Source organism: Ailuropoda melanoleuca, chromosome 10, assembly GCF_002007445.2.
Source record: "Ailuropoda melanoleuca isolate Jingjing chromosome 10, ASM200744v2, whole genome shotgun sequence".
Taxonomy (NCBI): domain Eukaryota; kingdom Metazoa; phylum Chordata; class Mammalia; order Carnivora; family Ursidae; genus Ailuropoda; species Ailuropoda melanoleuca.
Genome location: NC_048227.1, coordinates 105,961,238 through 106,033,326, shown reverse-complemented (window position 1 = coordinate 106,033,326; position 72,089 = coordinate 105,961,238). Strand labels below are relative to the sequence as shown.

The 72,089-nt window shown below is 40.2% G+C and overlaps 1 pseudogene; it reads left to right on the top strand.

The window, feature by feature from the left end:
• Positions 1-37,167: 37,167 nt before the first annotated feature.
• LOC100476599 lies at positions 37,168-39,505 on the top strand (annotated as a pseudogene).
• The last annotated feature ends 32,584 nt before the right edge of the window (positions 39,506-72,089 follow it).

Sequence of the window (72,089 nt, the reverse complement as noted above, 5' to 3'; positions counted from 1 at the left end):
AAATAATGATGGTGATCCTTACTAATAGGGCCTGCTCAGTGGACGGAAACTATGCTAAGAGAGTTGTGACGTCTTCTTATTTGATCTCCAACCACGTTCTGATTCTTCAATCCTATGAGTTTAGTATTTATGCTCGCATTTTAGAAATGTCTCATGTTACTTAGTGTCAAGGTTAGGATTTGAATCTAGGTTGAATGATCCTGAAATATCTGTTCTTAAGCATTTGTAAACTTTGCACATCCGAACAAAGGGAACCAGGGCGAACAAGAATAGGCAAGAACTGTTTAAATTCAATAATGATTCTCGGCATAGACTCATCGTGATCTTTCTCCAGTTGCAGTAAATCAGAACATGCAGTTCCTGAAAATGGGTCTTCATTTAATGATCAAACATTTGCATGCCCACAGTTTAATTTAGTTAAGCAAACCTGTCTTGGGCACCTGCTGTGTTCAGGGCAGGCAGCTAAAGATTCAAATACAAAGTCGATAAGACTGTTTCCACCCTGGGGAAAATACGGTTCTGTTCTCTAGCTATATAATCTGACAGAATGGTCTGAAAGAGACACAAATAAAACACTGTGTGAGCAAAAAAAGAAGTGCTATATTATGACTAAGGAGAAGGGAAGTTTCATAAAGGGGGGTAACATGTGAGCTGAGCTTTAAAGGTTATATTCAAAGATTTTTATCTTGGTTAATTTAATGTTTTGGTTAATTTTCAATGTGATCTTTTCAAGCCTAAAGAGATAGTAAAATATAGAAAAGACGCTATGTTTTAGTGGTTACCTGGATCCACATCCCTCCTTAATTTTTACTCGTTGTGCAGAGTTTGACCAGTTATACAAGCTTTCTGGATCTTGTCTGTCTGCTCTACAAACAGGGAATAATAAATCTGTCCATCCCACGGTGTAGTACTACGCGAGGGTTCCATAAATGCTCACCTCTCAGAGTGTTCGTAAAACAGCCGTTGTGCAGGTTGGATTAGACCCATCATTCAGTTCTTAATCTAAAAATAGAAATTAGGCTCAATGATTTCAAAATATTGAGTTCTAAGCCCTGACACCATAATAAAAAATGCGGAATATACTGATCCATGGGTTTACCTTCTTCCAGCAAATTTTATCAGGTGAGTATTTGAAGACACAGATGTGACTAGAAACCTGATTGTGCAGGGCCATAGAGTTTCATGATTCATACAAACGACTGGGCTATGCAGAGTCTGGATGGACTCATTTATTTATTTATTAAGGATAATAATTACTAAATTCTGACAAAAATCTTGCAGCATACAGGATCACAAGCAATGGAATTAGTAGAAATTGTAGACAGCTCAATTTAAGAGAGACTTGAAGTTGAGATCACACATATTAATAAAGAAAACACCTTAATCTCAGGAATATGGAGAGTGATATTTTAGGAGGAAACAACTAATGATATTGTGTGTTAACTGGAATGACAGATTTATAAAAGAAATTTTTTAAAAAGCTAAATTACAAAGCTAGTTGATTAAAAGAATGCCACAAAGATAGACAAATAGGCAATAAGCACATGAAAAGATGCTCAACACCACTGGTTCTTAAGAAAGTGTAAATCTGAACCCCATGAGATGTCACTTCACACCCAGGAGGCTAACTATAATCAAAAAGACATTTAATAAGAAGTATTGGCAAATATTTGGAAAAATTGGAGCACTTATCCATTTGGGGGTTGGCAATGCAGAATGGTGCAGCTTATCTGGAAAATAGTTTTAGCAGTTCCTCAAAAAGTGAAACAGAGTTACCACATGACTTAGCAATTGACCCCTACGTGTATAACCGAGAGGGACAAAACACATACCCATACAAGAACTTGCGCATGAAAGTACACCGGGAAGCGGAAACCACCCAAACAGGTCTTTGTCCCAGCTGATGTCCATCAACTGATAAATGGATAAATAAAATGTGGTTTGTTCGAAAAAGGCAATGTTACTGTGCCCCAGGAAGGCATGAATGACTGGTTCATGCTGTAGCATGAATGAACCTCGAAGACGTGGTGGGATAAACCAGTCATAAAATACCATATATGGTATGATTCCATTTATCTGAAATGTCCAGAGTAAGCATAACTATATAGAAAATAGATTTGTGGTTGCCCAGGGCCAGGGAGGGTAGAGGGAAATGTGTGACTGCTAGTAGGCATGGGTTTTACTGGGGACGGGTGGGGGGGGTGTATCATGAACATATTCTAAGATTTGTAGGGATCATGGTTGCACAAATCTGTGAATGTACTAAAAAGAACATTAAACTGCATCATGTGATGTATGAATTAAATTGTAATAAAACTTAGTAAAAAGAATGCTACAGGTGTTATAAATTTAGATTTTAACAAGAGTGTTTGATGGCATTGTGATAATTTTTTTCAAATAATCTCAACAGGCACCTATAGCACAAATAAAATTATCTGCATTAAAAAAAAAATTGCTGATAGGGACGCCTGGGTGGCTCAGTCAGTTAAGCATCTGCCTTTGAGTCAGGTCATGATCCCAAGGTCGTGGGATCCAGCCCTGGTTCAGGCTCCCTGCTCAGCGGGGAGTCTGCTTCTCCCTCTGCCCCTCCCCCTGCTCATGCTCTCGCTCTCTCCCTCTCTCTCAAATAAATAATAAAATCTTTTTAAAAATTGCTGATAGATCATAATCCTCATGTTATGATAAATATCAACAGTATATAGTTCAAGGCTAAAGGGCTACAGAGTGTTTCTGGACTGGTTGTTCAAGTTTTACTTCCATTTAGTACTATTTTCTGAAAGAACTTGAGATGGCTCTAAATTAGGAGATTAAGATTAGCAAAGTGACATATATCAAGAATTATATGCGTACATGTAAAATAGAAGAATGAATGAGGTGTGGAAACTAAAACTGCTTAATCTTAATAAATATGGTATTTAGTAAGTAGTCAAAACCCAGAAAATTTTAGAGTAAATACACTTTCCTATGCCCATTAAGTTAGAGTTTTGTTTATCCTTCCAAGCAGCAACACTGATGTTTTCATTTAACAATTAGCAGATAATGACATACGCACTCTTAAGGTCCCCTTTAAACGAGGCTGGGAGTGATGATCTGAAATACTAGCTGTAGCAACCAGAGAGAACAAAAAGTATTAAGAAACAACAATGGATCAGAAAACAGATTGAGGTGCTGAATATTAACATCTTAGCTAAGTGATGATTTAGAAATGTTATGATGGTTTATGAGTAAGTGAAAATATACATGCAACTGAAGAGAGTCGTGTACAAGACTATTGGAAGGGCGTGGGGGAGGCTCAGTCCATTAAGCATCTGACTCTTGGTTTCCGCTCAGGTCATGAACTCGAGGTTGTGAAATTGAGCCCCGCGTTGGGCTCAGAGTTGCGGGGATTCTTTCTTTCTCCCTCTGCCCCTCCCCCACTTGCATACATGTGCCCCCCCCAAATAAATCTTAAAAAAAAAAAAGACAATTGGATGGAAGGCATTGGGGGCAAAAAAGAGAAGAAAAGAAAATGTCAGTGGAAACAAGGAAAAACATAGGAAAAAAGCTTGCCGGAAAGTCTTGCATAGGGTTTTATCCCAACGTTCAACAGAAGAGGGCCACCATGTTGTCACATTTTCCTGAAGAGTTTTCCCATTTGTTTTCATTAAAAATCTTCAAGGATAGTGAAGAAACTTTCATAGCTATGCCTTTAAGGTGATATTTTGGTCTAAGAAAGAAGCAGACACAGGTCAAAGATAAATGTCCTGAAATTACTTGCAAATAGCACAGTGGAAATCATGCTCCCAGCTCCCTTTCTGTTGCTTCGAGGACCACGGTGACTCAGTCAGGGCTGGGTTACAACTGTCAAGCAAGAACCCTATCATTGCCCTTTTCCAAACCTAATTGTTCCCTCTCTAAATCCAAGAGAGACAGTCAGAAGCACAGGAGCAAATGAGGAAGCCAAAATAGCTTGTAATTGCTGCTCCGGCACAATGCGCTCTCTCAAAGAAAAATCCCAGGAGTTAATTAAAAGCTGTGGAAATGTCTTTATGTTGCTGATGCTTCTGTGCCTCGGTGCTGATGACTGCATTTCCAAGAGGGCTCAGGCGTAAGGAGATGATTGCTGGGTAGGTGGTAGGCTTTCCTTAAAAAAAAAAAAAAAAAAAAAAAACCTATATATTTATATATAGAAGTAAAGCCCACAAGTTGCATGTAGTCACCATCATACCTGAAGAGATTTTGATCAGTTGTGCTGGTGCTTCCCCCCCATTTGCTATCATTTTGTCTTGATACTTAAAACCTTGTAAAATAATATAAAGTTATAAATAGATTTGCCAAGTACGTAGTGGAAAGACACTTTGGTAGAGTTTGAATACATTGAAATGTGTTTTATGAAACTACCTTGAACTCAGATAAATTTGGAGAAATTCAATGCATGGTGTATTGCACACTGGTTGCTTACCCTAACTTCGCTAATACTCGACAACAGAGTCAGAACTCATATTTAAAATTGGGTCCATGGTCTTCTTCTCTGGGCTGCACATGGCTTGGTGTAGTTTGGTGAAAGGACTCTAAGTAAATAAAGCTCAGATCTGCTTCTGTGGCCCCAAGGAAGGACCTAGACCCTCAGGGCTCAACTTTCTTCTTTGTAAAATGAAGCCTTTGGGCTTGATATCTTCCCAGCTGCCTTAGTTCTTCAGAAGCGTCTGATTACAGATCAGTATAATGAAACCAGTCAGAGGGGATAAGTGGCTTTCTCTCATTTGGGAAATAATGAAGATTTATTCATATTTAGAAGCAAAGATACCAGTTGGCAAAAGACCATTTGTGGTTTTTTAAAGCTCTATTTCAGTATTTCGTTTCTGGTATTTAGTCCGTGTAGACGTTTGAGTTCTGTCACCTTATCATCAGCAGATCCCTGTATGGTGCCTGCAGTGTATGGGTCCATGGGATGAAGGGGAGAAATCCCAGGCCCAGAATGCAGGACATAAATGTCCCTATTTGTTTTCATTTCTGAGATGTATCCTGCATTTTCATCTTTTACTCACTTTTAAATGAACTGTCTAATAAGCACTGAATATATGATATTTCTGGAAGATCCAAAGATGAACAGGTCGTATTTGCAGATCTCAGGGTTCAGATTGTACTTTGGTGGACAGACTAACAGACCACTAATTACCTTTATCACTAAGGCTGCCATAGAAAAATTGCATGGATAGAATTAAACACACAAGGAAGACTTAATCAATAGCAATACAAGACAGAGTTGAACCCCACTCTACTGAAACAAAGGCAGGAAGATTTTTAAGCTGGGTCGGGCCAGTGGAAAAGTTCCGGAGGACATGATGGGGAGGCTGGTCCATGAGATGAGGCCATCTGTGTCTGAGGATCGGCTCTGACGGAAGAGGTTCCTTCTCTTCCCCAGAGACTGGGCTATCCAGGCTCTATCTTTCTAAGATGATTTTTCAAAGGGGTAAATCCCAGGTCTTTGAAAAAGACAATGCTGGGCTATAAAACCATCAAGAAGCTGGGAGAAGTTTTCTATCACAAAAGGGCAGAGGAAGGATTTACAACTGCAGGTTTTCTCAAGTAAATACTTTGGAAAAGGGAGGGGAAGGGCCTATAATCAGGAAGAGACTGTCTAAAGCTTAGCAAAGCTGAGGGTAACACTGAGGCATCCTGGCCAAGATAAAAGGAGAGGAACTAGTTCATGACTCAGACGAAAATCAGCTCCCTCGAGAAAGATCCAGTTAAGGAACTCTCTGTCCCCACAGTTACCTCTGTTCCATCACTGTGTCACAATCCAAGTTTTAATGAGCAGTTTCTTAAGGACAAGAGGAAAAGCAATTTTTGTGACTTAGGAAGTCCTGTTGTGTGAGGCGGTGGCCTGATTAAAATGAAATGTGTCCCTTCTGTTCTCTGTCTGCACAGGCTCACTCACGGAGCTGCTGACTGTGGTCTCAGCATCAGTGACGTGTCCGCACGCGGTGGGGTTGAGCACGCGGGAAGGAGGCGCCGGATGGCAAGAGCAGAAGAGCGGGAACTCAGGCTCGTGCTGCTTGAAGAATGGCTCACCGTGCCGTCACGCCGAACCCCTGTGCGCCCTGTGTGTTGACACGGCCCTTCCAGGAGCTTCTATTGGTAAGGACTCTGCAACACTGATCCACCAGAGCAGAGGGGCACCCGGCCCGGGCCAGGGGGACGAACTCTGCCACCCAGAGGGGTCCTGTTGAAGCCAAGGGCGGGCGGATGGGCTGTAAGGGGAGCGGGACACGATGCACTGTTTCTTTTGTGGCTGTTTTTATTTTTATTTATTTATTTTTTTGATAGCCTGAGTGAGGGATCAATACATGAAGTATTAGTAAAGCTTGGCTGGAAGCGCCACTTTACCCTTAATTTCTAAATGGCAGTTACCATGAAAAGGATATCACACATGTATGCACATTTATACACAGCTGTCCGAGACTAGCACTGAAACAAAATGATGCTTGCCTTTCCTGTCCCTTTCTTTTCTGTAAGCACCAAATCCAGAACTCTAACTCAGCAGCAATATTTTCAGTCCTATTCACTCCACAGTGTTATTCAAAAGTTATAGTCAAGTCTGCCAGGAAGATTGTGTCACGACACTCAACAAGTCAAGTTCACTTCCCCTCCAAAAATAGTAATTTTTGTCTCACTCCTCAGGTGGCTAACAGCCAAGCTTTAATTTAAGGTTCAAAGGCAAGTTCCAGAAAGGCCTCCTCATAAATTTAAATCTTTCTGTGGACTTTTAAAATGAAATTCTCTGTACTTCTGAGCACTTTTTTTTTTTATGGCTTAAGATGGGTACAAAGATTACGTACTAGTTAATGAATTTAATGCCTATCGGTAAGAGAAAATTAAAGTGATATAAAAGGAGGAGATAAAAAAAATGCTGTGCAAATGGGCAGAAAGGAGAAATGGAGAGAGAGAGAGAGAGAGAGAGATGGAGAGGGGATTAGGAAGAATTAGGGAAGGGGGATAAAGATAGGGAAAGGAATATGGGATGGCCCGGCCTTGCTGTGTACCAGCCCCAACAAGCCTTCATGATATTCATGGGGCCGTGCCTCAGGACAGTGGGATATGTTCTCCTGCCCTTCCAGGCACCTGAACACATGACCACCCATGTACACCCGTTATGGTATCTCATGCAGAGGTAAGGGAATAGAACAGTAAGACCAGGACAAGAATTAATCGAAGTGGCTATATTGAAGGAAACAGATCTGAATTAGTGGCAATTAGGTTAAGGAATTGGATAAACCAGTGAATTGAGGAGTTTTTACATACGTAGAATTTAGAGATTGGAATTGGCCATGAAGAATGTCAAAGTTGCCCAAAGAAACAAGTGACATTGTTTGAGATCGTAGAGGCAGCTGATTTGATTTCTATCTGAATATCAAATCAGCATTCAGATGAAAGTTCTCTTATCATTGTGCCGCTACAGTTAAAAAAATTCGCCAAATACTTTGGAAATGGTCAATTTGCCAGGTATTTGATACAAATTTTTGAATATTCCAGAATAATAAAGCAATGTCAGATTCCATCAAATATTAGCTTCCCTTAGCAAGACTTCCTCAGTTCAGAGACCCCTCAATAAAGTGAGGTAGATAGACGTAGAGTAATCGATTTATTAATGTATGTATTGAAATAATGCTCGTTGAGAAAATGTAAGGACATTGGATTTGTTGACCGTGGACAAACAACAATGGGAGGGACTCTTCATCGTCATGTTCTTGTCAACAAGAGGGCAGGATTAGGGCCACTTTCTGATGCAAGTGACGGGATTCTAAGAAGTAAGTCATCTGAAAGTTGACTTACTCCAATGGACATTCAGCTATTCTGACTGCCTAATGCGTGACATCTGCTGGGCCAAGACTTCACAGGTATTTATTTTAATATTCACAAGAGACCCGTGGGTCAGGTACTCCTGTTGCACTTCTATATCCAGCTGTGCCTCACGTGTGTTCGAAGGCCCACTCACGCTCACCCCAGCCAGAGAAAAAAGTAAAATTTAAACCCAAGTAGGCAGATGTCAGTTTTTGCATCATACCACTGTTTTCTTACAATTCCAGTAAAATAACTCCGTGCAGAAGAAACACAACCAGTAATTCCTAGATGCCTCTAATCTCACGGCCACAACTGGCCTACTTTGATTTTAGTATTTATTTGAAGTCTTGTCTTTCCACCAAACAACTTTTAGAATGTGCATTTTACCACATTATAGAGTTGTTTTGATTTTTAATATACAAAGATATTGAGGACATTCCAACTTTGGAGGTAAAATGGATAATGCAAGAAGATACACAGCACATACCCTGTGCTCAAAGACTACCTTCATCTACTCCCATGTGTTAGAGGATGGGGAGGGACACGTACCCCTCTTGAGACATTATGCTTGGTAATAATATAGCTTTGGTTTTATATTTAAGAAAAGGAGTTTTAGGGGCACTTGGGTGGCTCAGTTGGTCAAGCATCTGCCTTCAGCTCAGGTCATGATCCTGGGGTCCTGGGATTGAGCTCCACTTGGGGCTCTCTGCTTGGCAGGGAGTCTGCCTCTCCCTCTCCCTCTGCCATCTGTCTCTCCCCCACTCTCACTCTCTCTCTCCCTCTCAAAAAAATTAATAAAATCTCTAAAAAAAAAAAAAAAGAAGAAGAAGGGGAGTTTTGTTGACAAGGATCTTATCTAATATTACATATGTTTTAATATGTACTTTTTCCACGAATTGAAGTACTATTTGTCAAGTAAATAAAAATCTTTAAGGTGTACTTTCAAGCCCATTCATGAGAAGAAGATAATAAAACCTGTTTTTATCAAGTATATGTCCCTTCCAGATCAGTAAAGAAAACTTCACATTCAGACCTCACAGGGCCCTCATGAACTCAAATTAAAGGTTCTTGCCTCAACCATCCATCAGTTCATTTACTTTGTAAACATTTTTTGAACACTAATTACGTTCTAGTTATAATGCTAAGCACTTAAAATACACAGATAAATAAGTCCCCAACTTTCAAGACGCTTACAAAATAGTTAAATTTGTTTAATTTCCTAATTGGCAGATTGAACTATGTTCACTATAATGATAGTCACATAACGAACCATGTGTCAGCAAATCCGATATGCCAACTATTACCTATTTCTTTTTGTTTAAAGATTTTATTTATTTATTTATTTACTTACTTACTTGTAGAGTGTGAGCAAGGGGAGGGGCAGTGGGAGAGAGAGGGAGAAAATCTCAAACAGACTCCGCCCTGAGCAGGGAGCCCAAGGTGGGGCTAGATCTCACCACACTGAGATCATGACCTGAGCCTAAATCAAGAGTCCAACGTTTAACCAGCTGAGCCACCCAGGTGCCCCATTACCTGCGTATTTCTTGAATTTATAGTTTGTTTTCTTTAGCATATCTAAGGCCCAGCATTGCCGAGATGGTAATATAAAATAGCACAGCAACATTATATAATAATTACAGCTTAATGAACAACACTAAAAATACAGACCATCTACTCTAACAAAGAACTAAAAATTCATCTCTAACACAGTTCTCCAAAATCTTCACCTAGAATCTTCTGTTCTCTAGTGAATCTATTTATTTGAATATACTTTTTAAAAGGCCACATATATTCCAAGATTAGAGGAAAATTGTAAGAAAACCTCCTACTTTGCTCAATTTCTCTATTATGATGTACTTAACATAAGCAGCTCAGGGAGGAAAGGGAATCCGTTGATATAAATACTAAGTGTAATGCTGTGTCTCCTTGGGCCAACTGGCCCTCCGCTGATCAGTAAACCAAGACCCTGAACAACTCTAGCGAATTCAACTGATGCAGGATTTCAATTGCCATGGGATATTAGTTCCTCTTTTTAGGAATGTGTCATTCAAGTAAATATACCCCAAAATGGCCCCTCGTTACTACTGTGTTCGGTTGAACAAAGGAATTATCAAAATGTAGATTCTATATTCCATTTCACATTATGTAAATCCTGGAGTATGTCAGGATGAAAGTTCTCTGGGTGCATTTCGTACTTAATGGGAGCTGTGCTGTTCTCCAGTGAATTGACCCCGCAGTGCATCTATGGAACAAAATTTACCTGGTATCTAGAACTCTGGGAAAGATAAGTATGTGCTATCTTCCAAGTTGTGGCTTCAAGAAAATCCTATTATCTGATGATGCAACTAAGCAAAGCTAAGCTACAAGATAAACATCATATCAAAGATGAAACGAAATTGCACCAGAGCTTAGCAATGAAAAATACAAGCAAGAAAAACCCGGCATTTTTTTTTTTCAAGAATACAAATTTTATCACGGAATGTCCTATATTTCTCTAATCTGAAGAGAGAGATTGTGTTATTTATATCATTTTGACAAACCACTAAAATAGCCTTTGAAAATGGGATGGAATGTGCCTTTAAAAGCCGACTGAGACAGTCCCTAAAAATAGTTTACCAAGCAACAGAGTCAAATGTTGGGGAATTGTTCTTTAATGCATTAGAGAGTCTATTCCTATGGCACTTAAACTAGCCAAAGTAATAAATATAAAATGGTAATTTTTCTCCATGAGCTGTTCTTGCTGCTCCCACATGATTTCATTCCCACCCAGGAGTAATATAACACTGGCTGCTAGCAGGCTCCGGAGTTCAGGGAAGAATGCAATGTGCTTCTGCTATTTGGTTAAATGTACTCCAAAGAAGTTAGCAATTACAATTAATCCTTCTGCTGCCTGGGCACTGCCGGTCTCTCTTTCCAGAGCGTGAGTATCAATGGGGTGTTTCAAGTGCAAGGAAATTTTAGACTCCAACAATAGAGTGGTTGAATACCCTTTTATAACCGCCCCATCCTCCCTTTCCTTCCCCCACCTCTCCATCACAGCAGGGAAAACGCTGACCCGGGAAGAATTTCTGTGTCAGTCCTGCGAATTTAAATAACAACAAGATCACTGTTCAAGAGAAACACGCATTTCCAAAACTGAGTCATACGGGGCAAAGAGCTTATCTGAAATGAGGGATGTATTTCAGGGAAGGAAACTATTAACACAGGAGGGATAAAAAATTAAGAAACGTGGGGCATCATAAAACTGCTTTCCTGATGGTCCATTTCCGAGATGCTCTCTAGAGCTGGGAGTTAATGCAGGCAAGTGCCACGGACTGCTTTGTTTTCACGGCACTGAAGAAAGCATGGACTTTAATTTTGTATTAGTGAAATTATAGCACACCCGTAGCTTGGAGATCAGAGTCTTGCTGCCACCATTTTTTTTTTTTTTTTTTTTTTTTTTTTTTTTTTTTTTTTGTCTAGCTTTCTTAGTTTGTCCCTCATTAATCCTCTGTGGATCCTGCTTGGTGAGGCAGAGAACAAATCTCATCAGACGCTGATGTTGTATTTAAGGTGAGAAGATTATCCAACTCTCTATTAACTTAGATATAATTCATATGTAAATAAACATATGTCTCTTTTTTGCTCCCCAATTTTTTTTTTTTTTAAAGATTTTATTTATGTATTCGACAGAGAGAGAGACAGCAGCGAGAGAGGGAACACAAGCAGGGGGAGTGGGAGAGGAAGAAGCAGGCTCATAGCAGAGGACTGATGTGGGGCTCGATCCCGTAACACCGGGATCACGCCCTGAGCCGAAGGCAGATGCTTAACCGCTGTGCCACCCAGGCGCCCCTTGCTCCCCAATTTTTGACCTGAGTTGTCTCAAAAACAAAAAACGGATTCTGCTTCTGGATAGGATTAATACACCAGGAAGGAATGTTTGCCCAACAAGAAAAAAATTCAGAAAAACTACAAAATTATAACGTTCCCTGAATCCAAAAGATAGCTATGGTGGCAGAGCTTCCAGGGAAATCCAAGGAGAGACTGGCCCTCAAAGGAGATGGGATGGGAACCTTTAGTTATTAGTGGCAGAACACGGGGGGCATTGACACCTTGTGTCCTGGTGGGGACCAAGGATTCAGATAAAATCTTTAAAGAGTTGCCAAATGCCAAGAATGGGTGTCTCAGTTTGGGCTGCCATGACAAGTACCATAGAACGGCTTATAAGCACCGAAATTGATTTCTCACAGTTCTGGAAGCTTGAAGTCTGAGATTAGGGCGCCGGCACAGTCAGGTTCTGATGGAGGCCGGATTCCAGGTTGCGGATTGCCATATTCTTGTTGTATCCCTGCGCGGTGGAAGGGCAGAGGGTGCTATCCAAGGTCTCTTTAATAAAGGGCACTAATTTCATTCACTGGGGCTTCACCCTCTTAACCTGATTACCTCCCAAATGCTTGACCTCCTAATACCATCACTTTGGGGATTAGGAATTCAACACATAAATTTTGGGTGGCCACAAATGTTCAGTTCATTGGGGTGAGGTAGTGGGAAACGTGGAGACCCTGGGATCTTCAGACACAGGTGGATGCACTCTCAGGATCCTCCTCAGGGATCTGTGCCAGGTGCTCATTAGAAAGCCCGGGGGCTTGGTGTGAGCCTGGACAGCTCGCGCAGATCTGGAAGACAGGAGTGGCTGTGCTATGGGAAAAGTACAAGTCTGGGTCCTTCTGTCCTGAGGAGTAAAACATCAAACTGCTGAGGGAGGTTAGGCGATCCAGTCACCTTCACTGATGCCCCCCAACCCAGCATAAAGTTTGGCTTCCTTGAGAAGGAGAAGTAAATCCCTGGGATGGCCTTCCTCCACCCCAGAGCCTGGCACAGTGAACCCACCTGGGACTGAGTTGGGACCAGGACGGCAGAGACTCCCCTTGCTTTCACTCCTAGTAACATACAGTGACAAGCGAAAGTGGTTATGCTGGGGAAGAGGCAGGATAACATCTCTGGGCAGCATAACATCATTGTGAAACACAAAGCAGAGGGAACAACAGGAACGTGAACTTACCAGTCAAATGACTTCACTACTTAATTCTGCCTAATATTTAATGAAAAAAATAGTATCAATGATACAAAAACTCTTCCAAAATATAGAAGAGGAATAAACATTTCCCAGTATATTTTATGAGACCAACATTACCCTGATACCAAATGCAAACAAAGAGATCACAAAAAGCTATACACCAGTACCTTTCATAATTATAGACACAGAAAACTTCCACAAAATAGTAGCAGCTAAAGTCCAGCAATTTCTTGGAAAGATTATATTTCATGATTAAGTGGGTTTGTCCTGGAAATGCAAGTTTTGTTTCACATTTGCCAAACATTCAATGTATTTTGTCATATTAACAGCGAGAAAAAAGCAAAAAAACATAAAACCATCTCAATAGTTGCAGAGAAAGCATTTGACGAAGTTCAACATCCATGGGGCCTCATAGCAACAACTATAAGCAAACTGGAAACTAAAGGATCTCAATAAGATAAAGGGAATGCATCGGTGAAAAAGTATAGTCAATATCATACCTTTAATGGTAATATACTGAATTTTTTCCCTTATGGTCAAGAATAAGGCAAGATTTCTCTTCTCACCCTTCCTGTTAACATTGTACTGGAGGTCCTATCTAAAGCAATAAAGTAAGGTAAAGAAAAAAAAAATAGAGTAGAGATACATAACAAGACATAAAATTGTCCTTATTTTCAGAGCGTCTACGCAAAAAAAATCACAAAGAGTCATTGAGAAAAGCTACTAGAATACATAATTTAGTTTAGCAAAGTCATGGGATATGAGATCAATGTACAAATCAATTGCCTTTCTATATATTGGCAATGAACAATTGAAAACTAAAATTTAAGTCATCATTTATAATAGCACCAAACATTATGAAGTACTTAGGCAAAAGTCTAATAAAATATGTGTGAAGTCTGTATGTTAAGAACATTGCAAAAATTATTGAGATAATTCAAAGACTTAAATAAATGAGATATGCAGTATTTATGGATTAAAAGACAGTATTGTTAAGATTCATCCCAAGTTGACCTATAGAATTCAAATTAAAATGATAAGCAATTTTGTATAAGTCAACAAAGTACTTTTAAACATATATAAAAACAGAAAAGAACTAAAATAACAAAATAATTTTGAATAAGAACAAGTTTGGCAAAATCACACTTCCTCATTTCAAGGTGAATTATAAAGCTACAATAATAAAGACTGATATTGGAGAAAGGATGGACATATATATCAATGAAATATATTAGAAAATCCAGATATAGACTTATATATGGTTAATAAATTTTAGCAGAAGTATAAAAGAAGGGTTGCCTTGGTGGCTCAGCTGGTTAAGTGGCTGCCTTCAGCTCAGGTCATAATCTCAGGGTCCTGGGATTGAGCTCCACTTCGGGCTCCCTGCTCAGTGGAGGTCTGCTTCTCTCTCTCTCTCTCTCTTTCAAATAAATAAATAAAATCTTAAAAAAAGAAATTCAAAGGAAACCCAGTGGAGAAATTCTAGTCTTTACACAGATGCTGATGGGACAATTTGACATCCATATGCAAAAACGTCCTCCACTCACCTCTTGTACCACATATAATGATTGAATTAAAAAGAATCTTATGCAGAAAAAGCATTTGACAAAATTCAACATCCATTTATGATAAATGCTCTTAACAAATTGGATATACAGGGCACATACCTCAACATAATAAAGACCATATATGACAAGCCTATAGCTCACATCATACTCAATGGTGGAAAGCTGAAAGCTTTTCTTCTAAGATCAGGAACAAGACAAGGCTGTCCATTCTCACCACTTTCATTCAACAAAATATTGGAAGTTATAGCCAGACCAATTTGGCAAGAAAAAGAAATAAAAAGAATCCAAACTGCCCCTATTTAGAGATAACATCATATTATATATAGAAAAGCCTAAAGACTCTAGCAAAAAACTGATAGAATTAATAAATGAATTCAGTAAAGTTGCAGGATACAAAAATCAATATACAGAAATCTATTGCATTTTTATACACTACTAAGAAGGTATAAGAAAAAAATGTAGAAAATAATTCCACTTGTAATTGCATCGGAAAGAACAAACACCTAGGAATAAATTAAAGCAAGGAGGTAAAGGATCTGTATGCTAAAAACTTTGAGACATTGGTGAAAGAAAAGACACAAATAAATGAAAGATATTCTATGATTGTGAATTGGAAGAATTAATATTATTAAAATGTTCACATTATCCAAAGCAATCTATAGACTCAGTGCAATCCCTATCAAAATATAATGGTGTTTTTCACAGAAATAGAAAAAAGAATTCTAAAATTTGTATGGAACCACAAAAGGTCATGAACAGTCAAAAGGCATTCTTGAAAAGGAAGGATAAAGTTGGAGGCATCACATTCTCTGATTTCAAACTCCATTACAAAACCATACAAGCCAAAACAGTATGGTATTAGAATAAGAACTGACCCGTAGATCAATGAAATAGAACTGAGAGCTCAGAAATTAAGCCATGCATATATGATCAATTAATTTATGATGAAGGAGCCAAGAATATACAATGGGGAAAAGATAGTCTCTTCAATAAATGGTGCTGGGAAAACTGGACAACTGCATGCAAAAGAATGAAACTGGACCACTCCGTTATGCTATAAATAAAAATTAACTCAAAGTGGGTTAAATACTTGAATGTAAGACCTGAAACTATAAAAATCATAGAAGAAAACATAGGCAGTAAGCTCCTTGACATCGATCTTGGTGATGATTATTTGGATTTGACAGCAAAAGCAAATGCAGCAAGAGCAAAAATCAACAAATGGAACCACATCAAACTCTAAACCTCTGCACACGAAAGAAAATTACCGAGAAAATGAAAAGGCAACCTATTGAATGGTAGGAAATACTTGCAAATCATATATCTGATAAAGGGGCTAATTTCCAAAATATATTTAAAAATCTCATACAGCAGAACAGCAAAAAACACAAAACAAACAACCCTCTCCCCCAAATCAATAATCCAATTTTAAAAATGGGTAGAGAATCTGAATGGACATTTTTCCAAAGAAGACATACAGATGGCCATCAGGTACATGAAAAGAGTCTCCACATCACTAATCTTCAGGGGAATGCAAATCAAAACCACAATGAGCTATCACTGCACACCTGCTAGAATGACGATTAGTGAAATGACAAGAGATAACAAGTGTTGGTGAGGATAGGGAACCCCTGTACTATGCTGGTGGGAAGGTAAAGTGGTACAGCCACTATAGAAAACAGAATAGAGCTTCCTCAAAAAATTAAAAAATAGAATGACCATATGATCCAGCAATTTCACTTCTGAATATTGAACCAAAGAAAATGAAAATGCTAACTTGAAAAGATATGTGTGTTGCTTGTTCATTGAGCATCATTTGTAACAGCTTAGGACAAAACCTAAGTGCATATTGACAGATGAATGGATAAAAAAATTTTCTCACACACACACACACTAGACTATTATTCATTTGTAAATCTTGTCATTTGTGGCAACATGGAAACATGGATAGGTCTTGAGGGCATTATGCTAAGTGAAATAAGTCAGACAAAGAGACAAACACTGCATAATATCTCTTACATGCGACCTCTAAAAACGCAAAACAAAGCACAACAAAAGAAGCTCATAGACACAGAGAACAGGTTGGTGGTTGCCAGAAACAGGGGTGGGTTAGTTGTGGGTAGGGGAAATGAGTGAAAGGAGTCAAAAGATACAAACTTCCAGTTCTATAATAAATGAACTGTGTGGATGTAATGTACAGAATGCCAAGTATAGATGATGCTGAACTGCATATTTGTAAGTTGCTAAGAGAGTAAATCTTAAAAGTCATCATCGTAAGGAAAAGAATCCTGTAACTATGCGTGGTAATGGATATTAACTAGAGTTATTGTGGTGATCAATTCACAATATATACAAATATCGAATCATTATGTTGTAACCTGAAGTTAATATAATGTTTTATATCAATTATACCTCAAAAAAAGAAAAAAAAAGAGGTCATAGATATAAAGGTAAAAATCTAAAACTATAAAACTTCTAGAAGAAAAAATGCAAGAAATATTTATGAATTTGGCTTGAAAAGAGTTTCTTAAATATAAAACAGCAAGTACAAATCATAGCTCAGTAGAGAAAAGTAAATACAAATCTCAGTGAGTCCCCATGATAGGTATTTTTTTTTTTTTTAAAGATTTTATTTATTTATTTGACAGAGACAACCAGCGAGAGAGGGAACACAAGTAGGGGGAGTGGGAGAGGAAGAAGCAGGCTCATAGCGGAGGAGCCTGATGTGGGGCTCGATCCCATAACGCCGGGATCACGCCCTGAGTCAAAGGCAGACGCTTAACTGCTGTGCCACCCAGGCGCCCCCCATGATAGGTATTAAACGACAACAAAAGATAGTGACCAAGGTCTGCGTCTTTGGTAGTGCTGAGACCATGAACCATATGGTATGATGCAATGCGAAACAAATTTTGTTCTGTGTATTCTTAACAAAAATAGGTAATCTCGGTCTGATCACTAGGAAAAAATCAGGCAGATTCTAGTTGAGGGTCATTATGCAAAATAACTGATGGATGATCTCCAAAAGTGTCTGTCATGAAAGACAAAGAAAGATTGAGGAACTATCACCAAGTGCTAAAAATTAAGGAGAAACACCAAGGAAACAGAAAAAGAATGTCAGTGGAAAAACTGATGAAATTCAAATAAGGTCTTTAGCATAGTAAATAGTATTATACCAATGTTAATTTTCTGTTTTTGATAATTGTACTCAGCTTAGATATGATATTAACTTTAAAGGAAGCTGTCTGAGGGATATATTATTTTTGCAAAGAATGCATTTTGCAAATAAAATACATTATTTTTTGCAAATATTCTGTAAGTTAAATGTTCAAAATAAAAAGTTTAAAAATTGACAATAAGAATACATTAAATATTAGGTGTACTAGAAATTGACTAATATTGACATGCATAGGAAGTGAAATTAAAAAGCTGTACTTTATTTAAAAAACATGAGATATTTAATGAGATGCTATTACACTACACATGTATCAGAATTGAGACCACAAACAATGGTAATACTGAGTGTTGGCAATAATGTGGAACAATTCTCATATATTGCCTGTGGAAATGCAAAATTTTACAGCCATTGTGGAAAGGAGTTTTGTAGGACACTGGTGGTGCAGTCGTTTAAGCCTCCAACTCTTGATTTCAGCTCAGGTTGTGATCTCAGGGTCGTGAGATCAAGCCCTGTGTCGGCTCCACACTCAGGGAAGAATCTGCTTGAGATTCTCTCTCCCTCTCCCTCTGCTCCTCCTCTCCCCCCCCCCAAATAAATAAATAAATCTTAAAAAAAAACCAAATGGGGTTTGGTAATTTCTTATGAAGATAAATAGAGATTTTCCATACCATCGTCAAATCCTCTAAAGAGAAATGAGAAGATGTATTCATACAGAAATCTGTATATGAGTGTTAATACTGGCACTATTCATAGTCACCAAAAATTGGAAACAACACCAATGTCCTTTTCTTGATAAATGGACAACCACTCAGATCATGGGGTAGCCCTCAACAACAAATAGGAGCAAACGGCTAACACACTCAACACAGCTGGATAGCAAGTGTGTTATGCTCTGAGGAACCAGGCCCGAGCATTTCATACTATATGAGCCTATTTATAGAACCATCTGAAAAAGGCAAAACTATAGAGACAGGTATGTCGGAAAATAAATTAGTGGTGACTTGGGAGTTGAGGTGGTAGGTGTTGCCTCCAGAGGGACGCAAGGGAACTTGGAGGGTGGAGAATTTCGCCATGTTGATTGTGGTGGTGGTTACATGGCTACATATGTTTTTCAAAACCCATTGAACTATACACTTTGAAAGGATACATTTTACTGTATGCAAAGTTGACCTCAATCAATCTGACTTTAAGAAAGAGGAGGTTCCTGTGTTTTCTTTGAGGGAATGAAAGATAAGCAAAGAGTTTAGAGAATAGACATAGTGTTTCAGGCCTGAGGGGAAGGTCAAGTTTTCCTGTGGCCCTACAGTGGCCCATGCAGAGTATGTAGGGTTCAGACAGTTGGCAGTGAAAGAGGGGTGTTGCGCCACTAGGCCAAGAGATCAGCTTAATCAAAGACACTTCATCAAGAAATTGCACCTAGGCTTATAGAATAATTAATATTTGAAATTTATGGCATATTAAGTGAGATCAGGAAGACCGGGCTCTCCATAGAACTTAACTTGTATAACCTTCAGAAACTCAAATTTTCTCATATAAAATCACTACATTACTAGTATCTGTTATGAACTGAACTGCACCTCCCTGAAATTTGTCATTGACTCCCTGACCCCCCACTGTGACTGTATTCAGGGACAGGGCCTTTCAAGAGAACTAAGGTTAAAATGAGGTCATAAGGGTGGGCCTTGGTCCAGTAGGATTGGTGTCCTTAGAGGAGAAAGAGACACCAGTGATACACTCAGAAAAAGAAGCCCAGGAGCACAGAGCAGAGCGGGAAGGCCATCATCTGCAAGCCAAAGACGGAGGCCTCAGGAGAAACCCACGCTGCCAACATCTCGATCTGACACTTCCAGCCTCCAGATTTCTGTTGTTAAGCCACTATTCTGTGGATATTTTATCATGACAACTCTAGCTGACGTAAACATTATCTTCGCGATGTTATTCTGAGTATTCTTTTTTTTTTTTTTAAGATTTTATTTATTTATCTGAGAGAGACAGAGAGTGAGAGAGAGAAGGAGAGCAGGAGCAGGGGAGGCGGCAGATGGAGAAGCAGGTTCTCTGCTGAGCACGGAGCTCGATGAGGGTCTCGATTCCAGGACCCTGGGATCACGATCTGGGCCGAAGGCAGACACTTAACCAACTGAGCCATCCAGGTGCCCCTATTCTGAGTATTCTTGAGATATCTCTAAGGTCTGGGACCCAGTACCTGCTATAATATACGACCTAATATTAGTAGTAGAGTCAGTATCCGTGGATGAGTTATTGGTACCAAAGGTTAGGAATATAGGTTTGGTCAGATGGTAGTAAACCTTGAATTTCACAGTAGCATTTATATTATATTCAGGGGCAAGTGGAGAATCACTGAAGACCCAAGGACTAGAAAAGCAACATAGTTGCGGTTGTATTTCCGAGAAATTCGTCACAGCTAGGAGTCACAGTGTGGAAATGTGGCACGTTGGCAACCAGTTCCAGGGCGTCAGTGAGAAATGGCAGGGAAATAGACTTGGCGTAAGGAAAAAGGCCACGGTTCAGTGGGTGACAACCCACCTGGGGTCTGGACATGGATCATGAAGGAAACCAAGAAGTTTTGACCCATGTTGGGTTTTCAAGACCGGTTGATGGGCAGTGGAATGAGAAGGACGAGTCATTTGAGGGGGAGTAAGTGAGGGGGATGGAGAAGAGGATGCTGTCAACTGTAGATGAAGTGAACTACAGCTTTTTGCTGGTATTGAGTAATCGATCGATTGATTAGTGAAATGGAAATTATAATATTTTGCCTTCGTATGCCCAAGAGTTATTTTGAGAATCAAATGGGATTATCTGAAAACTTTTTTGAGGGGATAAAGAATTCTACAAACATCATTCAGATTTCAAAGATTGAAATTGCTTAAAGCAGGATCCTTATTGTTTTGAAATGTACAGCAATCCCACAGGGAGGAGACTTTTCCTAAGGCTTTGCACCACCTCTTACTGTAGTAACGAGACAAGCAGGACAAGTATGATCAATTCTGTGTGCGGGATGCCAGAATGGAAAGGAAACCTCAGGCTTCCTGACTGGACAGCATCCCCAGCTTTGAGGAGGAGCAATCTGCCTGCGACAGGTGGAGTCGTGTAGGGCTGGTGGGAAGAACCAAGAGAAGAGAGATGCTGGAGCCAACAGCCACTCTGGGAGGATGGAGACCACGCGGGAAGCAAAGAAGCCAGCCTCTGGGCTGTCCTGCGCCACCAACCAACCACTGTCCCATAGGATGCTGACCGCTGCTCCAGGCAGGGAGGGGAGGACGGTGGTTACCTGGGCCTGGGCACCGGGAGTGCTGATTGCTGAGTCCTCCCTGCTGGCCCTGCCATGCAGCAGCAGCTCCCTGCCTCTTCTTCACAGAACGAATGTGGGAGAAGCTCGCCTTGAAAAGGGCACATTGCATCGCCATTCTGGTGGAAGAGATGGTGTAAAGTGCCCTGGCGTCCAGCGGTCTCTGTCGTGTCCTCATGGCAGGGCTGTGATGCCATGTCTGTGTCTGCAGTCTTTGTCAGGGCATCTTCCCCGTGAGGCTGGAACAGCTGCTGCAACCCGTCGGGGCATGCAGGTGGAGCAGCCAGCAGGGCATGCGGAGGACCACCTGCTTCCTTCCCTCCTTTCTTCTTCCTCCTCTGGCCGGGAGCCCAGCACCACCAGGGTCCACTGTCGGGGACCGGGGCTTCCATCCCTGTGGGTCTCGAAGGGCTGTTTTAACCTAAAACATCATTTCCACCACCAGATTACTTCTAGGGACTTTTCACCAAATGCAAAACACGCTAATTGCTCTCTCTCTCTCTCTCTCTCTCTCTCTGTGGGTGATGCTATCAGAGTCCCAGAAGAAAATCAAGGAACCTCAATTGCTTACAGATAGATAATTAATTAGACCCTTAATAATAGACAGTTAACTGCTCTTTGCTATATAACCTGGGGCATCTGAATTGGAGTGCACCTATTATCTCAAACATTCTGTTTTCCAGATTGGTTTGGAAGGAATTCAGCCTGTGCTGGCGTGTTGTTAGCTCTTCCTTGCCTTGGCACAGAAGAAAGGGCAAAGTGGCAGAACTGCTTCCTAATTACTCAGCCGTATCACCCTGCGCTATTAAATTCTCTGGTCCTGTGGCATTGATTTAACTCACCCGTCTTGCCATTCTTTGCATAAGAAAAGGTAGGAGAGAGCACTGGATTTAATAATACAGTATTTTTAAAATACCGTTATGCAAATAAATGTCAATAAAATAAAATCTGGTGATTGTGAATAAACTTACTGATCTCTGCTTCTTTTTGCACTCTCCACTCTCTTGACCTCCCTCAATTTCACGTGACAAGGACAGATCAGCGTGCTTTCTACGGAGCACAGCCACATTAGGGTTTATGTCATACCCACCACTCAGTGGACCCCTTTCTGTTTCAGTCACCAGACTCCCACCGAATGCACATCCCTGCTCATCCACACTGTGTCTGTCTGTCCACGCCACACCCTCTCTCATACTTAACGTTATTGGGAGTCGCAGCCCTTGCTTGGGACTGTACGTGTTTGACAAGCTGTTTACATGCTGGAGTCTCATTTTATCCATCCCTAAAATGGGAACGGAGTATTGTACTTCTTACCGCAATGTCTGATGTCACGGTGCCATAGTGAACGCCATCACCACCATAGTGATTATTACCATATCCAGCCTCACAATCACCGTCATCTGTTCATCACTGGCCGAGTTACGTTTGTAATTCTAATCCTTCAGTTATGATTTAAAGTTATTGTTATTTACTTAAAGTCTTAAACTTTCTCTCTCTCTTCACTTCAATAACAAATCTGCTTCAGCTAATCATTTTAAAATGGGGATAATGTCTGCTTTGTGTATCCTATGATATTGTTTGGAAACCGAGGAGAGAGAAATTACTTAAATTTGCCTGCTATATTCTTAGATATTAAATATTACCCCATTCTAATTATTGTAACAAAATATGAACAACTCTGCTTCCCCAGGCCCCTGCGTTCTGAATAGAAACCATTACAATTTTATATTCCTAAACCCTCACTATATGTAATTCCAAGCATTCTTACTGGCATGTGTTATCATAAAAGAGAAAAAAAATGGTTTTATGGACAACTAGCAGTCTCTGCCTCGTCACAAGTCCAGGATGCACGGAACAGCACAGGTCCTCAGGCCACGTTCTCTGTACGTGAGCACAATCCAGGTAAAGAGACAGGAGCATACACCTCCCCTCCGCACACGGGGCTGTAACCTGTGTCCCTCAAGGTGCAGCGTGTTCGCTTGTCTTTCTCCAGTATGCCAGATGAGAGATTAAAATACATGAAGTAATTTAGAGAGGCAGATGTGGGTAATATTTTTGGATAAGATCATCTCACATTTTTTTGAAAAAAAAATGTTTCTTAATTTTTAACTGAAAATATTGATATAACAAAAACATTTAAAATAACAGATTTGTGGAAGAAAATATGTGCAGCCTAACAATATAAATAAATGCAACTTATGAATAATTAAAATGTGATTTTCTTTCTTGATTTTCAGAAATGTGATTTCTCTAAAATAGTCATGCCATTACCATCAACATTCAAACGATTATAAAAAGGTGTCTTGGATTTCATTTACAATTCAAGTAATTTTCTATCTTCACTGTTTAGGAAGGAGATGCTATCAGGAATTACCCAACATTCCCAAATGGGGCTGCTTTTTATATTTTCACCTGTTGGAGTGAATTGCCCTCTTTTAGGGGGTTAAGAGCCGCCTGTGTGTTACACACTCACATTGTTCCCAGTGGGAAACCGTGTGTGGACATTACTTAAGCTGCATAATTAAGATGTAATGAGTTTTGTATTTTCATAAAGTCAAAGGGAAAAGAATGGTCTGTATCTCCTCTTTCATCCTTTATGTAATTAAATTCTGTCTACTTTGTCTGTTTATACACTGTCATCTAAATGTCAACTCTGCCCCTGAAGGTAAAGACGAAGTTCATCTACTCCCTATTCTCCCTCGATAACAAAGCAATGCTATCCCTGTAGTTTATGTGCATTTGCAGGGGCTTGACCTCTCCTGGTCACCTCTGGCTCCAAGCTCTAGTTTCCAGAATGCAGTCTGCGGGTTTCCTCCCGTGCTCTGGGCATTGGCCCCGTTCTCACGTTAAAACAGCTTGAAATCACCACTTGCCTTCTCTCTCTGATAAACAAACACAAGCAAACAAAAGCTCCTGTGTATGTGAGAATAGCAGGTGTATCTGAATAGTGGCAGGGGAGAGGGGTCAAGGGTCTTGCATCACAGCCATGCCAACTTAAAATCACATGTAAAACTTCTTTCACTCGATGAAGATGACGATGATGACGATTTGCCTGTTTTGTGCTAATGCCTGAGTGCTCCTTTGCCAGACAACTGGACAGAGGAGGAAAGAGCTGGAAAGCCTTGATAGAAGGCAGCAGCCTCTCTCCCCCCTGGTTGGAGAGGGGATGTGAAGACAGTGAGAAGCAGCCTCACAGCTCCAAAGCACCGGGATGACGGTGGAACAAAGAGCTCCTTACGCTCATTCCTTTGTGTCAGAACCGGGTAAAAACAAAACAAAAACAAAAAAAACAATGATGTGGAAAGTTAATTCCCTTAAAAAAAATATATTGGTGGATCACAGATGATTTGCCAAGAACTCTTTCAGGGCATGGAGATATGTGGAAGGAAAGCTTTCAGAACAAGGGAGCAGCAGGAGGTCAGGAGGCAGTGCTGGGCGGGTTGAGGCTCCCATATGTGCAGATGGAGGTGAGCGGAGACAGGAGAATGGGGACCAACCAGGGCAGGGAACTAGTAATCTTAGGCTGATCACAGAACACCATAGACTATGGGCTGCAACAACAAAAAATTCATTTCTCACAGTTCAGGCGGCTGGAAGACAAACAGCAAGATGTCTTCATGCTGGTTTCTGGTGAGAGCTCTTGTTTGCATATGGCTGTCTTCCTCCCATGTCAGCAGAGAAACAGAGAGCAACCTTTGGTCTCTCTTGTCTCTTCCTCTTCTTATAAGGAAACCAGTCATATTGATTAAGACCCTACACTCAAGGCCTCACTTAACCTTCCTTAGCTCTTACAGGCCCTATCTCCAAATACAGTCATGCTGGGGGTATGACTTGGGGGGTGGGGCTCAATCCAGTCCATGTCAGTCAGACATATAATGGGGTCAGATCATGTAGGGCCCTGCAAACCATTACAGAATCGCTGACTTTAATCCAAGGGACACAGGGTGGCACTGTGGGGTTGGGAGCAGAAGGGAAATAGCTGAGACTTACCCCTGCGGGACACTCTGGTCTTGCCATGTGAAAAATAAACTATCTGACATGCAAAAAACTGAGGTGCCATGCGAGGCTATCGTAACAGCTCAGGGAAAGACGGGAGTAGGTTGTCCGGGCGGTAAACATAATGTCAATGTAAAACTGAGATTTTAGGGTTGTGCATGAGATGCGAAGAAAAAGAGGAGTCAAGGAAGGCTCCAAGTTGGGGGCTCGGGTACTCCAAAGAAGGGATTTCCACACATTGATATGGGAAGTCCTTCAGGGGGCACAGGTTTGCAGGGGAAAGAAATTCTGGAGCTCGACTTTGGGCATGCAAACTGAGTGTTGTCTGCTCTACGTCTAAGTGGAAATGGTGGCTCAGTGTAATGTCTCTCGATAATATTTGTAAGCTGTCTCCTGCCTTTTTATGAGTTTGTGCTGGCAGAGGTTGGGGGTGGGACATTAGCTAGTATTAGCTTAAGTTCACCATGTTGCTGGAACTCTCAATATGTTGCTTAATAACCTGGAGAGAGGAGCATATTTCCAAAACTTAATAAAGGATACTTATCTGAAATCAACAGCCCTCATCGTATAGACTAGTGGCTTTACTATTGAAATAAGAAACAAGATACATTTGGTTCTCACCACGATTATTACTTGTTTTGCTGCATTTCTTTAACTCTTCAAAGGCAATTATAATGCACTTGGTATGTTTTAAAGGAGTCCGCATGCTTGAAGGACAGAGATTCCGGGTTGCTAGGTGCTCTCCGATTTGTTCTGCAATTTCGCAAACTCCTAGCGGTAAGTACTTTGTGCCACTTTTTGAGGAATTTACGAATTTAAGTATTTACAGTGAAAAAAAAATGCGTGGAGTCAGGAGAAAGCATCAGCTCTGCTCTTATCTTGAAAGAATAGATAGTGACTTAAATGTTCAAAAATGGAAACCGGATTTGAGACCCCAAAGTCTCGGAGCTGGCAGCCTGTGGAGGCACGTAGTTCTCTCCTGAGTTCTGGGCCTATAAGTGGAAAGCGGAAAGAAATTCTCGGGGCCAGTCGCTTAGGGCATGCAGACCCCCCAGGGAGCCTCCCCATCACACGCCCCACATGCACTGGGAGCCCTGGGCTTCGTTTCCGCCTCTGCCCTTCCTGAGCGATGGGTGCCTAGGACAAGTCATCCAGCAATTCCAGAGGCTGCTCGCCCTTCCCTCACAGACCCAATTTTCCAGCTGGTATCGTTTTTCTTCAGCCGGAAGGACAGTCTCGAGCACTTCTTGTAGTGAACATCTGCTAGCAGAGAAACTCTCAGCTTTCATTTATCTGAGAATGTTTATCACGCTCATTTTGAAGGATATTTTGACTGAACGTAGAATTCTAGGGCAGTGATTTTTGTTGCTGTTGGGACTGTTCTTCCTGCCACGTTCAAGTTGCCACGGATGTGACCGTTTCCCTACACCCAGAGCCTCTTCCTCACCCTCCTTGGTTTCCGATTTTGTTCTTTGTTTGGTTTTCGGCAGTTTGGGTAGGAAGTACCCAGGTGGTTTTCTTTGTCTCTATCCTTCCTAGCTTGGAACTCTGGGTAGAGGTCTTTCATCAAGTTCTGGAAGCATTCCTTCACTAGATCTCCCAATGCTTTTCCTGCCCCATCCCCACCATCCTCTTCCGGACCTTGAATGGCAGGTACTCTAGCATGCTTCATGTTGCCGCACACTTCCCTGAGGCTCTGTTCATTTTCCCTCCATCCTTTTTCTCTTGCTTCTTTAGTTTTCGAAATTTCTACAGAAATTGTAGAAGTTACATGACTCTTTCTTCAGCCCTTTCCAGCCTGGTATTAAGCCCACTCAGAGATTTTTCATTGTAGTTATGGAACTTGCAAGTTTTAGAGTTAGCAATTGATTCTTTCTAAAATTTTCATTTCTCTGATGAAATTCCCCATTTACTCCTTAAGACTATCTTTCCTTTGTTCTCTGATATATTTGTAATAGTTGTTTCATCATGTTTGCCTAATAAAACAGCATCTGGGTCATCTCATGGCTGCTTTTTATTTTATTCTTCACTTTTATTCTTTGCCTGGAAGATAGATGTATTATAAACTCACACATACACGGGTGATGTCTAATATTACTCTGCTGTTTGCTGGGCATTGTGGGGACATTGCAGGGACCTTGGAGTTTGTTATCTCCCCCTCTCCCCCTGCAGAGTGTTGTGTCTTTGGTACAGTAGGCAGTTCAGTTACTGACTGCTCACCTTGAACTTGTGTGGGCTTCCCTGCATCCTATGTTAGGGAGGGTCTATGGAAGATCCAACGTATCCCCAAGCGGCTTGAACTGAGCAAGATTCCACCTCCTACTTCTCTCTTCCCTCTGGATCTTTACCTTTGTGAAGGTGGGTCCCGAATAGGTCTCACTCTAGGGTGATGTCCTTGCTTCCAAGATGGAGCTGGACACCCTGGTATTAATAAGGGTCAGTGACACGGGTCTACTCCGATAAGGCCAGAGGCATTCCTCAGCACAGTTTGAAAGCAGTATTTCTGTTTGTTCTCAGCTTGCAGGAACCATGCTTCTGTTCACCCTGCACATATGCAACCCAAACCTCCAGCAAGAATTTGGGGAGGACTCACATAAGGTAAGAATTTGTGGGTCTCCAAATTATGCAGACCATGGTTTGCTCAGACCATGGTTTGCCTCCTCATCCCTCCGGAGTGCTGGGCTTTACCTGGACTCCAGCTCATTGCATTAGGTTTGGGAAAGCGCCCTGAGGCAGAGAGCTGGATAATTGTGAGACTGGCCATGAGAGTTTCCTTTTTGTCCAGGGATTTTTCTCTTGTTCAGCCCTTGCCGGTGATGGAAACAGCTGTTTCATGTATTTTCCATAGTTACTATCTAATTTTTGGTGGGAAGGCTAGTTCAGTACCAGTCTCTGCCCCATCCTCACTATTATTTATCACATTCCATAAACCCAGACTATTTCAATAAGATGGCAAGTAAAAGTAAAAGGAATGACTATTAAGATGGAGTTAATACAATCATTGTTAAATATGAGTAGTAAGATTATTATGTCCATAAACCCCAAAAGAGTCCATGAAAGTAGTAATAGAATATTTTAATTGACTGATGACAGAATAAAAAATCAATAGGCTACAAAGTAATAGGATACTAATCAAGTACTGTTTACAAAATACAAAATCAAATAGCTTTCCACATTCAAGAAAAGAGCATCTGGAAATACAGTGCCTTTAGGAAGTGCCATTCACAACAACAGTGGGAAGTTCAAGCCTATACGGAATATTAGTTTACAAGTATAATTTTTAAATTGTATTTGTTTACAAAATAATGTATACATTTTTAGAGAAGATAGAAAAATAGTCGAGAAAATCTGAATAGAGAAACCAATGTTCTGTCCATTTACACCCTCCTGGATAGCAACCACCGTATCTCAGCTTCTTTCTAAGATTATTTTCATGCCTTTCTGTATTTCTACGTATATATTTAATTAAATGAGGCCAAATATCATATACAAACTAATAATATTGCATCCCCCAACAGTATTTACTGAAATCTTTTAGGTGGGTAAGTTTTGACTTAAATTACCTAAAATCATGATATAGGATTCCAATGCAAGGGTATACAATGACTTATTTAATCAACTCCCATTGATAATTGTTTTGATAGTTGTCAATTTTTAACATAACAAGAAACTCAGGTGTGCAACAGTGGTAGTCTGCAGTAATTCTGTTCACCAACTTTTTTCTGACTCCCTTCATTCTAAGCATAGGGCTAAATGTTCCTGCCTGACCCCACTGGTAAGGTGGATGGGAAGAATTGTTCGTGGAAATGTCATCTGTCACTTGTAGGCTCCAACACGTACTTGCCACGTACATTCCTCAAGAGGTAACTTCCCTGTGCCACAGAGACAACATTTGAGATTAGGGGCTTGAAGTGAGGATGTATGAAGCAAAGTCCCCATCTCCTGGCAATGTTCATACAGTCTGAGGAAAGCTTAAACTGTCATTTTTAAGATAACAAGATGTTTGCTGTTACTGCGAAGATTATTCAAGCAATCTATTCCAACTGATACAAACATCAACCTACATATTTTTCACTAGACCAAATATCCCTTTAGAATAAATACTTGGAAATGAACCCTGGATCAGAAGATATATTCATTTTATATTCTGATTCACATTATCAAATTATCTATTTAAAAGTATCCATGATAGAAGTTTATTTGTGTTTAGATCAATATTAGAAACCCCCCCAAAAAGGTATTTTAAAAAATGCATGATTCTTTTAAAGTACTATTTTAAAGATGAAGGAAATTTTTATTTAGCCATTGATGTGTGGAGATAATTGGTAATTTCATGGAACAGGTAGAGGGCCCTTGGTCCTAATGGATGGTAGAAAATGGCTCAGTCAAGAGTTATTTCGTGTTGGGAAAATCTCCCAAATTGCACTGAATGAAGATCATTTACTATCGATGGGGACATACTCCAGTGGCATTGGCTGGAAATGTGAACAAATGACATCTCAGCACCAAACAGATGACACAGAGATCCTGTCAAGAGTCCTATCATATCCTCACTTTCTTCTTTGTCTGCAGATGCTATAAAAAGAAATCTTGCTGGGAAATGATTTTTGCAACACTGTTACCTGAAGATTATTGAAGATTTTCTTGTAAATCAGAAATGTCTGTATTTATTATTATGATATCTTACTTTTATACGAATTTTAAGTAAATGCATAAATTATATGTTCTGTGATTGGGAAGAAGAATACGAAGGAAATGTAAGCATCTTATTTATATCATTGAATATGTAATATTTACTAGTTTTCTCATTGATAGGTATATATATATACATACATATATATATATATGCATATATATATATTTTACTGTTGCCAAAGTTAACCCATTCTTGAAACAATCTATAACAGGAAAATGTTTTCTTGAACAAATGCTTATACATTTCTTTATTCCTTCCCATACCTAAAGTTTCATATTATTTAGTATACCATAGGTGCTAAGATGTTGTTGTGCATCATTTTTTTCGGTTTGGTTATCTAAATTCCAGAAACATCTCCTGATTAACAGATTGTGCCTAGACATTGAAGGCTCCTAATCCATGATGCCCACATGTTCCATGTCAACCTATGGAGGATTCTCAGGACACTTTCCCTCCTTGGAAGGCCTTGACTCCCACTATGGAGGCTGAATAGGCTGTGAACTAGCCTTCTGGACTTTCTAGAAGCCAAGACATCTGCAGGTGACTTAATTCTGACCATTCAGACTTTTAGGAGAATATTCTGGGAGCCCCTATGGAAGGTATTCCCCAGTAAAAATATTATGTGGCTGGTGTTTTGTTCACAGTGATGTCTGGAGCTCAAAGAACAAGCACAAGCATGAATCTATTAAGTTAAAGGTGACATTGCAGAAATATGTAAAGAGCCTGAGTCCTTGAAATCATAATGGAGCCTTTGTAACAACTCTGAAGTTACTGATCTCAGGACTTCATTTGGTTTGAAACGATAAATGTTTTTATCGTTTAAGTCACTCTTGGGTAACTCTCATCTGCTACTTGGGGTATCTGAATTGAGAAAGTCATCAGTCCCTGTAGTGTCTGTGTGTTTCATCTCGGGCAATCTGAAAATCGAACACATTTACTTTTTTGTTGTTGCTTTCATTTGTAATTATTGAATTGCCAGTGGAGTACAGTTGACCCTTGAACGATGAGCAGGTTAGGGGCACCAACCCCTGCACAGTTGAAAATCTGTCTATAACTTTTGACTCCCCCCAAACTTAATTACTACCAATAGTCTACTGTTGACCAGAAGTCTTACCAATAGCACAAATAGTTGATTAACACATGTTTTGTATGTTACATGTATAATGTACTATATTCTTGCCATAAAGTATGCTAGAGAAAAGAAAATGCTATTAATAAGATCATAAAGGAGGAAAATACATTTACAGAACTGTACTATATTTATTGAAAAAAATCCACATATAATTGGACCCACATAGTTCAAATCTATGTTGTTCAAGGGTCAACTGTATAAATGAATATATAACCAAATGTATTGAAATATATTTAATCATGCTATTACTTCAATATATACCCCCATTACTTTCTTTCTTCATTCTGGCTTGTTCCTTTCTTCGTGGTTTTCCATTTTTACATTTAACTCTTTAACCTAGCAGGAATTACATTTGGTAAAAATAAGCAAATGAATAAGATCTAGGTCTTGGGGGGCCTGGGTGGCTCAATCGATTGAGTATCCAACTCTCGACTTAGGCTCAACTCATGATCCCGGGGTGGTGAGATTGAGACTTGCATCAGGCTCTGCGATAGAAACTGCTTAAGATCTTCTCTCTCTCCCTCTCCGTCTGCCCCTCCCCTTCTCACTGTCTCTAAAAAAATGGGCGTGGGGCACCTTGGTGGTTCAGTCATTTAAGCGTCTGACTTCTGCTCAGGTCACGATCTCAGGGTCCTGAAATAGAGCCCTGCCTCAGGTTCCACACTCGTCCGGGAGTCTGCTTGTCCCTCTGCCCCTCCCGCTGTTCGTGCTCTCTGTCTCTCATATAAATAAAATCTTAAAAAAAAAAGATCTAGTTGCAGCTCTATGTTGTCTCCAAATAGCTTGCCAATTGTCACATCACTTATCAAATATCATTATTTCCATGCTTATTTGGAATTTCTTTCTTACCATGTTACAAAATTTCTATATGTACTTGAGGATTTCCTGATTTTCTACTCTGAATTGTAAATCTATCTTTCCATTCAAGAACCTGTAGTATATGGTTATAAGTATTATATTTTATATTATAAGATTTGATAAGCTGGCAGACAGAAATTATGTGAAGGAATTATATATATGATTTTATAATTATTTTAAATCAAATATACATTTAATATATACTAATATAGTTATATAATATATGATATAACATATATAATACAAATACATATTTAACATATTAAATGCATATAAAATTATTTTATTAATCCTTATGAATAATCTAAACAGCATGGGGTCAGGGTGAAAAAAATACATTCATAAGAAAGTTGAAAAAAACAAAAAAGAGGATAATGAGTTGTAGTGGACAGCAGGTGCCTCCGAAAGATATCAGGTCTATTTCCTGCAACCTGTGACTATTACCTTATATGGTAAAAATTTTCCAAATGTGATTAAATTAAGAATTTCGTGACGAGATTATTTTAGATTATCGGAGTGAGGGTGCTAAATGCAATCATAAGCATCTTTTCTTCCCAGCTTTACTGAAGTATGATTAACAAATAAAACTTGTCTATATTTAGATTGTATAATGCAATGTGTGTTTTTTAAGGCATACAATGTGATGATTTAATATGTGCACATTGTGAAATGATTATCAAAACCCAGTTACAATCCAGTTCATCAACACATTCATCATGCCACATAGTTCCCTTTTGTGAAGTGTGGTGAGAACATTAATATCTACTCCCTTTGCAATTTTCAAATACACAAGGCAGTATTATTAACTGTAGTCACTATAGTGTACATCAGATCCCCAGAACTTATAACTAAATGCTTTGGCCAACATCTCCCCCATTTCCCTCACCCTACAGCCCCTGGAAGGCACCATTTTAGTCTCTGGTTCTGTGTTCTTTCTTTCTTTCTTTCTTTCTTTCTTTCTTTCTTTCTTTCTTTCTTTCTTTCTTCTTTCTTTCTTTCTTTCTTTCTTCTTTCTTTCTTTCTTTCTTTTTTCTTTCTTTCTTTCTTTATTTTTTTTTTAGATTCCACATATAGGTGCGGTCATGCAAGATTTGTCATTCTAAATCTGGCTTATTTCACTCAGCATAATGTCCTCTAGGTTCAGTCATGTGGTCACAAATGGCAGGATTTCCTTTTTTTTAATGGATGGATAATATTCTAGCGTCTCATAAGTGTCAGGTGGAGGTAGAGGAGACAGACACTTGAAAGAGGTGAAGAACATTATGGAGATGGAGGTCGAGATGAGAGGAATGTGACCACAAGTCAAGCGGTACCTAAGCCACCAGAATCTGAAGGACGTGAGGAAGGATTCTCCACCTACAGCTTCTGGAGGGAGGGAGCCCCACCTTGTGGCACCTCAGTTTTCACTCAGCGAAGGTGATTTCAGAAGCTGGTCTCTGGAACTCTGGGAAAATAAATGTCTGTTGTTTCAAGCTACTAGGTTCACAATAAACATCTCCACTGAATTTTCATCATCTGTTGTTATGTCTCTTTTATTTCTTAAAATACATTCAGGTTGAAAGAAGAGGGTCAACATGACAAAACAGGTGTGTCTACTGCAATCTATATATGATTTTCGTGCCTGCCAATATTACTTTGTTTGCTCTAATATTATTTGATTCTTTCCTGTTCTTTCCCCCAACATGTCCCAAAAGGGAATATATTCTTTTATAGTGGAGCCACTCAAATATTTATGGTAACACTCAGGTACCTTGTTAGAGAAACAAGTGACCAAAACTGCAGAAACTTACTACCAGTCATGTAACATGATTACCCTGAAAGCATGTATAACTAATAGGCTGATAGGAACATCATCCACATTTGATAATGTATTGTATTCATGATACAAAAAGAAAGTGTATCTGGATTAATTACATAATACATTGATTTACATTAATTCAACATTGAATCTAAGAAGATATACTTTAAAGTTCAAACATATTTCATCTTAAAATAAAACAGTCTTTTGAATTATAACTTGTTATTAACAATATTTATGCACGTATGGTGAGAAATATAAAAATATGGAACTCTAGATATTTTTACCAAGTTATTTGAGTTACATTTTAAACTTCACTTAAATTTTAATAAGAACATTTGTCATTCTACCTGCTTATATGATGAAAATTTCAAAAATCTATTCTTCATCTTTTACTTCTTCTGTATTAGCTGTTCCCTGAGCCAGTAAGAGAAGCTAGCTAGCCCTGGAAGAAGAAAGGCAAGGAGGGGTGAAGAGAAAGAGGGAGGAGGAGAGGAAAGAAGAGGGTCAACATGACAAAACAGGTGTGTCTTCAACAAGGTCATTGCCATCTGGAAAAGATTAGAGAGGATGACTTCACCTTCAAAAAGACTAGCTAAACTGGTATGTGTTTTGGCAAAGGAACTTGTGACACTGACGATTACAAAAGCTAATCCAAATGGGACTTGGTAGAAATATTTCCTTTAGTTATATACGAGTCATACATTTTTGGACAAATTTGTTTTTGCAAACTTCGGTGTGGGAAACTTGGTGAGGAATAGTGGCTTCCAAAGAACACAGTGGCAGAAGCTATAAATTGGCAAAAATTTAATGAGGTTGAAAATGGCAAGAAGAAAGAACAGTGAAGGCAATTGAAGTTGGTCCAGAGAAAGAGCATGGTAAATGAGGGTGGTAAGTAAGAGATGGAAAACAGAAGAGTAAACAGAATAGACAGATTTTTTAAGGTAAAAAGTCAAGAAACAACAGATGACCATTGGCAGATAGTGCCATTGAAGAAACATCAGCGTTCATGGTGTAGCGTTTGCTACTTATACTTTTCTTTTTATTTTTGTTCCTTTTGTTCGCTACTGGAGAAAAGGATTCTAGAAAATTAAAACTTGCACTGTTATCTTTCAAAAGACTAGGGAAGTGGAGTATGATCTGATAACAATTCCTTGGTTGTTCCATGATGGATAAAGTAAGAATTTTACCTCACGTCTTACATAAAAAAGAAGTATACCTAATTTAAAGAGTTAAAAGTAAAGGGTGAAAAGATAAAAAATGGAAAATGCATTTTGTAGCATAAACACATTGAAAAACTGATAAAAGGGAATGTGAAAGATTACATGAAAATTAAAGTCTAGGGGGCACCTGGGTGGCTCAGCAGTTGAGCATTTGGCTCTGGTCATGATCCCAGCGTCCTGGGATCGAGTCCTGCATCTGGCTCCCTGCTCAGTGGGGAGTCTGCTTCTCCTTCTGCCCTGGACCTGCTTGTGCTCGCTCACTCTCACTCTTGCTCTGAGGCTCTCTTTCTTTTAAATAAATAAATAAAATCTTTAAAAAAAAAGAAAATTAAAGTTCTATACATTTTAAAAAGTAGAGATAAAAAGCAAATACAAATTTTCAAAAATTATTATAATACACTATATATATATGGATATATATATATAATTTTAATATGAAAAAAGTAGAGCATAAAGAAAATACAAAAGAAAAATTACCTGGGTTGAAAATATGAGAAAATACTTAACCAGCTTGATAATTTTAAAAAGGAAAGAATCAAATTCCTCTTTACCATTTACTAAAATGTTTTTACTAACAATACAAGCATATGGAAGGCATATAGAAAATACATATTTTTATAGTTTCAGGGACAGATGATGAGTAGTATAAGTATATAGTATTTATTTTATTATTTTATTAATTTTATTGTTAATATTAATATATACCAAAAGCTTTAAAATTATTGACAAAAACGTGTCATAAATATACTCTTATGCTAAGGAAACATGAACAATCTGTGTAAGTATTTTGCTACACATTAGCTAATCACAATTTTATTTAAAATTTTTATAAAATGGAAACAAAACATTCCAATAATGTAAGAGTGTTCAAATACTTTTATCCATATGATAGAATGGAAAAGTCACTTTAAAAATGTATTTGAGGGATATACAATAAATTGGGAAAGTTTTCATCGATTTTAAATTGCAGAAAAAGGCTAATCCTATTTTCTGGAAAATAAAGAATAGTTTATATGTGTTACACAAAGATAGTTAAAGGGCATGCCTGCCTGAAATTTTAAGATGAGATGAATATAAAGCGAATAGTGTAATATGTAAAAAAGAGAAAGGTGCTGCTTTTCTGTGGGTAGCTAAAACCTGACTTGTAACATTCTTATAGTGTGTTATCCAAATTTTCCAAAATAATGTTATAATTTTTTAAATTTGTTTTGAATTTCATTGGTGGTTGTTACAGGAAGCTTTTTGTCTATTAGATGCTTATTCTGGGGGCGCCTGGGTGGCACAGCGGTTAAGCGCCTGCCTTCGGCTCAGGGCGTGATCCCGGCGTTATGGGATCGAGCCCCACATCAGGCTCTTCTGCTATGAGCCTGCTTCTTCCTCTCCCACTCCCCCTGCTTGTGTTCCCTCTCTCGCTGGCTGTCTCTATCTCTGTCGAATAAATAAATAAAATCTTTAAAAAAAAAAAAAAAAAAAAAAAAAAAAAGATGCTTATTCTGAAAAGTAAGATAACTTCTGCTTATGTAATATTCCCAAAAATACTAAAAGAAGGATTTTCCTCCTAGCCTAAAATGTTTGCAAATCTCCAGCCTAATTCCAGGAATAAGTGATCAGTATTATGTTTATCTTGAAGCTGACCTCTTAGTTACTGCTATTCTAATATTATATGTGACATTTATTGGGTTCTTAATATAAAATTTATTCTGTAGTTACTCTATGCATTTAAATAAAATAAAGCATCCTTGCACTAATGGATCTCATTAACCAATATCCAGGAATTTATTTTTATATTCACGCTGAAATTAGAAGTTCTGAAAACACTTTTTCTCCAAAAAAATAAATGAATTTTGACAGCATTTTCACTATAGAAATGCCACCAAGAAGTACTCCATGCTGTCTTGAGCAGTGTGGTCTGTTAACTTCCTGTTTTCTGTGATCTTGGACAAGTTACTAAACCAATCTTTTCAGTCCGTATCATTACTCAGTAAGAGTCAGTTGGAGTTGTTCCTTATTTTATTTCAAAATCACAAATGTAATACTCATTAGGTTCAGGCATCATCTGAAACCTTTTAAATAGTATCTCAGTTAATGCTGGTAACAACTCTGATGCCACGCGTTTTACAGTTGTGGACAATGAGAAAACGGGAAAGATACAGAGGTGCCCATAGCCACACGCCTAGAGGCATCCGTGTTGCCTGGCACACACTATACACAGTATTCTGCTCTCCAGGGGAAGGATGTTTAGGGAAGGGTTCGCCAAAGACGACTCCTCCACTGGACAATCATGAGCGCAGGATATAGTTCCCTGGGGCTGGGGTGCGGGGTGGGGTGGGGGGTATCTGGGGCAGATTAGTCACGTGGAACAGGATTATCACTAGGAAAAGACCCCTTCTTCTTTTCCATGCTGCATTCTTTGTTCTGTTTTACCCCTTTCATGACCAAATAGGAAGTCATGTACGCCTCCTTTCCAATTACATCCATGCTCATATCTCAGAAGCACTTATCGTGCTATTATCGCACTTACCGCAACTATTATCATGACCAATGACCCCTCCCCCGCACTCCCCCCACGTGCACCTGTCCTGTTTCCTGCGCTTCATCCGTCAGTGGGCAGCACCACCAGCCACCGCACCGCTCGAGCTGGAATGCAAGTGGGATCATCCCTACCTGTGCTCCATCCTCCACCCTCTGCACCCATCAGTCACCGAGTCCTACTGATTCCCCGTCCTGAGCGCCTCTCAGGCCCACCCGCCGCGATCAAGGCAGAGCGCCCGCCTGGTCGGATGGTGGCGGGAAGCCCTGCCGCCGGCGGGGAGGCGCAGCTCCACTCGCAGGAGAGGCTCTGTCTTCTTCCTGACGCGCGCACGCTGCCACCACAGGCCCTGCCGACGTCCAGCTAGAAGTAGGAGAATTTTAGCGACTTTAAATGTTCTGATTTCATCGATTGCCTGATCATTTATAATAAGTTTTATGCATTAGGATCTCACGGGCGATCTTTTAGCTTTGGTCTCTGTAGATTGTAAGGAGTATTTCTTTGAATATTTTATTTACAGCCTCGTCCTTCCGCAGCAACACAAGCCTACTACTATCTTTCTTGATCAACTTTGTTCCTCAGGGAGGTCGTAGAGAAATGTACTCTCTTCATTAGAGGCCCCTTTGTTTAGAATACCCTGGCCTAAAAATGTGCGTATTCAGAGAGTTAGAGAGAGGGATGGTGGGACCAGTTACTCTCCACAAGAAAATTCACACAACCACAGTGCTCTTCATAGTTCAAATTCACATTCTTCTAATCCAAGCAATAATCCAGGCAAACTTTAGACGCACCTTATGATTCTGCGGATGACTGGTCCGAGCACATTAGCTCATCTGGGAAAAATACTAGTACAATTGTCGGACAGAAGTTTCACGATGGGAAAAACCAAAAGAGTGGCTTGAAAGAGAACAGAGACAGAAAGAAGCAAACGAGATGGCAGTTAATAGCTTCCCAAAGATAGGGATTACAGAAGGGAAGTGACGCAAGCAACAGCCACCAGTGGGTTTGCCAGTGGAATGGAAGACAAGCATTCCGGTGATGCCAGTGGTTTGCTCCCACAGGATATCTTGTCTCAGACAAGCAGACACCATGACAGAGACTACAGACTGCCAAGAGCGGAGACTCACAGCAGTTCTACGCCAGGACAGCACCCCAGCAAACCAGCGGGTCGTCCAACTGCTACCCCAAGTGCTCTTCTTTCTAGTCCATTCACGCTACGGTCTGAGCACCAGCCAAAGAAATCATCTGATGCTAATGGAACGTCTACTTTATCAAAACCGCCTGCACCCCCATCTTCTGTCCCCGCACAGAAAACAGAAAGAAAAGAGTCCACACCAGGAGACAAACCTGTATCACATTCTTGCACAACTCCTTCCACATCTTCTGCCTCTGGACTGAATCGGACATCTGCAGCTCCAACGTCTGCTTCAGCAGCCCCTGTTTCTCCTGTTCCACAGTCACCAATGTCTCCATTACTTCAGGACCCAATCCTTCTTAGACAGCTGCTTCCTGCTTTGCAAGCCACGCTGCAACTTAATAATTCTAATGTGGACATATCCAAAATAAATGAAGTTCTTACAGCAGCTGTGACACAAGCCTCATTGCAGTCTATAATTCATAAGTTTCTTACTGCTGGACCACCTGCTTTCAACATAACTTCTTTGATTTCTCAAGCTGCTCAGCTGTCTACACAAGCCCAGCCATCTAATCAGTCTCCAATGTCTTTAACGTCTGATGTATTATCCCCAAGATCGTATGTGTCTCCAAGAATAAGCACAACTCAGACTAGCACAGTCCCTATCAAACCTTTGATTAGTACTCCTCCTGTTTCATCACAGCCAAAGGTTAGTACTCCAGTAGTTAAGCAAGGACCGGTTTCACAATTGGCCACGCAGCAGCCTGTAACTGCTGACAAGCAGCAAGGTCATGAACCTGTCTCTCCTCGAAGTCTTCAGTGCTCAAATAGCCAGAGAAGTCCAACACCTGGTCCAAATCACACTTCTAGTAGTAATGCATCAAATGCAACAGTTGTCCCACAGAATTCATCTGCCCGACCTACGTTGTTTATTAACACCTACGCTAGCAGCACACTTCAACGAAAATCTCATAAAACATGTTCAAGGATGGCCTGCAGATCATGCAGAGAAGCAGGCATCAAGATTGTGAGAAGAAGCCCATAATATGGGAAGTGTTCACATGTCAGAAATTTGTACTGAATTAAAAAATTTAAGATCTTTAGTACGAGTATGTGAAATTCAAGCAACTTTGCGAGAGCAAAAGATTTGAGACAACAAATTAAGGAACTCAAAAAGCTAAAAAATCAGAATTCCTTCATGGTGTGAAGATGTGAATAATTGCTCCTGGTTTTGCATACAGGAACTGTAAATCTTATTGCCCAATCTTAACATTTTTGAGCTGCATTTAAGTAGACTTTGGACCGTTAAGCTGGGCAAAGGAAATGACAAGGGGACGGGGTCCGTGAGAGTCAATTCAGGGGAAAGATACAAGATTGATTTGTAAAACCCTTGAAATGTAGATTTCTTGTAGATGTATTCTTCACGTTGTAAATATGTTTTGTAGAATGAAGCCATGGGAAGCCATGTGTAACAGAGCTTAGACATCCAAAACTAATCAATGCTGAGGTGGCTAAATACCTAGACTTTTACATGTAAACCTGTCTGCAAAATTAGCTTTAAAAAAAAATGGGGGGGGTTAATTTATCATTCAGAAATCTTGCATTTTCAAAAATTCAGTGCAAGCGCCAGGCGATCTGTGTCTAAGGATACAATTTTTTTTTAAGATTTATTTATTTATTTATTTATTAGACAGAGAGAGACAGCCAGCAAGAGAGAGAACACGAGCAGGGGGAGTGGGAGAGGAAGCAGGCTCCTAGTGGAGGAGCCTGATGTGGAGCTCGATCCCAGAATGCCGGGATCACGCCCTGAGCCGAAGGCAGACGCTTAACGACTGCACCACCCAGACGCCCCTAAGGATACGATTTTGAACCATATGGGCAGTGTACAAAATATCATGAAACAACCGTTTCCACAGTTGCACCTGATCGAGAGCAGTGCTTCTCCATTTGTTTTGCGGAGAAATGTTTTTCATTTCCCGTGTGTTCCATTTCCCTCTGAAATCCTTGATCTGATTTTATCCATTTTTTTATGCCTCCTCTTTTTCTCCTTTCTTAAGGCACTGTTGCTATGGCACTTTTCTATAACCTTTTCATTCCTGTGTACAGTAGCTTAAAATTGCAGTGATTGAGCATAACCCACTTGTTTGTATAAATTATTGAAATCCATTTGCACCCTGTAAGAATGGACTTAAAAGTACTGCTGGGCATGTGTGCTGAAAGTACATTGATTGCTCAAATATAAGGAAATGGCCCAATGAACATGGTTGTGGAAGGGGAAAGAGGAAACAAAGCTAGTCAGATGTGAATTGTATCTGTTGTAATAAACATGTTAAAAAAAAAAAAAAAGAATACCCTGGCCTTACCCTGAGGATTACTGAGTAGTGCACTGCAAGGTTGGTTCACTCCACCGAGGATGAGAGCACAGCAAATCCATTTTTCAAGGCTCTTACTGCTTTGACTTGTTGGGAGTAAGCATAATGCTCTTGTTTTTCCGAATTGTACCTGACACCTCCCACTGCCCGGGGATCCAAAAGGGCAGCCTACCAGGGGCAGGTGTGAACCAGGCTCTGGCCTGTCTTCGTGTAAGACCCAGCTTCGGCGATAGGATGCCCACCATTTGGGTTCACTTTCCACCACCTCAACCCCTGTCACAGAGCACCCCATGGATACACACACAGACCCCTCAGCTCTGAATCCAAGTATTCTGTTGTCCTGAATTGGTATCTGCGGATTTTGTGATGACAATAAACCTAGGGTTAAGCACATGAATTCTGCAGAGAAAACACTAGCCTCACACCCTTCTCCGGCAATCGGACCACATCTACGTCACTCCCCGGTACTGCTGGGGAGGGTCCCTGCAGATCAGAGAACAACCCAAGATGACCTACTACAAATTCTTGGGCAGGCACACTTACCGTAATGCCTTCCCTCCCCGCATTGCTGGAGCCGGCCTTCATTTGCAACCAAAATTTACCTTCCTTTCTCTTTCTTGAGTCTAGCCCTGCTTCTCTTTGAGGACTTGGTTGTTAAAAATTGAAATCGCCAGACAAGTCGTATTTTAAATTTATACCCGAGCTCCTTAAGAAAATGCTTTCTGCATGCCTAAGCACTAGGAGAGCACCGTTTTCCCATGGCGCCTTTGTTCAGACATTCTCCTTTGCTCCTGAGTTTTACGACAAGATCCCTGGTTTCCGTGGGAGCTGTGAAAATTCTAGTAAATGCCATTACCCAGGAGAAGGTCTTCCTGGTTATAAATCAGTCATAAGAAGAAAGAAGTCCTCCTTGGCCAACGATGTGGATGTATGATTGATGGCTCCCCCCACCTCCCCCTATGACTTTCCATTACAAGGCTCTCCACAGTAATACCAGCGGGTGGGGGGCGAGGGCCCAGCCTCACCTGGCTCAAGCCCATCAGACACTAGGGCACCAGAGGAGGGGGCACTGGTGAGAACAAGGTCACTCAGGGTGATCCGTGAAGAGTTTTGTGTCTCTCAGCAACACCTTTCCATTGTGTTAATTAATAATAGGCAGTTTATTAACAAAGAAAACAGAAGAACAGCAAAACAAAACTTAAATCACAGCTAAAGAATAGTTTTCCTCTCCTGTACAGGTACCCAGGAAATGAAATAGTTGGGCACTTCAGCTTTTCAATAAGAAGTATTTCCAATTTGAAACTGCCTTCTTTATTTACTATTTACAGCAACCTCTCTCTCTCTCCTCCGCCAACATTAATCTGAGTTAGTTCCGTGTATGAATCATTGGCAGGTTTAGGATACCACACAGATGCATATGGCCTGTGGAATATCTACAAAGAAGCTGGTACATGCCACACAATCTTAAATACAGGCTGCTTTTCCCAACGAGTACAGAGTATTTAAAGCAGGCTATAAAATTGTTACAGTTTATAAATCAGTGAAATTAGTGCTGCAGCTCATTGAATCTATATGAAAACAGCAGCATCTGTAATTGACATGCATGTAGTCTGTAAGGGGCAATATGGAGCTATTTGTGTGACCAACTGGTAGGTTGCAGATCGATTCGAGCCACAATTCACTATGTAAAAACCACCCAATTTTACATGAGTGCTTTAACCAGAGAATCAACGTTTTCATTGGAATTTAAATTAGAATTTGCCCAGATGTGAGCTGCAGGTACCTAAACTTATCAACTCTAATACAAAGAGATATGACCAAATTGCACATGTTAAAACGTAGAAATAGTTCCTTTTTTCTTGCTCTATTGAAAAGTTTGTTGGTAATTTTGTAACTTACATTTTATTTGCTTCCCACTTATATCTGGTTTGATCAGTATTTGTTGCAAATGGATAAGTCCTATACTCTTAAATTCTACGTATGTTTTAAAATCCAACTCAGATACTTACACTCTTAAAAAAGATGGTGTCTGGAGCAACGATGCAAGAAATCTTAGAATCAAGCTGTCAACAGGGAGGAATCACAGACGTGTAATTGGTTGCATGTAATTGAGCCACAGAAATATCTAATACATATCTACTTCTTTCTCCGGAACTGACTGGAGCCCAAAACAGTTGTATGTCTCTAAGTTTTACATTGAATATCTCCTTTTTTCAGACTCACATTGTAAAATTAGAGATAGTTTCACCATAAATTATTCTGTTTCCATAAAATGGAAAATGTTTCAAAATGATGATGTTTCATAATTAAAGAAAGTGGATGTTGTCAGGAAAAAAGCACCATTGATAATTAAAACACATTATACAGTGTGTATAGATGTGGAGAGGATCATTATGTAAGGTGCTACAATAGCAAGGTATCAATCAGTGTCTTACTGTTTTAGGCGGAACTGTCACCAAAGATGTAGGTGTGGGTAATCGGAGGAACGTCTTGGCTCTCCTACTGACTAGGTGTATCGACGATGCCTCTTTCTCTCCCCTCTTTTTAAGACACAGTTTTACTTACTGCTGAGCTTGTTTTGGTAAAACATTAAGTGGTCTCTTAGCACATCATGGTTTATATACCTTTTTATTGATAAGTCACTTATATACTACTTTCCATAATTTCAAATCGATAGATTAAAAAAATCCAGAAAATGAATCCACCTCTCAACTCCACGTGCTCGTCACAGTCCTTTCTCCTGCGTCTGATTCGTCATGCCAGGCACAGCTCGTCATGCCTGTGCAGATTCTTCCTACGACGCAGCGCTCCAAAGATGAACAAGGGTTTTGTGAAAATATGCCAAGGGAGTCTAGAATTAACTTTCCCATACTTGAATGGTTATGACATATTTTTCTGCCTTAAACTATCCACAGATAGTGACAATGAGGAGAAATAGAGGCGTTCTATACTTTATTAAAGATCAGGTGGAAGAAAACATGCAATGACCTTGGGTGGGAGCTTATATTGCGCCTGCTTGGCCATCCCCAGCCCCTTACGTGGAGCTGCCCTCCTGCGTCCGCACATGTGAGGATGAACAGCCTGGGAGCAGCCAGCAGCCCTGAGAACTGGGACCACTTTACATTAAAGAACAGTGACCTAACGGGATCCTTAATGGAGACTGTTACTCACAGTATATTTCTTTAGTTCATTTACTCTCCAGTTCCATCAGGTCAATATCCCATCCCTTCTCTTCAAAACTTCAGCATCGTCACTCATCCTCTCTCTCAGCTCATGACCTTACTTCCTAATTCATTGGAGAAAAGAATTAAAGAAATAAGAAGAGGACTTCCATAACCTCCCACCACATTGACCCATCACTGCCCATCTATCCTGCCTCCCCCCATCTCTCTCGCTGAACTCTCTGTGCCCCGAGCTGTGGTCAGATGCTCTAATCATGTGCCAGATTCCATCAGCTCTCACTTACTCAAGATCATCACTTTGACTATCCTCTCCTGTGTAGTCATTTTTCCCAGGTTTGCTGGATGTTTCCTATCAGCACTCAAATTTATTTCTCTCAACCTAAAAGTAACCAACAAAATCCTTACTTGATCCCATTACCTCAATACTCAGTCCATTTCTTTCTTTCACTTTACAGTGAAACCCTCAAAACAGTTGGGTAGATGGGCTGCTTCTGATTCTACACCTCCCACTGTCCTTGTCCAGCTTTTGCCAGACTATTCCCTCAATTCATGCTTTTGTATGAATCTTGTGTAAATCTTTTTTTATAGAAATAGCATAACTCTGCCTATATATCTATTTGTATCTTTAGAAGCCACAATATTATATTATACTTAATATGTACTAAGTAATTGGCATTTTGGTATTTTAATATTTGACAATTTAATATTATAAATAATATTTGACAATATTTGCATCTAATGTTCAATCTTCATCTCACTTAATTCCTTCTGTACCTGACTTCCATGGCACCAAATTATCCTGGCTTTATTCTTACATTGTTGACCATTCATTTTCAGCTACTTAACCAGTTCCTTCTCATCTTCTGAACCATTTAATTGGAGGGATCCAGGGCTTGCTTGCTACAACAATCTCTTCTCTACCAAAACTTGATGATTTAACCTAAACTCATATTTCTGAATACAATCTAAATTTCTGTTTTCAACCTGGATGTCTGTATTAAACTCCAGACATAGACCAGCTGCCTTTTCAACATTTCTATTTGGAATATGAATATGATATTCAAATTTGGCATACCAAAAACTGAACTCTTGACCTGTCCTGTGTCAACACACATTCCTTCCACGATGTTCCCCATATTCTACCAGATTTTTTTTTTTTTACTAAAAACCTTAGTCATCACTGACTGATCTCTTTCTCCTACCACCACCAATGTTAGCATACTGACCTGAACAACAATCATTTCTCAGTTGGATTATGAAAATCATCTTCTAGCTGTCTGCCTCACCTCCACACTTGTCCCTCTATAGTTTATTCTCATGACATCATCCAGAATATTGTTTCAAAATATAAGTTTGTAAAGACTCTATGGACATTGAAAGGATAACAAAGGAATAGTATGAACAACTCTATGCCCACAAACCTGATAACCTAAATGAAATGAACCTATTTCCTGAAAGACACAACTTGCCAAAATACATACAAGAAGAAATAAACCATATGGATAGACCTATTAGGTCTATTAAGGAAGTTGAATCAATAATTAATAATCTTTAAGAAAAGAGAACCATGCCCAGATGGATTCACTAGTAAATTCTAACAAATACTTATGGAAGAAATTATACCAATTCTCTTCAATCTCTCTCAGGGTCTGGAAGAAGAGGAAATACTTTCTAAATCATCTATGAGGACAATATTACACTAATAACAAAACCAGACAAAGATATTATGAGAAAGAAAACTACAGTACAGTATCCTCAATGAACAGAGATGCAAAAATTCTCAACAAGATATTAGGAAATTGAATTCAACAATGTTTAAGAGAATTATATACCATGACCAAGTGGGATTTATCTCAGATGCGAAAACCAGTTTAATACTTGAAAATCATATAATGTAATCAATCACATCAACAGAGTAAAAAAGAAAACTAATATGATCATATAAATAGATTCAGAGAAAATAAAAATTCAATACTCACTCATGATGAAATTTCCAGTAAACTAGGAAAAAGAGGAGACTTCCTTAACTTGATAAAGACTACCTACAAAAAACTCACAGATAATATCATTCTTAATGATGAGAGACTCAAAGCTTTCCCACTAAGATCAAATATAAGGCAAAAATGTGCCCTGTCACTACTCCTTTTCAGCATCATACTGGAAGTTCTAGCTAGTAGAATAAAATAAGTAAAAGAAACAAGACATATACAGTTTGGGAAGGAAGAAATAAAACTGTTTTGGTTAACAGACAACATGGCAATCTATGTAGAAAATCTGAAAAAAATTGACAAAAAAAAAAATCCTGGATATAATAAGTAACTATAACAAGGTTATGGGATATAAGGTAATAAAAAGCCACTGTCTTCCTATATACCAGCAATGAACAAGTGAAATTTGAAATTAAAAACACAATATCATTTATATTAGCTGAGAGCTTGAAGTTTTAGCCCAGTGAAACTAGTTTTGGACTTCTGATTTTTAGAACTGTAAGAATATAAATTGGCACTTTTTAGGCTGAAAAGTTTGTGGTAACTTGTTACAGCAGCAATGGGAAGCTAATGCAGATAATTTGTTGAAAAGCCATATTTTCCATGTAATCTTTTGTGACGACTCCACTTAAAATTACAAGTGCTTCCTCCACCTTCCATGCCTTATTTCCATGCTTTCTTTTTCTTTTGTCACTTTTTACCATCTGACATTTTGTTTATTTTCTTTCTCCCCATCCCATCAGAATCTATATATCCATGAAAGCAAAAGTGTTATTGAGTTATTGCCCTTTTGCCAGCACCTAGAATAGGACCAGATTCATATGCTTGCTCAGACCGTGTTTGTTGTATGAATGATGAATATGGAAGCAGAAGGGAACTGCGTCTATTAGTCCAGCGAGTGGAGAGACACTGCTTTGCCTTCCTCTGTGCTGCTGCCTCCTTTGTCATGATGGATACTTCTCTGGGCTCAGCAATCTTCTGTCAGTAGCTTTGTAATGGCATCTGGTGCATTATTTGTATTTAGTGATTTATATTCTGTCTTCTTAGTGATTCTGGAAGAGCAGGGCTATGTTCATCTTTGTAGTACACATAGAAGCACAATGCCGGGCACATAGTAGGTCTCCAAGTGTGGTCAGCTGATGCAAAAGCAACACTGTTAGCATTCATGGAAAAAAGACAATGCAGTCTACCAGAATGATTCCCTCAACCTAGAAATCAAGTATGGGTTCTACCAGTGTCTATCTATAATATTCTAAAAACGTTATGAAACCTTTCTGGGCCTACCTTCCATTAACTATAATACTAGCCCTACCTTACAAAGTTTTTAAAAGGTTCAAATAAATGAATATATATGCTGTTTCTCTGTGAGTTATAAAACATTATAAAATTACAAGCTTATGCTATCTCCATATCAAGTAGGAAACTTTTTATAGAAATATTTCTGGCTTCTTAATCAATCACATACACTAGCATGGTCTTAACCTCCAACTAGAAAGTGACAACAATTAAATCTAGATCACCATTCCTGAGTTTCTTTCTCTTGAGTTCAGGAATAGACATGTACTCTAATCATGAAATGAAGTTGTGAAAGTCAGCAAGGCTGAAATGCAGCCCATTTGCATCGACCAGTTCAATACACTATTGAATACATCTTTACTATGAAGTACAATGTGCCAGGCAATCTGCTCTGGGCAATAAAATGTCCCAGCATGGCCATTTCTGCTTCAGAAGAATCACGCAATAGCTTTGTGGAGGTTGGACTTAAGAGCCAAGCCAAAGGCATGAAGGTTCACAAAGGGACTCTTACAGTAATCCAAGGAAGGGATGATGCCTCTGCTGTCTGGAGGCATCCTTAATATAGGCTGAGTGGAGTTAATTGCACTTGAGAAGCTGAGAAAATAAAATATACAGATTTATTGTTTAGTCGTGTAAGTGAGGCAAAAGAGGAATTACAAATCACTCCCACGATTCTGGCATGGGTGACTAGGTGGTTAGTGATTCTAGCTACAAGAGAAAATGTAGAAGGCACTAGTTAGGGGGAAGGTCATTAGTTTAATATACGACTAGCTGTTCTGCCAGGTTGACTCAAGGCATCTCAGAAGCACATATTATGATCCACTGATATTTGGACTGTGGATAAATGATAGGGCTTTTAAATGTTTTTCTAAACCACTGCTGGGCTAACTCATATGATCAAGTCCTGAGTTTTGATGACTGAAGTAGACATTTTCCTCTAAGTCATCACATGGAAACATCCAAGTGTTAGAGAATAAAATTGGAGAAGTGACCTTATCCTCTTGAGTGATTTGTTAAAATATGTTTAGTGCCCAGTGGCAGATTTTCATCTTTCTAGTTAACGAAGAAACTTAAGCATTAACACTCCCAAAGGGCCTTTCCAACAACTCTTATAAGCACTAAAATAACTGTCCTCTGTGAAACATTGCAAATAGAGCCATCACAACCAACACATCATAATGAAAAAGTGTGTCATATATTGATTTTCCAGCTATCACTGGATCTTCATTAACACAGATTGTAGATACTTTTTCTGAAATCTCATGCCATTTTCCTAAGCTAAGTGTATTTTAGAGAGGAGCTATGACAGATCTGATGTGACAAGCACTGTTTTGCAATTACTATGTGTCTCTGACACTGACATCCTCTAATTTATACTCACGACATTCTTGTGCATGTAGGATTATTAGCAATTATTTTTTAGATGAGAAAACGGAATCAATGAGTGAAGTGACAATCAAAGTAAGAGTGTTGGCGATGAAGCCAACAGACTTAAGTTCAAATCCAGGCGTTAGCAAGTTACTTAATCTCTTTGAGTCTCTTTTTACTCATTCGTAAATAAGACTGTCTAAACAACAGAAATATTTTAAAAATTAAATAGCTAATATTGCTAATTAATATTTAGTAACTAACAAATAATGGCCACTTTCCCTTATTACCACTTACACTATACTGCCTTATTTCTTCAAAACAACTAAAAAGCAGAAATAAATTAAACAGAGAACTCTTGCTTATGAAGATAATGAAGCAGAGAAAAGTAAATCAGCACAACTACTCAGAATAACAAAAAAGCTTGGAACACATGGGCGCGCACACACGTATACCGTATATATGCAGTTGATACTCATTACTCATGGTAGTTAAGGTCTAGGAAATTATCATGAACCCCGTACTAGTAAATACCAAACCACTTCTCATAGGAAAAATACAGTTTCCTTCAAACTTATGGTGTTAATATTTTTGTCAACTGATCAACACAAAACTTTGTTTTATGTATATTTGCGTTTAAATACACCTTATTTAATGCACGTTGTAGCTTTATTACATTGAACTCATGGTCAACAGCACTGTAACTATAACCATGACTTACGTCTGGAGGAAGCTTCTCTAACATGCATTTTCTCTATAAGGCATATCACAGCCTTCTTGTACTCGGAAACACTAGACAGCTCTTCAGCCTCATACTTGGGGGCCATTTTAAACAATGAAATCACTGACAAAGAACATGAAAATGCAACAAAGAAGGAAAAAAAACACCATGGCACTAAACAGACCAAGAAAAGGCCAGTTGTTTACAGTATGTGAACTAGAACGAGAAGGCGGACCATTGCCTCGTACAGCCTCAGGTGGGACAATGTGCACTGGTGACTCAATTTTTTTGCCATTTGACACATGTCCATGAATGACCATGAAAGCACTATGAGTATTGATTTTGAATGGCAAATACATTTTAGCAAGCACGTGAATTTGCAAATATAAAACCTATAAATAATGAGGTATAACTGCATATATATTTTGCATCCAGAAAAGGTATTTTTCAGAACTGAAGAAAGAAAAGACACTATCAGACAAAAAAAAAAAAAAAAAAAAAAAAAAACCAAAAAAAAACTGAGAGAAGTTATTGATAGCAGAACTATGCTGCAATAAATACCAAAGGGAGTCCTTTAGGCTGAATAAAAGGAATAGCACGTGGAAGTATAGAACTATAGATTAATATTTGGTGATTTAAAAAATAATAGAAGAAAAGGCACGCTCATGCATAAAAACCATTTAACTTCATTAACTTCTGTCATGTATAACATATTCAATTTTATAAGTTATTATGTAAATTTTAAAAAGGTAATAAAAACCCAATCAGAAAAGAAAAATTCTCAGAAGTGACTCAAAAATGACACAAAATTAGAAATGTAAGATAGGGATTTAAAAATAACTGTGATTGTCACTTTAAAGACTAATGGGAAAGGTAGACAAGATGCAAGATCAAGTGGGTAATTTCAGCAGAGATTGAAACTAAAGACAAAATCAGATTGAAATTCTGGAAATCAAAAACAGAGCAGTTTGAGAGGAGATGAAGAATGTTTTCAACTGGCTCTTTGGTTGATTCCACACAGCCTACGAAAATAATGAATGTACTTGAACGTAAGTGAATAGAAATTAACTAAACTGAAATTCAAAAAGAAAAAATGAAAAAAATAAAAATAACAGGGTTATGGGGGAGGAAATAGCTTCATACACATGTAATAGGAGTCCCAGCAAGAAAAGAAAGGAGAAAAAATATTTGAAGATGTAAAGACTAGAATTTTCTAAAGTTAATGACAAACCACAAACCATAGATCTGAAAAACTAAGAGAACACAAAGCAGGGTACATAGCAAAATACTCACGATTAGGCATATCATAGTCACAATTCTGAAAAACAAAGTATAAAAGAAAACTTCCAAGGCAGCGGAGGGTAGAAGGGCAGGAAAGGGGCACTTTATTCACAAAGGAAATAAGCAGACTTTTTATCAGAAAGTATATAAGCAAGAAGACAATGGAAGGACATTTTAAAGAGCTAACAACAACAAAAAAACTGCCAACCAGAATTTTGTACCCAGAGAAGACACCCTTCCAAAGAAATAAATACTTGGACAAACAAAAACTGAAGACGCAGGCTTTGTCTATAAGACACGTTAGCAGAAATTTTTCAAGTAGGAGGAATATGATATATGTCAGAAACTTGGAACTTCACAAAGAAGGGTATCAGAAAGCAACTCAATGAAGAGGAAATAACTTTATTTTAATTGCTCTAAAAGAAAACCAGCTACTTAAACCAATATTGGGAATAAAGTGATGCATGTTTGTACCCTATGTAAAACTGAAATATTTAATGAAAATAATGTAAAGGATGGGAGGAGAGATATAGGGAATATATCATTATAAAGTCCTTCTATTACATGTAAAACAATATAACATTATTTGGTGGTAGACTCCATTTACTTAGAAATGTATAATATAAACCCTAGGACAATGGCTAAAATGTTCTTAAAAGGTTTATAAATAATAAGTAAATAGAAGAGATAAAATATATTCAAAAAGTGCTAATTAAAAACAAGTAAAGCTGATATAGAAAAAAAATCAAGGAACAAATGGAACAAATAGGAAGTAACTAAATAGACAATAGATTATAGTCCAACCATATCAATCATAATTTTAAATGTGAATGGTCTAAACATACCATTTAAAATACAAAGATTGCCAGATTGTATTAAAAAAAGTGACACCCACATAGAGTTTGTCTACAGGAAACCTACTTTTTTTAAGAGGGTTAAAAGTAGGGATGCCTGGGTGGTACATTTGGTTAAGTGTCTGACTCTTGGTCTCTGCTCAGGTCATGATCTCGGCATTGTGAGATGGAGCACCACACTGGGCTCCACACTCCCTCTGCTGCTGCCCCCTCCCCCCCCCCCCNCCCCCCCCCCCCCCCCCCCGCACACGCTCTCCCTCTAAAATAAATAAATAAATCTTAAAAAAAAAAAAAAAGAAGTAAAAGACTAGAGAGAGATACACCATGAACTCTTTAACCGAAGGATATTTCAAAGTGAAATCTAGGAGGAGGATTATTAGATATTAAAGAGGAATATTGCATAACGATAAAAGCCGACTTAATCAGTACAAATGTGATTGTACCTAACGACGGAACTTCTCTTTTATGAAAGGTCACCGCTTTATGGATTTTAGCTTTATCTATATAAAATGTTTCTTTTGTCCTAAACTCTCTTACAGGTTTTAATAAACTAAAATCCTTAATTTATCCAGATGATTCTTGTTGAAAAGGTAATATTAAGTCTCCCATGACTTCCTACACCTGAGCAAGAAAAGAACATCTTTGCGCTCTCATATTTAAAATAAGTCATTTGTGAGCAGACAAACCCATTTTTAGAATGGGTTGTTTGAATATTGATGAGTTTTAATACTACTTTATACATTCTCTATACAAGTCCTTTATCAGAAATAAGGTTTACAAATATTTTCTCCCAGGCTTTTTATTCTCTTAACAGTGTCTTAAACATACCAATCATTTTTAATTTTGATAAAGTTCGATTTGTATTTCTCCCACTTCTGGTTTGTGCTTTTGATGTCATATCTAAAAACCGTTCAACACAAGGTCACGCAGGTTTTTTCTCGTTTATGTTTTCTTCCAGAGGTCATGTAATTTTGCATTTCACATTTAATAGTACGACTCATTCTGAATGGATTTTTTAACAAGATGTGAGGTATAGGTCAGATTTCCCTTTTTGGCGAAAGGACGCCCTGAGCAGGCAGGGGCAGGAGGCGGCACCGCCTTGGATGATGGTGAGAAGTCTTGCAAACTTCTTTTTTTTTTTTTTTTTTTAAGATTTTATTTATTTATTTGACAGAGATAGAGACAGCCAGCGAGAGAGGGAACACAAGCAGGGGGAGTGGGAGAGGAAGAAGCAGGCTCACAGCAGAGGAGCCTGATGTGGGGCTCGATCCCAGAACACCGGGATCACGCCCTGAGCCGAAGGCAGACGCTTAACCGCTGTGCCACCCAGGCGCCCCGTCTTGCAAACTTCTAACGAACGTTCCGGGGCTGGGCCGGCGCCCTGGGACCTGGAGAAGCAGCCTAGCAAGTCAGGTCCGCCGCGGCCCGTCCGTGATCTCCGCGGCTCAGCTGAGTTTCTGGCGGGAGCGTGCTGACCCTGAGCTCAGCGCAGGAGAGCAAACGGTGTTCCACCTCTGAAGCAAAGACAGCTGTGGACTGGGAAAGAAAGTGCAGAGAGAGAGGCCTGTGCGGCAGGGCCTTCCCTGATGCGAAGGAGCTGGGAACAAGGACAAGGAAGCTGCGGCGGGGGCCCTTCCCACCGGTGGTCTTCCCCAGGGGCAAGGCAGCGGAAAGCTGGAGATGCGCCAGACTGCTGAGGGCCCGGGCGCCTTACCAAAGCAAGGCAGCAGTCTGCAAAAGCTGCAAAGAGAAGCTGAGAGCAGAGTGACACTTCAAGGCTTCCTGAGTCTTCCCCGTGTGCCAGGAAGCAAACTCGCAGATGCTGTCTGCAGGGCGAGGGGCAGAGGGGAATCCCTGCAAGGTGCCCTACGTCTTCCCTGAGTGCTCGGCAGCAACCCTCCACGGGTGGAAGGGGCAAGAGAGCTCAAAGAAATCCTTCTGGGGCACAGCAGACCTTCACTGTGGGGTCAGCTGAGACCGAGCAGGAAGTGGGGGGGGGGGAGCCCTGTTTGGGAAGAGAAATGATGCAGGTGTGCAGAAGCACTCCTGGGGCAGCAGGTGAATGTCCAGATAACCTCTGGGTTGAAGTGACTCACAGGCTGAGATTACACAGTGGTGACATTTATATCAACGGAACCTGTAGGGGTCAACTTCAGAAATGGGTAAAATAGCTAAGTGCTTAAAAGGGATTTGGAGAGAAGCAAAGTCAGTCAGGAACTCAGAACCTTGGCTGTTTTGGCTGATTTGGTGGAAATGAGAGTTAACTGCCAATGGCCCCAAGGGGGCCAGATCCTGCAGCCCATGGCTGGTGACAGCATTTGTAAAGAGCTGAGTGTCGGTTGCAACATGACCCTTGTCTTATCAATAATCACAGGAAGAATCCATGTGTGCCTGAACCACTGGATCTTCATCGGAGAATAAAATCACTTTCTGAAGCATATCCGTAGCTTCTCGACAGTCACTGCTGAAATGGGTGTTTTACATTGGTGGTAAAGGCGCTATTTTCAGCATTAGATATTGGTGAAGAGGAGAGTGTCTTAGTTGTTGCAAAGGGCACACAATTAGCCACGTTATTTTCGGAATGTGGTAGATGAACCAACTCCCAATCTGGCGAGCGACCTAGAGGTGGGGGTGCATAAAGTGATCTTGCAAAGTGAACGTAGCCTTGTATACCACGTGGAATACTCCTTCTAGGGCTACGGATCTTGTAAATGGGCTTGAATTGCAGGAAAAATATAAAAGAGGGATGACGATTATTCCCCCAAATAGAAGCAGCAAGAATAAAAGAACCTCCCAATACTCAGAACAATGACACTGGCGGAAGTGTTCAGATGTTTAATTAAACATGGCACGAGAGGGAGAGGATGGACGGGGTCCCTTCTACAACCACAATGATCACTATAAAAGACGAGGGGTCTGGCGGCTCTATCAGCAGCTCAAACCGTAAGACGAACAAGCAAACGAACAAAACCTGGGACAGCCTGGCTCAGTTTACCCTAGCCTCGATGAATGAAAAAATCTAATGATGGCACACAGAAGCCATCTGCATCCCTCCAATTCCAGGGGTGACTAGGACAGGTGAGGGGAAGGGAAGGCTGTTGATTCTGAGTGAGAGAATGTCAGGGTTTCCTGAGGTGCCCCGCGGAAGAGAACCTGATGCCATTTCCCCTGATCTGGGGAGAGGGGCTGAGGGTGGTAAAGAAACATGACTGAGATTTCTGAACAGTGATAATGAACGTAATGCCATATGAAAACTTTCTAATGAAAAGCCGAAAGAGGAGTTTAATAAAGTTAGGAGTGTGTGGTGTATGGAGTTGTGTCCTTCCGGCAGGCTGTATTATGGGAGCAGATGTGAGGTCTGAAGGGAGGGCTTTTCCATTACCCAAACCACTAGGGGAAAGAGGGTGCTGTGCAAATCTCCTCTTCATCCGGTTTTAATTGGCCATGTTAGAGGGTAACCTAAACCATCTTGAGAGGCTAACTGAAAACAATTTAGGATACCTGGAATCATTAAGAAATTTTGGCTTTATTTAAGGATATGTTAGGTGCGGGTGTATTCATACATGCAGATCTCCCATGTAATAGTCCATTTTGGGTTAGGAGAGAAGCTGATAGACCTTGGAGATGACACATAGAATCTCAAGAACTGAAAAAGAAAATGGTGCCTTTAACAGTAAAAGCCATGCCCACTATGCCGTGCAACAAGCTAAGAAGGTTGGAGCTCTGTGGTTTGATTTGGCCAATGCTGGGTAGTGCTCTGTGGAAAAGTGGCCAGGATACAAGGAACATAAAACGTCTTCTGTATGCCCAACCTGTCTTAGCATCTTTATCCTCAAGTCTGTAGGCCAGTTTCCCCTGTTTTTTCAACTGTGAAGCAATAGTCAAGGTAAAGAATATTTGGAAAACTGAAACCAATATCAGTTTACAGGTGACTCGGTGGGCTTACGTATCTGCCACTGTTAGCAGAAGTATTTGCTGAGCGTGCCTGTGAGAGATCTTCGGCACACTCAAACTGAGGTGTATTTGGGCATGGCTACTACCTATAGGACATTATCTTGGAGAATTCATCTTTCTTTGTGTCCGAAATATATACTTAAGTTGTCTTAATGTCTTTAAACAGTAAGTACTCGATTGCTGTGTATACCAGCATTGGCAGAAATGCTCTAAAAGTCTTGGGAAAAATTATCATAGATCTAAGAGTGCTAGAAATAGCTCACTTTCTTTGTAATGGGGAAGAAAGCTGAGGAAAAAGACTGTTGGCTCATATTGTTTGCGTAGAAAGATATTAATCCAGGAGGAGGGGAAAGGATAGTGATTAGCCTAGTAAAAAGACTTAGAAAAATAGGTAAAACAAAATAGAGATAGAGGACATGGTATTCGGAAAGAGAATAAAGAGCGTGCATAATGACCCAGGAGGGGCCATTGAGTATGTTCCTGCAGGTGCAAATGGAGGTAGTTCAGCGAAATGGGCTGGCATCTAGGGCATGCTCTGTGGCAGGGATGTGAAGACGCCCCTAGCGCCCCACCCCCCACTGGCCTTGTCCCCAGGCTACTCAATCCAACACTAATCGGGGAATCGGGGTACTTCTGTGAAGGGATTTTCCAGGTCTAATTAAAGTCCCAAGTCAGTTGACCTTAAAACACAAAGATTACCCAAGTAGGCCTGATTTGCTCATGCAAACGTTTTAAAAGGCAGAAGAAGGCAGATGACAGAGTCTTGCTGCCCTCCTGGAAAAAAGCAAGCAGCTGTTCTGTGAACTGCTGGTGGCCGGGGGCGGGCTGAGAATACCCCCTGGCCAAGGAGCAGCAAGAAAACAGGGAACTGCATTGGACAATTGAGGAAATGAACTCTGCCAAACACCAGTGAGCTTGCAAGAGGACTCAGAGCCTCAGCTGAGGACATCTGATGTCAGCCTGCAGACGAGCAGAGAATCCAGTTCACCTGGAAAAAGGTTGCTTGCACCTTGGCCCCATGTGACAGGGCATCTAGCATGGAGGTTGGTGACAAGACATGTGTTGCACAGCAGGGAAGGGGCATATTCTGTCCCTGGAATATCGGGGCTCTCTGATCTCTCCTTGTGCCGTCCTGTTCCTGCAGCTCTGCACCATTTATCTTTATGACAGCGGCACGTGAATGTGCCCTGTGTAGCCCTGCACTCCTTTCAATGCCCTGACTCTGTGTAATCAATAGGGTTCTAATAATCAAGACAATGTTTCTAAGTGGAACGTGATTGAGTCCAGAAACAAACCCACACACATTAGGTACTTGACTTCTGACAACAGTGTCACTGTAATTCCACAGGGAAAGGATGTCATTTGCAATAAATGATGCATGGCCAATTGGCTATTCATATGGAAAAAGTAATATTGATTCATTCGTAAGGTCTAGATAGATTGTTAATCCAAGGGTAAAAGTTAACAACAAAAAAAGCTTTTAGAAAGTAACATAGAGTTGCATCTTCATGGTTCTAGGCAGTCATACATCTCACGTAGAACACCTACCTTCGAGAAGAGAATTGATCAATTGGGCAAAATTAAAATTAAGAACTTCCATTCCTCAAATGACACTGTTATCAAAATAAAAATGCCAGGCACAAATTGGAAGATATTTGTAATTCAAAAATGAATGCCATCATGAACGGAAATGAGTTTCTACAAATCCATAACAAAAGACAGATAACAATAGAAAAATGAACCCAAATAATTAAATAAACACCTTTCAGAATAGAATATGCAAATGGCCGATGCACATTAGCTAAAGAGACTCAATCTCACCACTTACCAGAGACAAGTAAATATATTACAGCTACACATGGCTAAAAATTTTAAAACACTGTCAACAACTAAATGTTGGAAAAAATGTGGAGTATGTAGAATTACGTTATACCGTTAGGAGTGTAAATAGGTAAAATCATTCTAGAAAAACATTTTCAGCATCGAACTAAATTGAACGTTTTAGTACTACATGCTTTAGCATTTATGCTTCAGTTATACGCTCAAGATAAATGACCACATAGCAGCAACAATACAGAAATTATCATAGCACCTTCCGTAAGATCCTCAAGCTAGAAATTACCCAAATGTTCATCAAGTCTAAAAGAATAAGAAAACAAATGCTAGGATGTCCATACGCTGTAACACCATACGGTTCAACAGTGAGCACAGCAGCCCAGTATACCCCAACACAGAGGGTGCCCACGACGGTAATATCGACGCAATGCCCACACACCAACAAGCACACCACGCCATTTTCTTTACGAAGACCCAAAACTAATCTGTGGCGGTAGAACTTAGGAAAACGGTGGCTATGATGACCTTTGGAGTGCTGATAACGTTTTCATTCTTGAATTTGCTCTTGTGCTAATGGTCAGAAAACCGGCTGAGCTGTGCACCTGTGATGTATGTACATTTTGGGTATATGTATGCACGTTAATGGAAATGTATTTAACATAGACACAAACTAGACTCTGTGGCAATATAACCCCTCAGTGTTTCTAAAGAGAACCTTCAGGTTTCTAACTTCTGGCCAGGCTTCTTTTTCTACAAAGGTCTTGATTGTTTCCGATTCTACATCTCTTATTAAAATATGATTCCAGATTATTTTAAAACTCAATTTGGGAAGTCATCAAAAAGTTACAGAAGATTGAATAACGGGCAGTTGATTACCTGGGAGACTTCTGGCATCCCGTCTAGTTCGTACCCTCACAGAACGGTAGTCATTTTGCGTGGTTAAGGGACGATCCCTGGCTCTAAATATGTCCTGCGGAGCTTGGCTCAACCTCATCCTTTCCCAGATTACAATGACAGATTGATAGCACCTCAACGTTTGAAGAATCTCTGTGTATTGTAAATCCCTCTCCCTTGGGCCATCACGGCACATTTTACCCACTGTAACAGCACGTGGTTGTTTTGTCTCTTCTATACAGTGTGAGCTGATAAAAGAAAAAATACTGTCTTCTGTAATTGCGTTCACACCACCATGACATAGCACAACACCGGGCGATTGTAGGAGCTCCATCAGTGTCTGAGCTGAAGGCTAGGTGGATGAAAGCAGGAATGTTCAGAGTAACAACCGGAGTATAGTATCTGACATTTGCCTAACACCTTACGTGGTAGAACTCATTGCTGTCAAGAGTCACCCAATTTCATTTTTTTGTCTATCTGTATTAATTAAAAAATATTTCCTATAATTGAATTGAAATATAGCTTCCTAAAATTTATCCACTTTGATTTCTACTGCCCTGATGAACAACATAAAATAATATTATTAAAACCTCTACAAATTTACTATCCACATTTTTTAAAAGTGTTATTCTTTCCTATAAATATTTCTTCTTCAGCCTAGAAATTCTTTCATTCTTTCCCCTCATAAAGTTAGATTTCCAGGCCCTTTTTCATCCTGCTTTCCTTGGCTATCATGCATCCCAGGTCAGCAGAGACCTCACGGTATAGCTTCCGAGATACTCTCCCTGCATAGCATAGCCCCAAATTGCCCTTTAATGCCTCCATATGTAATGTTAGAGCTGGCATGGAGCTTCTGTAGAATTTGTTAGTTTTTCTGAATATAAAAACCTAACATCTTGTCATTGGAGAGTGTCTTGGGGCAACATGAAGAAATGAATAAAGAAGAAAATGAAACTACTTGTAATTCTCACATCCAATGAGAATTAGTGGATTCACAGATTCTTAAGCCGTGTCTCTTGCCCTTGAACCATAGATAAGTCCGTTCCTATGATCATGTAATTTGACGTCTAAACCAAAATTCAGGACTCCCGTGGAGCCCAGGTAGTTTCTGGCTATTGTTTTGGCCTGTACAACTCCCCGTGGGCCTAGACTCCATCACCACCCTGCGAGCCTGTCCTCTGCATCCTCTTTTATGCACAGAGGGCTGGCTCTGGCTCAAGGCCACAGAGGCTGCCCTGCTGCTGACTTCCAGAGACCCTGTTGTGCTGTGCCCACCCCCATACACCTCTTTGGGATGGATTCCAGCCCTTGGGGTGGACTCAAACGGCACTTTTGTGGCTTCCTGTAGCAGATTCCATAAATGAGAACAGAATGAGAGCACAGGAGATGGGAGAAACTCTTTGGGGTGGGGAATTTGGGGCTAGGGACAAAAGATATGGATGTAAAAGGGCCAGGGGAAAGAGATGGGTTATTTGGTGGGATGGGGATGCATGGGAGAAACAGCTGAGGGCACTGGGTATCAGCTGAGTAAGGTCATGTTGAAGGGATGAGCTAGGAAGGCAAAGAGAAGGGTGCCCACTGGCACTTTCTTGCTGATGTGGGTTCCACTCGACCTGTTTCCAGGCATCCACCTAGACCAAGCCTAGCGAGTTACAAGACGTGCACTAAGTGTGGTATTTTGGTTGTGAGCATAGATTTGGAGCCAGACTTTGGCTTGAATCCTGGCTTCCTGTCTTACTAGTAACATGACTTAGGCAACTCCCTTGATTTCTCTGTGCCTTAGTTTTGTCATGAGTAAAATGGGAACAGCCCCAGAATTGACCTGATAGTGGTTGCAAGACATGGATAAACTAACAAATGCAAAGCAGCCAACAGTGCCCAGCATGTAGAGTAAGGGCTCCGTAAGTCATAGCTGGATGTTTGAAAATAATGTTGACTTAGAAATGTAGTTAATTTGTAAACTAACTAAATTAACATAAAGAAACTATAAAAGAGGGGTTCAGCTGTTTAATATGCTGTTCGTCACATATCCCCACCCACCCATTCCATGAAAACACTGCTGGTTCAACTGTCATCAAAAGCAAGCATTTGCAGAGAAAGAAACCATGATTTTTTTGATGCTGAGAGTCAGACGAGCAGCTCAAGGACCTGAACGGTTCTTCCTTAGCAGTCGTTTAGACTGTAGCTGTACCTGTGGCCAATAGTCGGGGCTCAGCAGGCCGGTTTCACCCTCCAACCCTTATCCGGTGCCCAGAGGCGTCCCCTCAGGGAGCTTAAGTCAGCAGAACGAGGCGGAGTGGGTTCCCATGGCGACAGTGTGGGCTAGGTGGTCACGTGCCAGAGCAGGCTTGGCTGAGCAAGACAAGTTTAAATTCCTTTCAGGAAACAGTGGAAAATAGTCTGGAATCTTAATAGAAACAAATTGTCAAAATAAAAGTATGTCTGCAGATAATCTTGTACTTTTCTGTAACATTATTTTTCTAATTCATATTGAGTTAGAACAGGTATTTGTGTGAGCCTGAGAAATGTGTTCTCTACAACATCGGTCTGCGGCTTGCAGGCAGGCCATCCCCATGTGGGTTCCAGTTCTTGGATCTGCATGTCAATAAGGACCACATAAACTTGACTTGCTACTGATGCTTCCACATTTTAACTTTCTCAGATCCCAGTTACATGGGATTTCCTTTTGAAAAAAGAATGCTTTAAAATGTTCCTGTGGGGCACCTGGGTGGCACAGTGGTTGGGCGTCTGCCTTTGGCTCAGGGCGTGATCCTGGCATTGTGGGATCGAGCCCCACATAGGGCTCCTCTGCTATGAGCCTGCTTCTTCCTCTCCCACTCCCCCTGCTTGTATTCCCTCTCTCGCTGGCTGTCTCTATATCGAACAAATAAATAAAATCTTAAAAAATAAATAAATAAATAAATAAATAAATAAATAAATAAAATGTTCCTGTTTAGGTGTCTTCCTATTCTTTACAATATTTACTATTCTATGTGACCATTAAAAGTTTCGATTTAAAAATAACAATAAATGCATTATTTTTAAAAAACTTGAAACCAGGGAACCTTGGTAGCTCAGACCATTGAGCCTCTGAGTCTCGGTTTTGGCTCAGGTCATGATCTCGGGGTGGTGAGATCCAGCCCACTCAACAGGGAGTCTGCTTGAGATTCTCCCTTTCCCTCTGCCCCTGTACTTGCACACTCTCTCTCTCTCTCATAAATAAATAAATAAATAAATAAATAAATCTTTTAAAAAACCCAAAAACTTGAAGCCAAATAAGAATGAAAAAAAAATCTGTAAGATTCAAGTCAAAATTCCTAAAATGCTGACCTATCACATGCCACTCTTTTTTTCGTGGTGTCCCTTCTTTGGCCTGTGACTCTCTGCTGTACTACACGCATAATTCCCACTCGGGATTAAACTTTTCGCTACCAATTCCTGCTCAGTAATGAATAAAAATTTAGAATTAAAAAGAAACCTATTTTTTACTTGGGTGAAAGAATCCAGTAGCTCTGGGGTTTGCCATTTGTACGTGAAATATAGGGAAGAGTGAGACAGTTAAATGTGTTCTCAGCAGGCATTTAGAAATGGTTAATGAGAGAGCAGGTTCTGAAAGTATCTTATCAGGGCCAGTGTAATACTAATACCCAGGACTGTGAATCTCCTGTATTTTCCTGTTCCTTTTCAATCCAGCTAAACTATAAAGGCTGAAAGAAAAATTTTTGTTCAATTCAAGAGTCAGAACCTTATGAAGTTTCAAAATTGAGAAAATCACCTCTTGGGGGGCAAAAATTAAAAAAAAAAAAAAAGGTTCTCATGTGCGGGAGCCCCTGCAGAGTGCTCGCCTGGAGGAAGGTGGAGCTAGTCATATGCTAGCAAAGAATCATCCCTCATTCAGCCTGTCTGTGGGCCTGACATCTTGCTGCATTTTCAAGCAAATTATAGTCTTCTTACTTTTTGAATATTTAAAGGGAATGTCTACATAATACCATAAGTACAATGCATTAAGTTTGGCTTGGGTCTTAGGCTAAAATATAAACAGTCCTGCCTGAAATTCTTGCTTATTTTGAATCCTTTGGTTAATACACTATTCCAGGTTAAAATGGAAATATATAGCCCTGATTCCTACTTTCTAAAACAAAAATATCTATCTATCTATCTATCTATCTATCTATCTATCTATCTATATCTATATATCTTCATGAAAGGGTGTTTGAAAGTCAGAGATTTAAAAGTCAAAATCAGAGGGCTTCATTCTCAGATATGGAGAATGTATTATAATTATGGTTTACCTACCACTCTTGAGTTCAGGCATTAAGATGGGTATGTGGGAAACTACATGGACATCCAGGGGCTCAAGATGGTTAGGCTGCCAGCCAAACTCCCCATGGCCCTGAAGATCGGGAAAGTCCATGTAGGTGATTCCTCTTTCATTGGTCTGCTTGCCACTCAAAACCCTTTCCAGGGTTTCTAACAGAAAGTCAGGTCAACTCTATTCTGCAGCCTTCCTGGGAAAAGCAATTGCAAAAAACAAACAAACAAACAAACAGACAAAAAAGCATTTGTTCCCAGACAAACAAGTGGAAGAAATGGTATTTGTGGCCTTCACAAATCTGGTTGAGTAAGTGACAACCTACCATCTTCTGGATGAGGCCCGTGATGTGGGCACAGACCACATGAAAGAATGGGGCACTGCTGGCTGCCCTGCCAGCCCCGCACCACCCCCTCCACGGAAGGGCCACAGTAGGTACGGTGAGTGTGTGTGTGTGTGTGGTGGGGGAGGATGGGGAGACCAACTGGGGGCCATCCGCTTGTAAGAGGTTGCTCTGAGTCAGCACATCCCAGCATCCCAGGGCCTTGTCCTAGCCCCTCTTCATGGGGTGGGGTTTGGTGAGAAAAGAAGGGGTAAGCATCACCAATGTTGACTTTATCCAGTTCTCCTTTCTTACTGGGAAGACAGAAGACAACCAGTTCCTTTACCGGGGACAGGAGCACATGGTTAACTCTTGCCAAGAAGAGTAAGTGGGAGTGATGTTGGCCATTCTTGTCTGAGGCAAACAAAAAAAGGTCCTACATGATTCTCTGCCTCTCCTTTCTCCTCCACAGCCCCTGTGAGGCTCTGGGTGAGGGGGTTTCCATCACACTGGGCCCTGAAAATGACCACCTGGAGAATAGTTCTTGCTGAGGACCTCCCCACTCCCCTTCCCCTCTATAACCTAGATTGCCTGAGTGGAGCAATCAGGTGCTCTGGAGGAAGAGACTGGGCTGTGTGCTCTTTGCTACCATTGTGCAAGCAGAGCTTTTCCTGATGAGTACAAGAAGTAAGAAGAAAGCCCTCCCTTATGTTGAGATCCGGGCCCAGTGGTACAAACACGGCAAATATGCTGGACTCTGGGGAGCCTATGGGACACTGGCTGTTTCCAGAAATCACGTATGATCCCTTGAAATCATTAGTTAATGTAAACAACCAAATTCGTTCCATGAGAGAGGGTTACAATAGTTTTACAATGTGTAAAGCGTGGTGATCAAAATATCAAGTGTTCCCTTCTCCTTTACGTAGTAGTGACAGAGTTAAACTCTTCATGACTCAGGGTGGGCTTGTTTTTGGTCTCACCACTGAGGTCCTGGCAGACTGGGGAAGAAGCAGCTGAGGCTGCCCAGGCAGAGAGGGAGTTCCAACTCGTGCCAGAGTTTCCACGGGATGCTCAACTTGGTACCATGGATGCCTCAGAAATCAGGGGGGCAAAGGACCTCTAGGAGCCAACACAAATCAAAACAAGCTGGCGAATATTTGCCTTGTGCAGGACGTCCTGCTGGCTGCGGCAAGAACACAGGGATCTCGGAAAGGGAGGAAAGTGGCCCAGAAAACGAACCCCACAGACCTGGACCTTTACTAATTACACTGTAAAGGAACCTAGTCGTTTGGCTGTTTTGCAGAGAGCAGCATGAGGTTCCGACGGATGTGGCGAGAGGAGGGAAACATTCATTGAAACGCGTTTTCTTTTTCAGAGACTTGGAAGTGGTCACAATCACACCTTGTGTGAGCATGCTGCTTTCGTATGTGCAGAGAGCTCTGGAAGTCACCACCGTATTTGATGCTTTCAGCAGCCTTGTGCTGAGGGTAAGAGAGATGCTCGGGTTATTCCCATTCTACCAGTGATATCACTGAGATGCTGAGATGTGAAGTAACTTTTGACATTCACACACTGAGCTGAGACTTGAGTTGAAATCTTAAAAGTTCTTAAGTCTCGTCTCTATATTTCATATTTTATAACTTTTTCTAATTAATGATATGCTTTGATTTTTGTAGAAATTGTTGGCCTAGAAATGATCGAAACAGAAAAAAACTACATCCTACTAATTTTTATTTACTGCCACATAGAGCTAATATTTAAGATTAAAATATTAAATTGTTTTCCTGGAAGTAACTATTATGTTTGTCTGGATTGCCTATGAACAGTTTAAAAGCATTTTATAGATGATAATGGAATTTGGTATAAATGCTGATGAAAGCAGAGCACAGAATATTTTTGATGCATTACATATCTTCGTAACATATGATGAAGCACATTTTGTATTAATTTATTATGGAAAGAGTAGGTACAATTAATCACATATTATAAAGTGAGTTTCCTTAATCTCTGCTGTGGTACTATTTTATTTTATGTAGCATTATTCATGCAAATGGTATAAATAGCCTTACAGAGTTAAACAACAGCCATAGACCATAGTGACAAATAATAGGAGAGGAAAATATTAATGAGGAGAAGAAAGTGAGAAAAGATACATTATCGAGTGTGCAAGGAGAAGGGATAGCAAGTATAATTTAAGGTCTTGCCGAAATGGATTGGTTGTTTCCAGGAAGAACATTTACATCATGCTTCTGGAACATTTAGCAGCCAGCAGTCGGAATAATATTTCACTTTAGTGAAAATAACAGGGATACAGCACACAGTGCAGCTATTCTAAAGACAGACTTCAGAGAATTCAAACTCCAGTGAAAAGCAAGGAACCAGGTCATTCTCCACGGAGACATGTGAGGTTCTGAAGTTCTATAGCTCAGAGTAGCAAGTGGGAAGTCCCTTATCCTCCTGGGAGCTGAAATTGGGGGATGGGCTTTTCTAAAACCCAGAGGACAATTAATAATTTTCTTGAAAGTCATTGTTCAGCAAATGTTGAGCCTAAGGATGAAATGCTACAAACACGGAGAGTCCCCGTCAAGGGAGCCCTAGGCAAGCCCTCTCCATGTTCCTGGATCTGGGCTGGGCAAACCATCTCCTAGATGGAGAAAGGCAGCATCAAGACTAACCGGGCCAGTGAGAAGAAACCCAGTCACTGAAGCCATTCAAACACCAGGACAAGGGGCTTCACTTTATCAGAGACAGGAGTCAGAGCTCTGTCCTCAAGATGGCAGAGGAAAGTGACAGGCTGCATAAATTTGAGAAAGTCGGACTAAGAATAAGGCAGATTTTCATATGTGACATTTGGAAAACTGGTTAATAATTCGTGGTTAGAATTAGCACAGGTATGTACACTTGTAAATCCATGAATATTTCTACAAACTTAAAGGAAAATTCTACCAAATAAATTTCTTTTTGTCTTTACCTTTGACCTGGAATTGGCTGAATAATCAATGATAAGCCTGTAGAAAATAGAAGCACCCGCCACCACCGGAGAAGAACAAAACAAAACAAACAAAAAAGAGAAAAGAAAAGAAAAAAGAAAAGAAACAGAAGTTTGGGAGGGGGGAGAGGAAAATAGGAGAAAATATTTGTTGGAGATGCTCCATTAGCCCAATAATCTCAAAAGTAGTTGTATAAATATAGGGTCAGGTAATACGTGAATTTTCCCCCTTAGTCAATAAATTCTGTGATTTTGTGTGTGTGAATTTAAGAGTCAAAACATGAGATGGGGGCCTGGGGGGCTCCAGAGTTTCAGTGCCTGCCTTCGGCTCAGGTCATGATCTCAGGATCCTGGGATCAAGCCCCGTGTTGGGCTCCCTGCTCAGCGGGAAGTCAGCTTCTCCTTTTCCCTGCTCCCTGCTCATGCTCTCTCTCTCCCAAATAAATAAAACATTTTTAAAAAAAAATGAGCTTTTCCAGAACATTTTTCTCTTTCTTGACCTTGTTGCTGGGCATCTGCTCATTTCCCACAGGAGATAAGGATATTGTGGAATTCACTGAGGACAAGAAGTGTGGCCTCTGGCAAGTAGGAGCAGTGTTGAACCCAATCAAAACTCCGTGGACACCGGGGAAAACAATACGGCGGATTGCAAGTCGGCGGAGCCCAAACTGAAGTAAACTCTAAAGAAAGAATCAAGAAATTCCATGGTTAAAAACGCTGAAGTGAGTTTCTATTGCGCTATATGCCTGCATAATCTCTTTATCCCAGCAAACACGTGGATGGATATATAGTTCACAGCAAGTCTTAACGACGTACAAAATCAAGTGTAGAAATTCAAAAGGGCAAATTACTTGAGCAGTGCATGTATTTGGGGAGTTTAATAAGAATCAGTCATCATAAATCTAGAGGGCAACGCTAGTGAGGAAGTCAATTAAACATTTTACACCGGAAGCATATAGGGCCACCGTCACCAGTCACGGTAATCAGAACAGCAGCAAGAATTTCCAGCTGAACCCTGCACCATACCCCAGACAGTAGCTTCCAGTCCCAGCAAAGAGCTTGCATACCTTCCTTCACAACCATTGTAGCCCAGAATGAACTGCTTACATTTTCCAACGACCCCCACACACCAAGATATAATCCCATATTTCTAACACTTGGCATCACACACTTGTTGGTTACTTAAACTCTTTCTTCTTCCTGAGAGAACTCTGATTTTTTTTTCATGTATCCACCCCTTTTCCTTTCCACGTGCCTCAGGACAATCTCACCTTCCACCTCCAGAAATGGATGGAATTGGTCTGCTGGGAAATTCTTGAAAAAGATTCTTCATGCAGAGGAGAGGTTCAAAGGAGGGACTCAGTTCCCTCTGCACATAACGGGTCCACATGAGAGGCAGGCGTGAATGCAGCCCTGCTACCAGCACCCTGAAGACGGAGCCTGCCCTGAACACCGCACAGTGGAGTCGCGGAAAGAACTCGGGTCTTCGAGACACCACTGATCTTGCCCCAAGTCTGAGCTTCTTGGCTCGAGATGGAACACATGTCCCCTTCAACCACTTGAGAGGTGTTTGTGTTCTTGCAGCCAAATGCATCTTATTGAAAGCTCAGGGATAAAAACTGGGGCCATGACATGGACATGCCTCACTATGTGCCAAGTACTCCTTTCCACCTCCCCAGTAATTCACTACGGAGACAAAATAAATTGGTTTCAACCCAAAATTCACTGAATTTTCACTTGAAACAAAATTATTACACAAACAGAAAAGATGGAGATTTGTTTTAATTTTACTCCGCATGTATCTTGCACTTTGGAAGATGAAAAACATGAAGGCAAATATGAATTGGTATAAATTCCACACAAACGTGTGTTTATGGGGCCCCGGATCTTTAGTGCAGACGGTACACTTGACTAATGCTACAGAGGGAGAATAAAGATAAAATAGAATTTTAGTGGACTTCAAAGGATTGCCCCACCTATTTTTCTTTTTGAGCGTCTGCTTATAGCACTGCTTTTCCTGAGGGCAGCTAAACTCCGCCATGCTAACTTTGGTCGCTCGTTTACGGCCAGGATTGAACACTTCACTGGACAGTCTCTAACGTCTCCAGCTTCACATGTTCAGCCTCTAGTGAGCACTTATCCTTAAAAATAATAAAAAGGGGAAAATAGTTCTAGGTTCAATGAATAAGAAATCACCACCCTCATTAGCCAAAGTCACCCCAAAACCCAGTGCCTGGCCTCCCAGTTCAGGTCTCCACTCAGTAGGTCCCACACGGCACGAGGAGCGGCGTGTATATCCAACAGCTAGATGCAGATACATCTGAGGAGAAGCACGGAGTTGATGGTTTTGAAGTCTGCTTCTCACTGATGCCCGTCCACCTACTGTCTCTGGCAGGGGCACCCCAATCAGCCACGCCAGCTTGGCTCCCCATAATTTACCCTTTGTAAATAATTTAGCAGACTCTTCTTTTTAACCACCGTATTAACTCATGTAATTAAAACCAAGTTTACAATTACACTCTTTAAGAGTACACAAAGATTACTACTGGGCTTTCAAAACACCAGCCAACAAAAATCCAAATTAATTATCCGCTTTCCTCTTCACATGCAATGTGTGGCTGTCAATGCCCTTTCTCAACCATTCATATTCCAATCTGAGTCAAGTCAAACTAATGCCCCAAAGTTGGAAATTTATAAGGTGCAGTCCTTTTCCAAGCTGGTCAGTTTGCATTGGGGTTTCTACCAGAGTGCATCTTTTCTTTACTAATTAGCTCCCTAATTAGTTAATAATGAAAAAACATTTCATTCCATGGTAAGATACCAGCCTCTACAGCAAAACAGGCCTGGGGCATCCACGTGAACCATGCCCAGCCACCAGGGAGCATGACCACAGACATTTGGGGTGTTAAGTGGCCCCTTTCCTTGGTCTCCACAAAGCCCAACCCAGCATGGAAGTCAGCAAGCACGGATTCAGACGGTGGGTTTGAGGAGCACTGGCGGGGCCTCCTGGCTCATCTCCCACCAAGTGACCTTAGACACGTCACCCAGTTTCCCCCAACTGCAGTTGTATCACCTGTAAACTGGGGGTGACGGGGTTATTTCCATCCCTGAGAAAAGTATGCAAAACCCAAACAGCTGCAAGTTACTCCTGCTGACATTTCAGTCTTCTGGTCAATGAAATGGAGTAATCACATGTCTCACCGGACTGTTTTGTAAATAATGTGTACAACATAATCCGTACATACTTCATATTCAGTCAATGAAAATGCAACTTTGGTTTTAGCTCCCTGTGTGTTGTGAGTGTGTGTGTGTGTGTGTGTGTTTACGCACCATGCAGCCATTCCTCCTGTCTATTTGTCATTACATTATTTTACCTCCTTTACACTGATGGCTTCAAAACCTTGAAATCGTATGCAATGAACACTAATGGCTCTAAAGTTGCTTCAGCAATCTCTGGACTAGATTTTTTATAAAGAAAGAACCCTAAGAACAATGGCACTATTTTTTACAAGCCTGGCCAGTCTCCAAGGACTTTGCCTTCTTTTAGAAATGAACTTTCTCCTGACTGGAAATCTCTGGTGCTAAGATTAGCTGAGAGCCACCAAATACACCGGCTCTGCGAGGAGTCGGCAAATCACTGCTCTGACCTTTCATTTCCCCTCCTAGAAGGGGGGATAAAAGCAGCTGGGAAAGAGGCTTATTTCCACTGCCCACTGACAGACGCAGGCGTGGAGGAGAGTGCAGAAGCTGGCTGGCTGTCTAGAAAGAAGAAGATACACACATAAGAGCATCTTTTTACTTCATAACTACTTAAAGTTTAAACAGACTGATTTTCTTAAACTATGTAGATTGAGACTTTTCTCCTTTTTAAAAAATTTTACCTCAGGTAAACCTTGAAATTTGATTTATCATGACCTCTTATTCATGGTATGTTTTCATGATCCATCTGTGTATTAACTGAATTTTAAATTTAAGTTTAAGATATACTGAACACGGGGCGCCTGGGTGGTGCAGTCCTTAAGCGTCTGCCTTCGGCTCAGGGCATGATCCCGGCGTTATGGGATCGAGCCCCACATCAGGCTCCTCCGCTATGAGCCTGCTTCTTCCTCTCCCACTCCCCCTGTTGTGTTCCCTCTCTCTCTGGCTGTCTCTCTGTCACATAAACAAATAAAATCTTTAAAAAAAAAAAAGATATACTGAACACATATGAAACCACGACTCAAAACAACTATTAAAATAGCTGTCACCAATTATCAAGGAAATGTTTTAAAAATATGGAGTAGTGGATACCAGAAAGAAGAGCAGGATCTTTCGAAAGAATCCCTGGCATCTTGGAGTCTGTCACCTGGTTTTAGAAAAAGTTTTCTATACTCAGTATTAAGTCACCAATTGAGTGAGGTGTGTGCAAACCATCTTAAAGCATGAATGTTTGTTTTGTGAGAAAGATTGATGGTAAAATTGAAAAGAAATTCTCTTAAATATTTAAACGCGTGTTTCTGAACACCTGTGGCCCAGAGACCAACTGTATTTGAATGATCTAAAGAACATGTTAGAAGGGTACATTGGGGGGCACCTGGGTGGCTCAGTCGTTAAGCCTTTGGCTCAGGGCATGATCCCAGCATTCTGCGATCAAGCCCCGCATCAGGCTCCTCCACTAGGAGCCTGCTTCTTCCTCTCCCACTCCCCCTGCCTGTGTTCCCTCTCTCGCTGGCTGTCTCTCTCTCTCTCTATCAAATAAATAAATAAAATCTGAAAGAAAAAAAAAAAAAGAAGGGTACATTTGGCCCATCCTCTAATTAGAAAATCAGGATCTTTGGCTACGGAATAAGTTAGGTTGCATTTGTTTTTGTTTTTCTTTGTTTTCCTCTCGTTTATTTTTACTAAGCCTGCAGCTGATTTTCAGGTGGTTTTATTCATTGTCAGTTGTGAGAAGCAGCCCTGAAGTCTTGGCTATCATCTACGTCAATTGCTGGGTAAAGTGAGTACTGTCTAACATTAACTATATTTTAAGCAACGTGAAGGTCAGCTAATGGTTGCCTTTGGAATTGATTGTTTTCAAAATATCCAGAAGATTATGTAATACAGAAAAAGACACCCAGGAAGAAGACCAGGGTCTTTTTAGGTTTTCAATTGTTGGAATGCATTGTTTGATAAAAATAAATAAGGAAATGTCCAGGGGCACCTGGGTGGCTCAGTCGGTGAAGCATCTGCCTTTGGCTCAGCTCATGATCCTGGGGTCCTGGAACTGATCCCCATGTCGGGCTCCCTGCTCAGCGGGGAGTCTGCTTCTCCTTCTCCCTCTGCCTTGCTCTCTCAAGTAGATAAATAAATAATCTTAAAAAAATTAATAAATGTCCATCCAAAATACGATCATGTAAGTGTGTTTTCAAATGATGTTTTATTTTGTAATTTGGAGATAGTTTGACTTCTAAAAGAACATAAAGTAACTTATAGGCTTGGTTCATCTGAGAAAAATTATTACATTATTTATCTGAATATTTACAGTTCATCATGAAAGGACAATGTCTTGAACTTTCAGAAGGAGGTGAGTAATTTCTGGTGTTTTTAGAGACGTCTTCATTGTAAGAATACATTCGACTTAAAAGATTGCCAACATACATTTCTTGCATAAAAAGTATTTTGAAAAAACAACAAATACCACAAAACCTAAAGAAACTAGTCAGAGGAATCCTTTCACATTGTGACTCTATCCGATCAGGCTTTCCAGGGGGACAGGAGTTCCAGGAAGGTAACTGCTGTTCATTTTTTTCAGAAATGTTATGTTTCTGCCGTTGACAAGCTACATGAAGTCATCTTTTTTCACCAAATGTACTTACAAAAGTCTCTAGTTAGATGTTATAAAATGTATTTTTTATATATTTGACAATTTTGCTTTCTATTTTTATTTTATAATTATCTAGGAAATTGCTTTAATTTGGAAAATATGTGTAAGCAGCTTCAAATTCTTGATAGAAATAGCTATATAGGGGCGCCTGGGTGGCACAGTCGTTAAGCATCTGCCTTCAGCTCAGGGCGTGATCCTGGTGTTCTGGGATCGAGCCCCACATCAGGCTCCTCCACTGGGAGCCTGCTTCTTCCTCTCCCACTCCCCCTGCTTGTGTTCCCTCTCTTGCTGGCTGTCTCTCTCTGTCAAATAAATAAATAAGATCTTTAAAAAGAAAAAAAAAGAAGTAGCTATATATATATATATATATATATACACACATATACACACACATATATATATACACACACACATACATGCACACACATACATGTATATGTATATATATATTTTAGTTTCAGGGGTAGAATTTAGTGACTCATCAGTTGCATATAACACCCAGTGCTCATTAAATCAAGTGCTCTCCTAAATGCCCATCACCCAGTTACCCCATCCCCACACCCCTACCCCTCCAGAA